The sequence below is a fragment of the Budorcas taxicolor genome, chromosome 14, assembly GCF_023091745.1.
Source record: "Budorcas taxicolor isolate Tak-1 chromosome 14, Takin1.1, whole genome shotgun sequence".
Lineage (NCBI taxonomy): Eukaryota > Metazoa > Chordata > Mammalia > Artiodactyla > Bovidae > Budorcas > Budorcas taxicolor.
Genome location: NC_068923.1, coordinates 86,565,965 through 86,638,053, shown reverse-complemented (window position 1 = coordinate 86,638,053; position 72,089 = coordinate 86,565,965). Strand labels below are relative to the sequence as shown.

General features: G+C 39.7%; 1 protein-coding gene across 1 annotated transcript; it reads right to left on the bottom strand.

The window, feature by feature from the left end:
• Positions 1-22,378: 22,378 nt before the first annotated feature.
• Positions 22,379-56,936, bottom strand: TMEM64 (transmembrane protein 64). The gene is made up of 3 exons (XM_052651818.1): positions 56,133-56,936; positions 39,769-39,924; positions 22,379-24,287 (listed from the first exon to the last, which is right to left on the bottom strand). The coding sequence occupies exons 1-3, from the start codon at positions 56,934-56,936 to the stop codon at positions 24,099-24,101; spliced, it is 1,149 nt and encodes a 382-aa protein (XP_052507778.1). The 3' UTR covers positions 22,379-24,098.
• Between the last annotated feature and the right edge of the window lie 15,153 nt (positions 56,937-72,089).

Sequence of the window (72,089 nt, the reverse complement as noted above, 5' to 3'; positions counted from 1 at the left end):
TATGATAAGCACACATCAAAGGTAAAATGTAATCATCTGAAGTTATTAACATCCACAAATTAACTCATTTATTTATATTTTAATAACTAATTAAGCATTTAGTGTTTGCCAAGTCTTGGGGTCTATACAAATGAGTAAGATAAAGTCTGGTTCTAATTAAGAAAAATTACTTCATCATAATTTTAATGCAGTTGCCTAGATTTTTGGGCATGCAGGGTGCTGGCATAGTAAACTCTTAGAAGAACTGGTCTCTGTTTCAAGACACCTTTTAGGATATATCATATCTTATTATTTCCCAGTGGGTGTAGCCTACTTTTCATGTGACCTATAGTCAGTGTGTATTCATTGTCCCTTTGAATCTGGTATGCAAATCTAGCACTTGTTTCTCGTAAGCCCTGGTATTGCTATTCACATTATCATTGATTTAAATAACCATGGTGCTTGCTTCTCAAGGATACCACTCTGGAGGGTATACAGATTTAGCTAGAATTAAAGTAAATTGGGGCACTGTATTTAGTTACAGAATATAGCAGTGTGTCCTACTAAGGACAGCTTCTTCACCAGGGGAAAGCTATAATTAACTAACTCTTTTTAAATTGCTTTGATGTAGTTCTAAGAGCATTGAAATTTAATCTCATAGGAACCCTCCCCTTTTTATAGATCACTGGCCTTTCTTGGGCTTAAAAAATGCATTTACCTCATTTTAGCAAAGAACAGATACACCATCATGCAAAATAATATTAATAGGAAACATACTTCCTGTTTAAAATTATGCATGTTTCAATAACATCTAAGACATGAAATAGACAAGTGAATAAACCTTAATAAGATTAGTGTTTTTGTGCACTTACTTTCTAGCTTATTAACTCATATGAAGATGGGACACAAAGCAAATTTGTGTAAAATTGGGGCAGTAGCTAGTATGGTATTACAAATAAAGTGGGTCATGAAGACTTCAGAATATATCTATATTTCTATATTTATATTCATGACATAGACAATATGAATATGATGGCCCACTCATTCTATTTGCACAGTTCAGGAGCATATTCAGTTGAGCTGGTGTGGCATTTTTCTGGCATATCTGAGAATCTTTAGAAATCATGAAGAATAATCTGCACAATGGAATAGTCTTATAAAGTGACATACTGGAGTTTACTTGGTAATATATAAGGTGGTTTGTCCCACTAAAGGAAATCTATCTTCTAATCTGCTTCTAATTGGACAGACATTTTGCATTTTACTACAAAGCACTCTTCCCACTCCCTCAGTTCTTTCTGTTGCTAAAATATTTATCTCTGTGCTGAATCCAAATCTGCTTCCTAAATTATTTCTTTTTAGATTTATAAACAAAAGTCCATTTTAAGATGGATTAAGGAATTTTTTAAAAAAATTCTTGAAAATTCAAATATGTTTACTTATCCAGAGGAAAACACTTCTATATTTTTAGCCATTCTCCATATGTGTTTAGGCCTTTCTATTGCTTTTTTTATCATAGGGGACTGGAATGCAAAAGTAGGCGTCAAGAGATACCTGGAGTAACAGGAAAGCTTGGCCTTAGAGTGGAAAATGAAGCAGGGCAAAGGTTAACAGAATTTTGTCAAGAGAATACACTGATCATAGCAAACACCCTCTTCCAAGAACACAAGAGAAGACTCTGCATAGACGTCACCAGATGGTCAATACTGAAATCAGATTGATTCAATTCTTTTCAGCCAAAGATGGAGAATCTCTATACAGTCAGCAAAAACAAGACTGGGAGCTGACTGTGGCTCAGATCATGAACTCTTTATTCCAAAATTCAGATCTAAACAGAAGAAAGCGGGAAAAACCACTAGGGCATTCAGGTATGACCTAAATAAAATCCCTTATGATTATACAGTACAAGTGACAAATAGATTCAAAGATATAGATCTGATAGACAGAGTGCCTGAGGAACTATGGACAGAAGATTGAAATATTGTACAGGAGGCAGGGATCAAGACCATCCCTAAGAAAAAGAAATGCAAAAAGGCAAAATGGTTGTCTGAGGAGGCCTTAAAAATAGCTGAGAAAAGAAGAGAAGCAAAAGGCAAAGGAGAAAAGGAAAGATATACCCACCTAAATGCAGAGTTCCAAGAATAGCAAGGAGAGGTAAGAAAGCCTTCATGAGTGATCAATGCAAAGAAACAGAGTAAAACATAGAATGGGAAAGACTAGAGATCTCTTCAAGAAAATTACAGATACCAAGGGAACATTTCATGCAAAGATGGGACAGAAATGGTATGGACCTAACAGAAACAGGAGATATTAAAAAGAGGTGGCAAGAATACACAGAACTATACAAAAGAAATCTTTATGACCTAGATAATCACGATGGTGTGATCACTCATCTAGAGCTAGACATCCTGGAGTGTGAAGTCAAGTGGGCCTTAGGAAGGGTCCCTACAAACAAAGTTAATGGAGGTGATGGAATTCCAGCTGAGCTATTACAAATCTTAAGAGATGATGCTGTGAGAGGGCTGCACTCAATATGCCAGCAAACTTGGAAAACTCTGCAGTGGTCACAGGACTGGAAAAGGTCAGTTTTCATTCCAATTCCAAATAGAGGTAATGCCAAAGGATGTTCAAACTACCACACAATTGCACTCATTTCACACACTAGCAAAGTAATGCTCAAAATTTTCCATGCTAGGCTTCAACCACATGTGAACTGAGAACTTTCAGATGTTCAAGCTGGATTTAGAAAAGGCAGAGGAACCAGAGATCAAATTGCCATATATCATAGAAAAAGCAAGAGAATTCCATAAAAATATCGACTTCTGTTTCATTGACTATGCTAAAAGCCTTTGACTGTGCAGATCACAACAAACTGTGAAAAATTCTTAAAGAGATGGCAACACCAGACCACCTTACTTTCCTCTTGAGAAATCTGTATGCAGGTCAAGAGGCAACAGTTAGAACTGGACATGGAATAACAGACTGGTTCCAAAATGGGAAAGGAGTACATCAAGGCTGTATATTGTCACCCTGCTTATTTAACTTATATTCAGAGTACATCATGAGAAATCCTGGGCTAGATGAAGCACAACTTGGAATCAAGATTGCCGGGAGAAGTATCAATAACCTCAGATATGCAAATGAAACCACTCTTATGGCAGGAAAGTGAAGAGGAACTAAAGGGCCTTTTCGATGATGTGAAAGAGGAGAGTGAAAAAAGCTGGCTTAAAACTTAACATTCAAACAACTAAGATCATCGCATCCGGTCCCATCACTTCATGGCAAATAGATCAGGAAACAATGGAAACAGTGACAGACCTTATTTTTTTGGGCTCCAAAATCACTGTAGATGGCGATCTCAGCCATGAAATTAAAAGATGCTTGCTCCTTGGAAGAAAAGCTAGATAGCATATTAAAAACAGAGAAATTACTTGGCCAACAAAGATCTGTCTAGTCAAAGCTTTGGTTTTTCCAGTAGTCATGTATGGATGTGAGAGTTGGACCATAAAGAAAACTGAGTGCTGAATAATTGATGCTTTTGAACTGTGGTATTGGAGAAGACTCTTGAGAGTCCCTTGGACTGCAAGGAGATCCAACCAGTGCATCTTAAAGGAAATCAGTCCTGAATATTCACTGGAAGGACTGATGCTGAAGCTGAAGCTCCAATACTTTGGCCACCTGATATGAAGAACTGATTTATTGGAAAAGACCCTGCTGCTGGGAAAGATTGAAGGCAGGAGGAGAAGGGGACAACAGAGGATGAGACGGCTGGATGGTATTATCAACCTGATGGACATGAGTTCTAAAAAGCTCCAGGAGTCAGTGATGGACAGGGAAGCCTGGCATGTTGCAGTTCATGGGGTTGCAAAGAGTCAGACAGGATGGAGTGCTAAACTGAACTGAACTGAACTGGAGACAAAAGAGCCAAATACAGAAAACTATAAGACACTGATGAAAGAAATCAAAGACAACATAAACAGATAGAGAGATATTCCATGCTCCTGGGCTGGAAGAATCAATATTGTGAAAATGACTTTAACACAAAAAGCAATTTACAGAATAAATGCAATCCCTATTAAACTACCAATGGCATTTTTCACAGAACTAGAACAAAAAAAATCACAATTTGTATGGAAACATAAAATAGCCAAGGAGTCTTGAGATAGAAGAATGGAGCTGGAGGAACCAACTTACCTGATTTCTGGTTATACTACAAAGCTACAGTCATCACGATAGTATGGTACTGGCACAAAGACATATAGACCAATGGAACAAGATAGAAAGCCCATAGATAAACCAAAGCACATATGGGCAACTTATTTTTGACAAAAGTGACAAGACTATACAGTGGGAAAAAGACAGTCTTCAATTAGTGGTGCTGGAAGAATCAGACAATGATGTACAAAAGAATGAAATTAGAACACTTCCTAATACAAAACACAAAGAAAAACTCGAAATGGATAAAGACCTGAGTGTAAGACCAGAAACTATAGAAATCTTAGAAGGAAACATAGGCAGAACACTGTATGACATAAACCATAGCAAGATCCTTTATGACCCACGTCCTAGAATAATGGAAATAAAAACAAAAATAAATCAGTGGGACCTAATTGAACCTAAAAGCTTTTGCACAGAAAAGGAAGCTATAAACAAGGTGAAAAGACAGTCCTCAGAATGTGAGAAAATAATACCAGATAAAACAACGGACAAAGGATTAATTTCCAAAATATGCAAGCAGTTTATACAACTCAATACCAGAAAAACAAGCAACCCAATCAAAAAGTGGGCAAAAGACCTAAATAGACATTTTTCCAAAGACATACAGATGGCTAATACACATACGAAGAGATGCTCAACATCACTCATTAGAGAAATGCAAATGAAAACTACAATGAGATATCACCTCACATCAGACAGAATGGCCATAATCAAAAAATTCACAAACAACAAGTGCTGGAGAGGATGCGGAGAAAAGGGAACACTCCTGCACTGCTGGTGGGAATGTAAATTGTTGCAGCCATTATGGAAGACGGTATGGAGATTCCTTAAAAAACTAGGAATAAAAGCATGATATGACTCAGCAATACCACTTCTAGGCACATACCCTGAATAAACCAAAGCTGAAAAAGCACTGTACCCCAGTGTTCACTGCAGCACTATTTATAATAGCCAAGACATGGAAGCAACCTAGATGTTGATCAACCAGTGAATGGATAAAGAAGTTATGGTACATATATACAATGGAATACTACTCTGCCAAAAAAGGAACACATTTGAGTCAATTCTAATGAGGTAGATGAACCTAGAGCCTATTATACAGAGAAAAGTAGACCAGAAAATGAAAAACAAATATCATATATTAAACACATTATGGAATCTAGAAGGATGGTACTGATGAACTTGTTCACGGAGCAGCAAAGGAGATGCAGGCATGGAGAACAGACTTATGGACAAGTGTGGAGGAGAGGAGGGAGAGGGTGAGATGAATGCACAGTAGTATGGAACAGTATACACTGACTATGTAAGTAGAGAGCCAATGGGAATTTGCTGTATGACTCGGGGAACTCAAACTGGGGCTTTGTAATAACCTAGACGGGTGGGAATGGGCAGGAGGTTGCAGGGAGATTCGAGATGGAGTGGATATACGTACACGTATGGTTAATTCATGCTAATGTATGACAGAAATCAAACCAATGTTGTAAAGCATTCATCAATCAATTAAAAATAACTAAATACAAAAAAAAATTTTTAATGAAAAAATGATAAAACAAGAGAATTGCAGGAAAACATCTGCTTCACTGACTATGCGAAAGCCTTTTGTGGATCACAACAAAATTTGTGGAAAATCCTTAAAGAGTTAGGAATACCAGACCACCTTACCTGCCTCCTGAGAAATCTGTATGCAGGCCAAGACATGTAACAATGGACTGGTTCAAAATTTGGAAAGGAATACATCAAGGCTGTATATTGTCACCCTGCTAATTTAACTTCTATGCAGAGTACATCATGCAAAATGCCAGGCTGAATGAACCTTAAGCTGGAATCAAAATTGAAGGGAGGAAATATCAATAACTTCAGATATGCAGATGACACCACCCTAATGGCACAGAGTGAAGAGGAACTGAAGAGCTTCTTGATGAAGGTGAAAGAGGAGAATGAAAAGCTGGCTTCAAACTCAACATTCAAAAAACTAAGATCATGGCATCTGGTCCCATCACTTCATGGCAAACAGATGGGGAAACAACAGAAATAGTGACAGCCTTTATTTCCTTGGGCTCCAAAGTCACTGCAGATGGTAACTGCAGCCATGAAATTAAAAGACCTTTGCTCCTTGGAAGGAAGACTATGACAAACCTAGACAGCATATTAAGAAGCAAAGGTGTCACTTTGCCGACAAAAGTCTGTATAGCCAATGCTATGGTTTTTCTAGTAGTCACACTGCAGGGAGGAAGCCAATTCTGATCCCATGTTGGAAACTGTTTCTTTGACTTGTTTTTATTATTATAATCATACTCAATGGCCTGACTAGAGGACCCTGCCCCTTCTGCTTGTGTGTAAATAAAGTGCCTTTGTCCAGCTGATGGAGAGATAGTTTGTCCTTGCCCACGTGTGAATAGAAGAGATTAACACCTGCCTTCTGAAGGCTGGCCATTCCCTTGGAGATATTTTGCAGGATGAAGACCCTTTCACTTTACTTCTCACTGCATCTCCCTCTCTATTCTGCCTTTTGTCTTAGTTCCTCATTGCTTGTTTCTCTCCGATCTATAAAACAATTTCACATCCAGACTCCGATAAGATGATTATTTCGAGGCGCTAGCCTGCCATCTTCTTGGTTGGCTGACTCCCCAACTAAATTCTCTTCCTTGCCTCAGCACCTTGTCTCTCAGATTCATTGGCCTGTTGTGTGGTGAGCAGAGCAAGCTTTGACTCGGTAACAGTCATGTATGGATATGAGAGTTGGGCCATAAGGAAGGCTGAGTGCGAAAGAATTGATGCTTTCAAACTGTGGTTTTGGAGAAGACTCTGGAGAGTACCTTGGACTGTGTGGAGATCAAACCAGTCAGCCCTAAAGATGACCAACCCTTTCATTGGGAGGACTGATTTTGAAGCTGAAGGTCCAACACTTTGGCCACTTGATGAGAAAAATGGACTCATTGGAAGAGACTCTGACGCCGGTCAAGAATGAAGGGAGGACAGAGAATGAAATGGTTGGATCACATCATCAACTCAATGGAAGTGAGTTTGAGCACACTCTGGGACATTATGACAGACAGGGAATCCTGGCGTGCTATAGTCCTTGGGGTTGCAAAGAGTCAGATACGACTGAGCGACTGAACTATAACAATACAGTATGTGAAATTTAAATCTTGTTTGAATCATATAAAATCTTTTATCTTATTTAAAATAATCAAAGATTTATTTATTCATTTGAGATAATTCTTTACATTTCTAGCTGTTGGAAACCAGAGATAGACTTCCGAGTTTTTCTGTTAACATTAATTATTCTAATACTATTAGCATCTGTAAGACCCACTGAGGGAAGCAAAAACCACAGATAGAGCTTCCCAAACTAGTTTTTCTTGTTTTAAACAACAGAAGTTCTTAATTATTAGATATATTTTTCTCATGTTTAATTTGATTTTTATTTTATGTGTATGTGTGCTCAGTCATGTCCGACTCTTTTGCAATCCATGGACTGTAGCCCATGAGGCTCCTCTGTTCATGGTATTTTCAAAGCAAGAATACTGGAGTGGGTCACCATTTTCTACTCTGGGAGATCTTCCAGACCCAGGGATCAAACCCACATCTCTGTGTCTCCTGCACTGGCAGGCAGTTTCTTTACCACTGCGCCACCTGGGAAGCCCAGTACTTTTATTTTATATGTACCAGTAAAACAGTTGTTTATAATGAGTGGTTTAGATTCACCAGTGTGTTAGTTTCTCCAATTTAAAAAGGATCCATCATTTGGCCATTAATAAAAGATATGTACTAATAACGATTCACTAGGACTCAAGAGGCCTCCCCATAAGATGGTGAGGTAGGATGTCACCTAAATCCGGAGAGTTTACCCTGGGGAATAGTATGGCAAAGGCCAAGTTTTCAAAAACATGAACAAAAACAAAACACACAAATACAGAACCACCTCAGAAGATCAGATGGAACATTTATAAATGAAAGACAGACAGAAATGTTAGTTTCTCCCTAAAGCCTTTGTTTGAAGTCTGAAAAGACATCTTTATTAAGGCAACTTTTAACCTTAAGGTAACTTAACTGCATATGCAATGAAAGAGCCCCCTCAATTTTTAGGGCAAGTTTTCCTTTAATTTCCAATGAAGCAAATACTTGTAAGTTTTGTATATACATATTCACAGCTGGGGTATTGGCAATCTGTTGTTTCTTTTTATTTTGAAACCTTTATTTCTCACTTTGAAGTCAATTTGTTGAGATAAAATTGCTAGTGATGATCATGTAGTGGGCCAATGTGTGCTACTTGAGAGCTTAACTTTTCTGATTTCTCAATTAAAAGGTCACAACTTGAAAGTAGAGAGTTAATTTGGCGAGAATGCTTAGGACTGAGAGCCTGAGAAACACCATCTCAGAAGCTCTGAGAAAACTGCTCCAAGGAGGCAGGAGGGAAAGTCAGATTATATACAAGTTTCCAGCAAAGGGAGCAGGCAGTCTGAACATCAAAGATGAGGTATCAAGTTAAGGAATTTAGCATTCTGTGTCAGGAAGATGGAAGCCTCTGTGCTCCCTTAATTCACTTCTTTCATATGCACCTCAGGTGTCTGGGGCCAATCCTGTTTCGTTGTTCACCTTGCTTCTTGCATTTCCCCAGCTCCTCTGCAATCCCCATGAGGGGTGGCAGCCTCTGCTGGATCGCAGTTTGGGGAGTGCTCATTCATATTTGGAGGCCACATATCGATGATGGCTGCGGCATTTCTTGTTTATTAATATGGCAGGAGATATTTTCATTTCACAGATTTTCCCCCAGAGTTGTTTCAGCCCACCCTTAGGTGTCTTGGGTAATGCCTGTGGAGTATAAGACTTCCATGGGTGCTCGGATGGAAGGATAGCCAGTTCTTTTGTGTGTCCCTGGTTGAGCAGTTTGTTAATTATGTACGTGCGTTTCCCTGTACTGACAAGCTTCAGGGCATGAGGACCTGCCTCCACCACTCTTGCAGGTTTCTGTCGCCTGAGAAAGCCATTGCTGGTCAGAAGGAGAGAGTTCCTTCTTTGCACCTCAGAAGCTCTCATAAGATTTTGGCTTTTTTTTTTTTTTTTTTTAAACAAATTCGATTAAGGTAGCCAATCCAAGGGAAAACAACAGGGCAGTCTTCCCTCCCGAGCATCTCAGTCCCAACTTACTCAGTGTTTAACTGAGCAAAGTCTTCCTAGTTTCTAAACTGAGGATAACCAACCGCTGAGTTATCCTTAAACTGAGTCTTCCCAGTGCCTTTTACAATGAGAAGAAGCCACTCAATGCCTAAACTGAGCAAAATCTTCCCAATCCTCCCACTGAGGATGTCCCACCCTGTGTCTAAACAGAGCAAACCAGCTCTCTCTTCTGGAAAGGTATCCTTTCAAGGATAACCTCTTCCCCCACCAAATAAAACTTAGCATTATCAACCAATAATGGGAAATCCTAGAACCAGGAGAGACTTACTCAAATTTGTCTGGACTTTCCGAGGAGGTGGACGGGCACAAGAGGCTTCTGCTAGTATGAAGTCTCTGGGTCCTCGGAGAGCTCAGGTGGAGGTGCGGAATCTGCCCTGGTCCTTTCATCAGTCACCATAGCTGTTGACTGAAGAAATATTCACAACCTAAAAGTTGGAGTAGGTCTTATTTGGTGGGATTTTGTAGGATTTCAGGACTGGGAGGCCACATCTCAAGTAGCCCCGAGAGAACTGCTCTGAGGAAGGAAAGGGAAGAAGGGAAGGGAGGAAGGGAAGGGAGGACCCAGCTAGTCTGAACACCAAAAGATTATTATTAAAGAAAATTAGATATCTCAAGCTGAGGAGTCTAGTGCTTTTCTATTATGAAAAGTTGCAAGTCAGGGCTCACTGAAATCATTTCTTTCTACACATCTCATCTATCCTGGGCCAGTGTCCTGTGTTTTCACATCCTGAGCTCCCTTGGCGGGCTCATCTTAGGGAGTGGCTGCAGCCACTTGCTGACGGCTCTTAGGACGCACGCTGGAGGACTGCAAATTGCTCATGACTGTGACATTCTTGTTTACTGATATGGCAGAAAATACTTCATTTCTCAGCCATTTCATTTATATTAAAAACTAGAAATAGCAGACTATCAAACTTGCTCTCAGGAAAGCAGAAGGTAGAGTCCTGGGGGCCCAGGGTATGGATGAGATAAAGAGAATTAAGTCAGAAAGGCAATGATTTCAGCCTGCAGTCTTAGCTTATGTTAGGACAAGCCTTGCTAGTGGAAGGACAAATCAAGTGAAAAATTTCAGTTCCTAAAAACTAGAGCAAGAAGCTGTGAGATGGTTGTAAGGAGAGAAATGAGAAACAGTCTCATGGAGAAAGAGGGCTGGAAAATAAAACATACACAACCACATGCTTCTTTCCTAAAACTAATACTTGCCTGCGTGTCTTATTACATGCCATGAACCATTCACAAGTAGTCTTTATCTGCCTATTTTACAGAAGAAATACTAAAACTCAGAGATTATAAATTACTTGCCCAAGATTATTAAATGAAAATAGAAATTACAATCAGAGGTGTCTCCTGTAGTTTGTAGTGATGATTATCCATATTAGAAAGACCAGGCTCAAAGGATCAAAGCTATGGAGAAAGAGTTTGACCCCATGTTTTATTTTTTGCCCCCAGATTTTTAAGCAGCAATTTTAGCATGTTCCATTTGACTGATAATAGCCAAATTTGCATTGAAAAATCACTGAAGTAAGGAAGGAAAAACCCAAGCGATTTCATGTAGATACAATTTGCTTGATACTTGATGGTTACAGGCTGGACAGATCTTGCTTTTTGTCCAGGAAATGCAAAATTGAAGGAGTGAAAATTTGCCAGGCAGGGAACAACACATTAAGCTCATAAAATGAAAAAATGAAACCAACTGTGAGAAAGTTTTTAAGAGTCTTTTTTTTTCTTTTCCCTGAGCAATCTTCTTTAGGCCTACATCCTGGTTTAATGATAAATGTTTATACCTTGTTGTCATCTATTTTGCTTACTGGCACCCTGAGGCTGACTACTAAAATGTTATGAAATCTTTTATCCTCAGCCATAGTTAAAGCACTCAAGCATTTGAGCTACCTTTCAGAACCATTTTCGGATTCTATAGTCACCAAAGTAACCTGCTTCTGTGATGCTCTGGAACTAGATTGGGCATCTAAAGCCCGTAACTGAAACTGTTTCTTATCTACTAAGATTGTGCCTATAATTAGTAGATACTATCAAGAAGATGGTGGAATTTAGGCCCCTTGGGGTTCCCTGGTAGCTTAGCTGGTAAGGAATCCTCCTGCAACGCAGGAGACCCTGGTCCGATCCTGGGTTGGGAAGATGGATCAGCTGGGGTAGGGATAGGCTACGCACTCCAGTTTTCTTGGGTTTCCCTGATGTCTCAGACAGTAAAGAATCCACCTGCAATGTGGAAGACCTGGGCTCAATCCCTGGATTGGGAAGATCCCCTGGAGAAGGGAATGGCTACCCACTCCAGTATTCTGGTCTGGAGAATTCCATGGACTGTACAGTCCCATGGGGTCACAAGGAGTGGGATACAACTGAGTGACTTTCACTTCCACACTGGGGCCTTTGGATTTACCTGGTGGCTCAACAGTAAAGAATGCACCTGCAATGCAGGAGACATAAGTGTGATCTCTGGGTCAGGAAAATCCCCTGGAGAAGGAAATGACAACCCACTCCACTATTCTTGACTGGGAAATCCTATGGACAGAGGATCTTGGTGGGCTACAGTTCGTGCGTTTGCAGAGTCAGACATGACTTAGCAACTGAGCAAGCACAAGCACATTGGGGCCTATGTAGTGAAGGAACTTCAAGAATCAATGACTAAAAAGACAGGATTTAGCTTTATTAAAAAAAAAAAATCTTAATTAACCCAGACATAATAGGAGAAATGTCTGATTCTACTTACATGAGGAACCCAGAATATGAAAACTCAGGGAGACAGAAAGTATGGCAGCTATCAGAGTCTGGGGGGTGTGGGGAGAGGAGAGATGGGGAATTACTGAATTCAGAAATAAACAATTCAAATGTATTCAAATAAATGAATACAGAGTTCCAGTTGGAAAAATGAAAAAAATCTGAAGATGGATATTGGTAATGGTAGTATAACAATGTGAATGTACATTTTTGCTTCTTTGTTGCATACTTACAAATGGCTAAAATGGTCAGTTTCATGTATATTTTATTTACCACAATAAAAAATTCTTAAGCCACAACAGTAATGCAATAATACCTGAGAAATGAAATATTTCCTGCCATATCAGTAATCAAGGATGTCACACTCATCAGGGTTGCAGTCCTCCAATGTGAGCTGGTGAGTCCTAAGGGCGCTCAGGAAGAAGTACCTGCTATCTAGCAGCCATCAGGACTGCAGCCACTTCCCACAGTGAGCTCTAACGGGGCTAAGATGTGAAAAAAAAACACAGGATACTGGCCCGGGATAGCTGAAGTGCATATAATAGGAATGGCTTCAGTGAGCCAGGACTCTTGCATCTTCCCGCAGATAAAAAAGCACTCAACTTCTTGAGATGTCTGATTTTAATTAACAATAATTTTTATGTTCAGACTACCTGCCTTTTGTCGCAAAACTTCTATATAACCTGGCTCCTCTCCTCACATCCTTGGAGCAGTTCTCTCAAGGTTACTTGAGATGCTGGCTCTTGGGCTTGACGTCCTAAAAATCCCCACTGAATAAAACCTCTCAACTTTTAGACTGTGACCATTTTTTTAAGTTGACATAAAAATGTATGGTGTTGACAATTGCACTGGACAATGTGCTAAATGCTTTTCACCCATTCTCGTAGATAACTCTTAAAATTAAGTACCAGAGAATGAAACATAAAAACCCAAGTCATCTATCTGGACTTCACACAGATAGTAAATGGTATAGGGGGCTTTGAACCTGGGCCTGTTTACAAAGCTCATGCTATACCTACAGCATTATATATATATAAGACTTTAGAGAACTTTTAAAAATTTTTATAAAATGTTTATATTAGATGTATATTTCCATATCAAACCAAAGGCAAGGTTTAAATAAATAAAAACACTGAAGCTCAGTGTTCTGACAAGTGGCTTTATTCTCAGGTGATGCTTTTTCAACTCTCCATTTACAGAATCTCACACTCACAATAAACTGTGGAAAATTCTGAGAGATGGGAATACCAGACCACCTGACCTGCCTCTTGAGAAATCTGTATGCAGGTCAGGAAGCAACAGTTAGAACTGTACACGGAACAGACTGGTTCCAAATAGGAAAAGGAGTCCGTCAAGGCTGTATATTGTCACCCTGCTTATTTAACTTCTATGCAGAGTACATCATGAGAAACGCTGGACTGCAAGAAACACAAGCTGGAATCAAGATTGCCGGGAAAAATATCAATAACCTCAGATATGCAGATGACACCACCCTAATGGCAGAAAGTGAAGAGGAACTAAAAAGCCTCTTGATGAAAGTGAAAGAGAGTGAAAAAGTTGGCTTATAGCTCAACATTCAGAAAACGAAGATCATGGCATCCAGTCCCATCACTTCATGGGAAATAGATGGGGGAACAGTGGCAACAGTGTCATACTTTATTATTTTGGGCTCCAAAGTCACTGCACATGGTGACTGCAGCCATGAAATTAAGACGCTTACTCCTTGGAAGAAAAGTTATGACCAACCTAGATAGCATATTCAAAAGCAGAGACATTACTAGTCAAGGCTATGGGTTTTCCTGTGGTCATGTATGGATGTGAGAGTTGGACTGTGAAGAAAGCTGAGCGCCAAAGAATTGATGCTTTTGAACTGTGGTGTTGGAGAAGACTCTTCAGAGTCCCTTGGACTGCAAGGAGATCCAACCAGTCCATTCTAAAGGAGATCAGCCCTGGGATTTCTTTGGAAGGAATGATGCTCCAATACTTTGCCTACCTCATGTGAAGAGTTGACTCATTGGAAAAGACTCTGATGCTGGGAGGGATTGGGGGCAGGAGGAGAAGGGGACGACAGAGGATGAGATGGCTGGATGGCTGGATGGCATCACTGACTTGATGGACGTGAATCTGAGTGAACTCCGGGAGATGGTGATGGGCAGGGAGGCCTGGCGTGCTGTGATTCATGGGATCGCAAAGAGTTGGACGCAACTGAGCAACTGAACTGAACTGAATACACACAACAAAAGCAAACTCAGAGGCCAGCATCCATCTTTCTGACAGTACAGCGTGGAATTTGACAGTAAGACGGAGGAGGGGCAGAATGCATTTCTTCTTTCCCTGTTTCCTACTATTGTTTCTAATTATAGTGCCAACTGATGGCCTCTGTTATGATTTCAAGAATGGACTTCTTACTTTTTGATGTTGCTCTCATATCATACTCTGCTCTCAAAACCGTTCCCATATCTACCTGGATAATCCAACAGGGGCCCAACCTCCACCTAGAGGTGGGTAAATGACTGCAGCAGAGACAGAATCATTTTGAAGGAGTGTTGACTTTGCTATTACTTAATAAAAACCTGCTTGAAGATGAGGCCAGTACTTAGAAAACCAGAACCAAGAAATGGAGACTCCGAGTTTTCTTGACACTGTCTTTAAAATGTCTGGCTTTTGTTCCAGGAATGCCTGGAACACAATGAGTACTGGGTTATATTTTCCGTGAAGTAACATTTTCTGACCAACATATGAGAACTCCAAGATCTTGATTTCTAAAATATAGCACTGAACACAATCTTTTTAACCCACTATTCCCATTCATTCAATCATTAAATATTTATTATGTAGCAGGTGAGACAACTTGATCACATGTCATAGTCTATGGTGAACATAGCATCAGAAACATTCACAGTATATTATAGGCCATAAAGCAAGCAACTCTGCCTCTGTGGGAAGAGAATTCCATGAAGGATGGAAGGTACAAGGCCTCAGGGGGTTATGCTGGGTGGGTTCAAGGATATCATGGAGACCAGTGTGGACTCTCTCTCTTTTTTGCCTGCCTTTCTCCTGTGAAGGCTGGTTATGCAGGCAATGTGTCCTTTAGTTTATCTTTTCACTTTATTCCTTGGAGAGGTCTCTTTCATGCCTAAGGCTAAAAGTAGATGGCCCTTAACACAAATCTTCCATCTGAATCTTTCCATGCAACCCCAGGCACGCATTTTCAATTGCTTTCCCTGGCATCTCATGTGAACCACATACCCAGTTGTTTGGTCACTCAGCTGTGTCCAGCTCTTTTGTGACCCCATGGACTATAGCCCGCCAGGTTCCTCTGTCCATGGGATTTTCTGGGCAAGATAACGGGAATGGGTGGCCATTTTCTTCTCCAGGGGATTTTCCAGACCCAGGGATTGAACCTGTGTACCCTACATCACAGGTGGATTCTTTTACTGCTGAGCCACTGGGGAAGCCCAACAAAGAATACAATATCCTCAGCACTGAATTCACAGTTCCTGCAGCAACAAAGTTATAAAGTTCCAAGGATGGCACCCACCAAGTTTCTAAACCAGAGTAATGTGTAATTAGGCAATCATTCTCTGGCCATTGCAACCAAGGGGAAATTTTATTTTCCTTTTTGACTCACCTGCAACATTTACCTTTACCTGAAAAGTTGTACTGAGGTAAAATCAGGAAAACCACAAAGCACACTTTCAGATGAGCTTCCATGCTTAATGCATTGTGAGCAAATCATTTTAAACATAGTGAAAACACTTGAGGGGAAGTGTTTATGCATCACTACACTTTGATATAAAAAAGCTAGGATTGCCAGTTGTGTTCCTCTGTGCTGTTTCTAAGGGACCCAGGGATTCTATTCAGTTTAGAATATTTCATCCTGGCATTGGAATGATGTGAAGTCCCCAAATTCACTTCAGTTCTGTGCAAGGGCTTCTAAACAACCCAAGTTTTTCCTTATTAAGACAGCATTCCTATTTTCTCCATATTTTTCACCTTTTTATTTTATATTGGAGCATAGTTGATGTGGTGATAGTTTCAACTGAACAGCAAAGTGGTTTAACTATACATATACATGTACCTGGGCGTCCTCGGTGGCTCAGATAGTAAAAAAATCCTCCCAAAATGTGGGAGACCCAGATTCAATCCTTGTGTTGGGAAGATCTCCTGGAGGAAGGCATGGCAACCCACTTCAGTATTTCTGCCTGAAGAATCCCCATGGACAGAGGAGCCTGGCAGGCTACAGTCCATGGGGTCACAAAGAGTTGGACATGACTGAGCAACTAATACATGTCTATTCTTTTTCATTCCAATGAAACCAGTTTTCATTCCAATCCGAAAGAGTCAATGCCAAAGAATGTTCAAAGTACCACACAATTACACTCATTTCACATTCTAGCAAGGTAATGAATGCCCCAAATCCTTCAAGCTAGGCTTCAACAGTATGTGAACTAAGAACTTCCAGATGTACAAGCTGAATTTAGAAAAGGCAGAAGAACCAGAGATCAAATTGCCAACATCCATTGGATTATAGAGAAAGCAAGGGAATTCCAGAAAAACACTGGACTTCTGCTTCATCGACTATGCTAAAGCCTTTGACTGTGTGGAGCAAACAAACTGAGGAAAATTCTTAAATAGGTGGGAATACCAAACCACTATATCTGCCTCCTGAGAAACCTGTATGCAGGACAAGAAGCAATAGTTAGAAATGGACATGAAACAATGGAAAGTTCAAAACTGGGAAAGGAGTATGTCAAGGCTGTTTACTGTCACCTTGTTTATTTCAATTACATGCAGATTCAGTTCATTCGCTCAGTCGTGTCCAACTCTTTGTGACCCCATGGACTGCAGCACACCAGGCTTCCCTGTCCTTCGCCAACTCCCAGAGCTTACTCAAACTCATGTCTATTGAGTAGGTGATGCCATCCAAACATTTCATCCTCTGTCGTCCCCTTCTCCTCCTGCCTTCAATCTTTCCCAGCATCAGGGTCTCTTCCTGATGAGTCAGTTCTTCTCATCAGGTGGTCAAAATATTGGAGTTTCAGCTTCAACATCAGTCTTACAAATGAACACCCAGGACTGATCTCCTTTTGGATGGACTGGTTGGATTTCCTTGCAGTCCAAGGGACTCTCTAGAGCCTTCTCCAACACCACAGTTCAAAAGCATCAGTTCTTTGGCGCTCAGCTTTCTTTATAGTCCAACTCTCACATCCATACATGACTACTGGAAAAACCATAGCTTTGACTAGACAGACCTTTGTTGGCAAAGTAATGTCTCTGCTTTTTAATATGCTGTCTAGGTTGGTCATAGCTTTTCTTCCAATGAGGAACCATCTTTTAATTTTATGGCTGATTATATGCAGATTATATACAGATTACACCATGCAAAATGTTGGGCTGGATGAATGACAAGCTGGAATCAAGACTACTAGGAGAAGTATCAACAACCTCAGATATGCAGATGATACCACTCTAATGGCAGAAAGTGAAGAGGAGCTAGAGAGCTTCTTGATGAGGCTAAAAGAGGAGACTGAAAAAGCTGGCTTAAAACTCAACATTCAGACAACTAAGATCATGGCATATGGTGCCATTACTTCATGCAAACAGACGGGAAGAAAGTGGAAACAGTGATGGATTTCTTTTTTCTTGGGCTCCAAAATCACCGTGGATGGTGACTGCAGCCACGAAATTAAAAGACGCTTGCTCCTTGGAAGAAAAGCTATGACAAACCTAGACAGCATATTAAAAAGAGAGACATCATTTGGCCAACAAAGGTCTCTCTAGTCCAAGCTATGGTTTTTCCAGTAGCCATGTATGGATGAGAGAGTTAGACCATGACAAATGTTGAGCACTGAAGAACTGATGCTTTCGAACTGTGGTACCTGAGAAGACTCTGAGTCCCTTGGAGAGCAAGATCAAATGAGTTAATCCTAAAGGAAATCAACCCTGAATATTCATTGGAAGGACTGATACTGAAACTGAAGCGCCAATACTTTGGCCACTTGATGTGAACAGCTGACTCACTGGCAAAGACCCTGATGCTGGCAAAGACTGTAGGGGGGAGGAGAAGAGGGAGACAGCGGATGAGATGGTTGGATGGCACCACCGAGTCAATGGACATCAGTTTGAGCAAACTCTGGGAGACAGTGAAGGACAGGGAAGCCTGGTGTGTTGCAGCTCATGCAATTGCAAAGAGCTGGACACAGCTTAGTGACTGAACAAATGAACTGAAAAAACTTAGCGGAAAACTACTCAGGTTCCCTGTCCTTCCAGCTTTGGTCAACTTGGGAACCGGATTTTAAGAAATAATGAGTATGAAACAGACCATGTCTCAAAACATTTCTACTGAAAATGGCTTTAAACTATGAAAGGCAGAATAAATGAATCCACTCAAGGTTTCTACTTTATGGTGGTTATGAGTTTTATCCCATCCTAGGATAAAAATACTTTTATTAAAATATACCAGTCTAAATGTATACCTACTTTTAGAACTATGTAATTCTCAAATTGCTTTTTTTGGTTCAATATGTATTCTACTCATTCTTCTCTATCCCACTTCATGCATATTTTGTAATTTTTAAGCCTTTCAAATAGTGGGTTAACCCACGGAATAGTAGTCACTTTTAAGGCAGTAATATCACTTAATTTGGATAATCAACTTCATTGAAACACGACAGAATTACTAAATACAAATTTACCATATATACATCCTGTTTTAACACTATCACACCTATAATGCTTTCCCTAAAAATGTTCAATATTTAACTCATAATACAGTTGGTATTAAGATATGTTTTCCCCACACTCTGAGTACGGATAGGCACCCTCAACCAAGGAAGGCGACCATGGCAGAAAGTACTGTACAGCCTTGCGTAACGAATACACACACAGCCAACATATTTATTCAATGAGTGCTCCACTGCACCACCCCAGCTGAAGGCAGCCTGCAATGTGTGGTAGCCTATTTGTGCTCTAGCAAGCAATTCTGATCTAAAATGTCTAGGAAAAGTATACAGGCAACAGTATGGGATCAGCTCTTGATCAAAGTTAAAGAGAATAGTGAAAAAGTTGGCTTAAAGCTCAACATTCAGAAAACTAAGATCATGGCATCCGGTCCCATCACTTCATGGCAAATAGTTGGGGAAACAGTGTCAGACTTTATCTTTTTGGGCTCCAAAATCACTACAGGAGGTGATTGCAGTCATGAAATTAAAGGATGCTTACTCCTTGGAAGGACAGTTATGACCAACCTAGACAGTATATTAACAAGCAGAGACATTACTTTGCCAACAAAGGTCCATCTAGTCAAGGCTATGGTTTTTCCAGTAGTCATGTACGGATGTGAGAGTTGGACTATAAAGAAAGACTATAAAGCTGAAAGCCGAAGAATTGATGCTTTTGAACTGTGGTGTTGGAAAAGACTCTTGAGAGTCCCTTGGACTGCAAGGAAATCCAACCAGTCCATCCTAAAGGAGATCAGTCCTGGGTGTTCACTGGTAGGATTGATGTTGAAGCTGTAACTCCAATACTTTGGCCACCAAAGTGAAAAGCTGACTCATTCGAAAAGACCCTGATGCTGGGAAAGATTGAGGGCAGGAGGAGAAGGGGACGACAGAGGATGAGATGGTTGGATGGCATCACTGACTCGATGGACATGGGTTTGGGTGAACTCCGGGAGTTGGTGATGGACAGGGAGGCCTGGTGTGCTGCGGTTCATGGGGTCACAAAGAGTCAGACACAACTGAGCAACTGAACTAAACACACCAACAAGGACAATGTCATTCCAAGTACTAAGAAGAAAGTTTTATGGTAGCTGGAACAGGCCCTTAGGAAATAGTCACAGAAACAGGGTAGACATCAATAGGAAATTAAGATTGGTAAAAGTTGTTTAACATTATGAAAGGCATCATAAACATTTCTATAGCCTGGGCAAATAACTGTTATTTGACTGGCAGGTAGCATTTCATGATTTGGGGATGTTAGAAGAAAAAACACACTGAAGGTTGAGTGCCAGTGTAAGATACCAAAATGATTTCTCCAACAGGGCCTCTGCCATAACCATAACCATCCTCATCTAGGGTCAATTATGAGCATAATCACTTTTAGAAACCTGTACACCATTCCTCCTGAATTGCTCCCTCCCCTTGCAAATGACCCTAAATTCATTAAATTACAGAGGGGAAGTAAGAGAAGAGAAAAGGAAAACAAAACATGACCTTTTATTTTCTCAGGCACACAAGTGATTTAGGATACCAATAATCAAGAGATTTTACTGATTTACCTTTAGAATTATCTATTTTAAACCTTCAGCTACCTTAGAAAATAGTTTACAGTGATCACTTTGCCGTTCAGAAGTACCAAGTTATAATTCAGTTGCTGAATCAGTTAACAGTTTATGTTCAACATATGTGAGGTTATTGGAATTCCTTAGTTTTAAATATCCTGTGGAACAAGTATTCCACTTCTTTTAAGTTTTTCAGGTTAAAGACATGACCATTAAAAAGTATATCCTAAGTAGTTTATTATTAACAGAATCAGCAATGTAAATTTTAAAAACCAACTAGTGTTATTCTGACCACCATTCTGGTACACTAAGTGGCTTGTGTTTGAAACAAAATTCCATCACTGAAGTCAACAACTTAGTATCATTATTCCTGAGGTCCTCATTAAACCTTTTTCTCTGCACATGGTGACTGGTTTTGAACAGCCATGGATTCACCATGCACCTCAGAATTTACCTGTATCAACCTAGCATATACTTAGCAACTGTCAGCATTCTACAAGACAGTCTTACAAATGTAGATGTATATAAGCCACAGCACCTTTCCTAAGAATAGTTCCAATCAGCATTGCACATTAACAGACGCATACTGGTATATGTTAATAGCCTCCACCACTTAGCTCAGTTACAGCAATGGTAAATAAGAGCAGATACTGAATTATATAGCTTCTCAAGGAAGGAAATGCTTTATAGTCATAAGCTTGATCCGATCATGGGAAAGTCTTCTTTGAAAGGTCTGCAACTGGTTACAAAGTACATACAAAGAGAGTATGGCTGGCTCTGAATAAATCCACAACTCACTTCTGAACATAAACTCAAAATATACATTCTAACGACAGAGATTTGGTTCTATTATTTTCACAAACCAAAGTATAGATTTCAAGTTATTTCACAAATCACATGATCAAATGAAAATGGACATGAAAACATTTAGTAAATTATTATGTACATGTTTTTAAAAGGGGATGTTGCTGTTTAAAAGTAATTCACGAGACAAAACTTGGCAAGGAGTAAACAAAATCATTAATAATAAACCAGAAAATGTGGAAAACTAAGGAAAAGCTCCAAAGAATTAAAAACAGCACTTATCTTTCAAAAGGTTTGAAATGAGTGTATTGCATGCTTTTAAAAATAAGCATAAAGCAACTTTAACTGTACTTTAAATGATTTGAGAAATAAAAAATCTAATATATATATTATTTTTATGTATGTAAACATATATATTTAAGAAATCCAATATATAATATATGTATTAATATATACTCTATGACTGGAGGCAATATTAGGGCAACATAAAAGGAACCTACAGAAATTTGTTGCTGCCAGAAATATGGCATGTGGGGTTAAAGATGGAAAGAATATAACATTGTATATGTTTTGTACAATACAGCATGTTTTGTACAATTTATAGACAGCACATATATTAATAAAAAACCAGCAACCAAATGTAGCTATCAAAAAGCATGATTATAAGGGATAACAGTTTATGTGGAGGCTGGAAATGATGAACAAAAGGAAAACTGCAGTTTTAGATTAATGTTTTAAAAATAGTACATCCATACTATTTTAAGTAAAAATGGATGATTTTATTATATAAAATCATGTTGGCAGAATATAGAAAAATTACTTTTCTTTTACCTTTACATATTTAAGTACTAAGCAAAATGCAACAGTTGGAAAAACTCATGACAAACTACCAAAAGTTTTTCATTTGGCAAAATTATTCAAGTTACAAAATGCCAAAGTAAATAAATGCACTTCAAAATACATGAAGTGTAATACAAGTGTATGAAAGTAGTGATCTTAAATTATTAATTTCTTTATAAGAAAACTAAACAAACAGAAAGCACAAGATAAATATTTTCAAGTTAGACAAGAATAAATCAAATCACTGTTTATTCGGATAATTAAACTAAAATAATTATTAAAGAAACTAAACAATTAATTAGGATTTAAAAAAGAATAACAACATTTCAATGGTATTTTTCTATCAATAAAAGGAAAGATTTCTAGGTCAGTTGACTGCTATAGACCCAGGTCCCTATAAAATCATCTGGACTATACCAAGAAGAACTTGGTACAGACATAAAAACAAACTTCAGTGTTATTCAAAGGTGAGAAAACTTACTCATTATGAAGGAAAGGGAAATAATTATACCTGCAACAGGGCAAAAATTTATATACTAAAATGATTAAATGCATCCGTAGCATAAAATTAAAATAATTGCTTCTAAATAAATCTTTTGCATTTTAGAAAATCAGGGCAAAGATTTTACCCTAATGAAAAGGCAAATGGGAGGTGTCTGATAAGGTGGCACCTTCATAGCTAAAAAACAGATACTTACCAGAAAATCTGCATTTATATCGATAATCTCCACTGTAAAATAAACTAATCATTAAGATCACAATTAAGCTACTTTAGAAATATAAGGTGATAAATGAATATCATATGAATCGTATACCAAATTATTATATTCTATACACATAAGTACTATTAATAAATATACTCAATTCATTCTACAGGAAAAAGAACTGAGACTTAATTTCACATTTCAGAATTCCTGAGTCTTATCAGAGGAAAACAAGTACCAAAAAGCAAACAAAATAAGCCTACTCTATAGTAGGGCAAATATAATAATACAAATCTGGGCATCAAGATAACATTACGTACAGTTTTAAAGCTGAAGACTATGGGGACAAATATATATGTACTTCAACAGAATTATAAACCTGATTTTAAAGCTCAATTTTTTAGATAGGCATTTTGATCAAACAAGGCCACCAGAGTGACATCTTCAGTGATTGCAAGCCCACCACTTTAAAGGAATAACATCTTTATTTCAAAGCCTAATAATGAATACAAAAAGAAAAGAAGTTTAATAAAATTTTCAGTAAGACTGTAATAGGACAGCCCTTTGATGGAAGACCTAAGGAGGCTAAAACCAATGGCGTGAAATTAGAACACAAGTTCTAATTTGAGACACTACTCATTAAATAATTTCCCTTTCGCTTTGCATATTACACAGCAAAAATTAAAAAAGGTATCTTAAGAGCACTTCAGTCCCACAATGTAGGATTTAAACTTGTGTGTATAGGTGTAACAATTTGATCCTTGCAAAAATACATTTAAACAAAAGTTCATGTCTATTTTCTAACTAGCAAGGAAAAGGAAAGCAAAGTGGTTCCAACTAAAACATTTAAAAAAACAAAACAAGACATCATTTACCCTTTCTGGAAACACTATGAAAGCAAAGAACATCCAATAATATTATACATTTAAAATTGCATACTTTTACTCATTTTTATAAGCAGGAAAGACACATACAATTACTCATAGTCTTTATAAATGAAGACACTAAGCAGAAAAATATCTGGATTGTTTTTCTGTTCATAAGTACTCATAAAGAAAATAATGAAAAAAAAAAACCCAAAACCTAAAGTGCAGACTTATAGGCCACTATGGGCATAATAAATGATGAAGAGCTGCAGCCAAAATTGCATCTACATTTACACTTACGTATCTGGAAAATGATTCCTGTTTTTAAAAAATGTGCAATTTAAAAACTAGTCATTTGTGTGTGTGAGTGTCTGTGTGTGTGTGTGCCATAATACAATTAAAACTTGCATCCCTGCCCAGCAGTAAGGGAATTGCTAGATCTCAGACAGCACACTAGGCTCTTGACAATTACACATTTCATTAGAATCATACAATATTGATTCCATCTCCAGAAAATGTTAGGGTCCTCTTGTAGAATGAAGAGCCACTGATATTTGGTTGATTGCCTTTAACCAGAGAGGTTTTCAGTTCCATTTCGCAAGCTACAATAGCTGCATTCAATTCCACTTGAGCTCGATGAACTACATAAAACATGAGGCCTATACTTATAATGATCTGTGAATAAAAATAAAAATTACAGTTAATAATATTTTACATAGTAAAAAGGGAGAACTTTCTAAGCCAATAAATATTGTCTTAGAAATGTTTCAAACAGGATATTTATAATAATCTGTGAATAAAAATAAAACATTACAGTTAACAACGTTTTACATAGTAAAAAGGCAGAACATTTCTAAGCCAATAAATATTGTCAGAAATGTTTCAAACAGGACAGTTTTCAAATACAGTAAGGTAACATTTTTAAATAGTTTACACAAAGGTGTTATTTATTTATTCTTTTGTCTGCTGGGTGTGGAGGGCCAAAATCTATGGGGTGTTCATAATATAGTGTCAGGTTAACACAAAGCAAGCATATATCCCTTTTAGTCCATATTAAATGATGTGTGTTTGATACATGTCAAGTTTCTTTCTTTGTATCAAAAAGTTTCCTTCAAGGAATAAAAAAATATATATTTCTACAATAGAGATAAAGTTGGCTAAACTTTGTTAATGTAATTAATGTAGTATTACTTCTGTGCAAAACTATAAATGTCTGTAGGTATTTTTAAGTTGACTTAGAAACACTACTATTTGCAAATGACCTATCTGGTGCAGCTGAAATTAAAAATATTAAAACATTTGAAAAATGAAATGCCAATAAGCTTTAAAAGAAATTAACAAGAGATTGTGAACATGAAATTGTCTACACTTTTCAAACTAAGAACACAGGAACATGGTAAGGGGAAAAATTCCAGTAAAAGGAATAGAAAAAGCACCCCAGGCTGTAGTCTCAGTTCAGCCGCTCACTTAGTGATCTGATTTCAAGCGCCTTTAAACCACGTGGGCTTCTCCCGCTGTCCAGAGGCTGAGCTTAAACATTCTACACACAATTCAGCACAATGACTGTCTAAGCAGTCTACATCTTCTAAATGATATTTATTCCAAAGTTCATTTGTAAAGCAGTTCTTCAGGGTTTGGAGCAAAATATTCTCAGTAGATGCTGTTTAATGTTTCAGCACGCTTTCAAAAGCTGCTCTAAGCATAGTGATCCTGAAATACAATACTGTTTCAATTAAGCCTACCTATACTTTTATGGGAGAAATACTCCAGGTACAAATGTTGAGGGTGGAGGGGGAAGGTGATGAGGGAACCTGGAACTTGTACAAGAGATGTACATTAAGTGAGTACTCATTTCTCAATACAATTCTAAGCAAAGTAGTTATTTAATCTTATTTTTTATGCTATAGGAGACAAAGATAATTAATTTTTCACCCATATTTAAATTTTTTTTTTAAATTTTATTATAGTTGATTTACAGTATTGTGTTCGTTTCAGGTGTCTATTCATTCTTTTTTAGATTCTTTTCTCACATAGGTTACCAAAGAATGCTGAGTAGTTTCCTGTGCTGTACAGTAGGTTATCTACCTTATATACAGCAGTGTGTGTGTGTTCATCCCAAGCTCCTGATTTATCCTCTACTCATCTCCTCTTTTGTAACTCTAAGTTTGTTTTCAATGTCTGTAAGTCTGTTTCCGTTTTGTAAATAAGTTTATTGCATCTTTTTTTTAAATTAAATTCCACATATGAGGAATATTAGAGAAGGCAATGGCACTCCACTCCAGTACTCTTGCCTGGAAAATACCATGGACGGAGGAGCCTGGTGGGCTACAGTCCATGTGGTCGCTGAGGGTTGGACACGACTAAGTGACTTCACTTTCACTTTTCACTTTCATGTATTGGAGAAGGAAATGGCAACCCACTCCAGTGTTCTTGCCTGAAGAATCCCACGGACGGCGGAGCCTGGTGGGCTGCTGTCTATGGGGTCGCACAGAGTCGGACATGACTGAAGCGACTTAGCAGCAGTGGCAGCAGCATGAGGAATACATATTTGTCTTTCTCTGTCTGACTTACTTCACTTAGTATGATCATCTCTAGGTCCATTTATGTTGCTGCAAACAGCATTGTTTCATTCTTTGTATGGCTGAATAGTATTTCAGGATATATATGTACCACATTTTCTTTATCCATCCCTCTGTCAATGGACATCTGGGTTGCTTCCATGTCTTGGCTATTGTAAAGAGTGCTGCAATGAACGGGGTGCATGTATACTTTTGGATTATGGTTTTCTCTGTATATATGCCCAGGAATGGGATTGCTAGAGCATACGGTAGTTTTAAGAAACCTCTATACTGTTTTCTGGGCTTCCCAGATGGCGCTAGTGGCAAAGAACTTGCCTGCCAATGCAGGAGATGTTAAGAGATTTGAGTTCAACCTCTGGGTCAGGAAGATCCCCTGGAGGAGGGCATGGCAACCCACTCCAGTATTCTTGCCTGGAGAATCCCATGGACAGAGGAGCCTGGTGGGGCACGGTCCATGGGGTCGCAAAGAGTCAGACGTGATGGAAGCAACTTGGCATGCCTGTTGTTCTCCATAGTGGCTGTACCAATTTACATTCCCAGCAACACTGCAGAAGGGTTCCCTTCAAATCAGTTATTTTAAACGTAGGCCTTTAAATCTTGTCATTGTTCTCTAATATGTTATCTCTCTGAAAAATGTAGTTATACTTATTGAACACCCTAAGTCTGATACTATGTGGATGGTAATACCATAAAAAGAGATGGAAAAATGTTAGTTAGTTACCTAGTTGGGAGAGGGTGTGAATGAGATGCTAAGTTCTGCTCTGGATATGCTGAATTTGAGGTGCCAATTAGATATCCGAAGCAATTCGGTGAATGGGTCTAAAGGTATGGAAAGAAGACTAAGCTGAAGATGCATATTAAGGAGCCCTCACAATGTCCTTAATAATAGTAGCCACCATAGCAACTGCATTTGCCAAGAAGAAAAGTTTTCAGAGTGAGACTAAAAAGCTTTGGCTAGAGTCTTGAGGAGGACCAAGTTAGGAGTAAAAGGAGGAGGTGCTGATAAATGAGCCAGGAAAACAGTGAAAAAGCTCAAGATAGTGGTGTCAAAGAAGCTAAGAGAAGAAAATGTTTTTAAAAAGCACAGTTATGAGTCTTAGCTTGCTAAGATGAGAACTGGAAAGTGTATCTGATTTAGAGAAGCTTAGAGATGAAAGCTTGAGGGAAGGATTTGGCAAAGCCATAGAAATTAAGTTTAGAACTAGTGAAAAAGTTTTTCAGGTTCCCCTCAAGGGTGAATTGCCTACATCTTTACATGGGATTTTCTCCAGATGCCTTTCTGGAGCCCAGGGCTTAGAAATTTATACTGACTCTTCCTAACAGCCCAGTGAAGTGTTAAAATAATACACAACAAAACCTTTTTACAAAGTTTCCCTACTAAAACAAAAGAATCAAACAAGTAGAAAGACAGCCTTATACAAGAAGGCACACAGAAAGTGATTTCTTCCACTGTTAACTGAAAAGCAGGCCGAGAGTATAAGCAGAACATAAGAAGGTTAGGAGATTTCATAGCTGTAAATTGAGGGGTTTCTCATTTGAAGGCTTTTGATTTTTCTGTTAAGCAAGAAAGGCAATCTGTTGCGAATGAAGAAGGAAGTTGGGGCAGGAGGAAAAATTTGTGAGGGGAATGAGGATAAGTTTGAAAGTCATCAAGAAAAATGCGGAAATGGGAAGATGAAGGAACAGAATAAACAGCGTGTTGAGAAACCAGCTGAAGGCTTGCAACCGTGAATTAAATATCACCAGTCTGCCTGGATGCATTATTTCCCCAAAAGAGCAGGTGTAAAAGCAGATCAAAACTTGGATTTATCCAGGACTGGGTTTTGGTTGATGAATACATACAAAAATATACGGAAAAGACTAAGTTGACAAACCATGGAATTTATGTTGGATTTCAGTACAATGAAGAGTTGTGCCTTCCTCTGAATATCTATGTGGTACTGCTCTAATGTTATGGACATTCTGGATTCTCTCTGGGTGGCTTAGGTGGCTATATTGGGAGGCAAATTTGTGGCTTACTTCTACCAAGTATGAGGAACCTTATGATACTAACTCCTTCATGGATCATAGCTCTGTCATGGCAAAGGGGCTTGTGTAACTCAATAAAGATATGAGCCATGCCACGCAGGGCCTCTCAAGATGACGGATGACAGTGAAGAGTACTACCTGATGGTCCACTGGAGCAGGAAATAGCAAACCACTCCAGTATTCTTGCCAGGAGAACCCCATAAACAGTATGAAAAGACAAAAAGATATGAAATGAAAGATGAGCTCCCTGGGTTTGAAGGTGTCCAGTATGCTTCTGGGGAAGAGTAAAGGGCAATGAAATAACTCCAGAAAGACTTAAGAGGCTGGCCAAAGCAGAAACGGTGCTTAGCTGTGGATGTGTCTGGTGGTGAAAGTAAAGTCCAACACAATAAAGAATATTGCACAGGAACTTTGAAGGTTTTTTGACCCTATGAACTGTAGCCCATCAAGCTCCTCTGTGCATGGAAGTTTTCAGGCAAGAATCCTGGAGTGGGCAGCCATTCCCTTCTCCAGGGGACCTACTTTACCCAAGGATTAAGCCTGGGTTGCATGCACTGCAGGCAGGTTTTTTTTTTTTTTACCATCTGAGCCATCAGGGAAGCCCATTAGGTCAACGAATCAAGGTAAATTGGACATGGTCAAGTAGGAGATGGCAAGAGTGAACATTACAGCGTCGGAATCAGTGACTAAAATGGAGGGGGATGGGCAAATTTAATTCAGGTGACCATTAGAGCTACTACTGTGGGCAAGAATCCCCTGGAAGACATGAAGTAGCCCTCATAGTCAACAAAATAGTCCAAAATGCAGTACTGTGATGCAGTTTCAAAAACAACAGAATGATCTTGGTTTGTTTCCAAGGCAAACCATTCAACACCACAGCAATCAAAGTCTATGCCCCAATCACTGAGGCTGAAGAAGCTGAAGTTGACCAGTTCTATGAACACCTACAATACCTTCTAGAATTAACACTAAAAAAAATGTCCTTTTCATCACAAGGGATTAGAATGCAAAAGCAGGAAGTCAAGACATATTTGGAGAAACAGGCAAGGTTGGCCTTGGAGTACAAAATGAAGTAGGACGAAGGCGAACAGAGTTTTGTGAAGAGAACTCGCTGGTCACAGCACACACACGCTTTCCACAACCCGAGAGACAATTCTACATTTGGACATCATGAGACAGTCAATACCAGAATCAGGCTAAATATGTTTTTTGTACCCAAAGATGCAGAAGCTCTATACAGTCAGCAAAAACAGGACGTGGAGCTGACTGTGGCTCAGATCATGAGTTCCTTATTGCAACACTCAGGGTTGAATTGAAAAGTAGAGAAAACCACTAGGCCATTCAAGTATAACCTAAATCAAATCAAATTATACAGTAGTGGTAGTGAGTAGATTCAAGGCATCAGATCTGGCAGAGTGCTTGAAGAACTATGGACGGAGGTTGGTGACACTGTATAGGAGGCAGTATCCAAAACCATCCCAAAGAAAAAGAAATACAAGAAGGCAAAGTGGTTGTCTGGGGAGGCTTTACAAATTGCTGAGGAAAGAAGAAAAGCAAAAGGAGAAAGGGAAAGATATATCCATCTGAATGCAGAGTTCCAGATAATAGCAGGGAGAGAGAGTGAAATCGCTCAGTCGTGTCTGATTCTTTGTCAATCCCATACACCAGGCTCCTCTGTCCGTTGGATTCTCCAGGCAAGAGTACTGGAGTGGGGTGCCATTTCCTTCTCCAGAGGATCTTCCCAACCCAGGGATCAAACCCAAGTCTCCCACCTTGCAGGCAGACATTCTACCCTCTGAGCCACCAGGGAGAGAGAAGATCCCCTTAAATGAAGAGTGCAAAGAAACAGAGGAAAATAATAGCATCAGAAAGACTAGAGATCTCTTCAAGAAAACTGGAGATATCCAGGGAACATTTCATGCAAAGATGGACACAATAAAGGACAGAAATGGAAAGGACCTAACAAAAGCAGAAGAAATTAAGAAGAGGTGGCAAGAATACACAGAATTAGACAAAAAAGGTCTTAATGACTTGGATAACCATGATGGTGTGATCACTTACCTAGAGCCAGACATCCTGGAATATGAAGTCAAGTAAGCCTTAGGAGGGACTTCCCTGATAGCTCAGTTGGTAAAGAATCTGCCTGCAATGCAGGAGATACCGGTTTGATTCCTGAGTCGGGAAGATCCCCTGGAGAAGGAAAAGGCTACCCACTCCAGTAATCTGGCCTGGAGAATCCCATGGACTGTACAGTCTGTGGGGTTGCCAAGAGTCGGACACGACTGAGAGACTTTCACTAAGCCTTAGGAAGCACTACTATGAACAATCTACTGGAGGTGACGGAATTCTAGCTGAGTGATTTAAAATCCTGAAAGGTTTTAGACTGAGTTCTGTTCAAGTGTTGCACTCAATATGTCAGCATATTTTGAAAACTCAGCAGTGGCTACTCTCAGGACTGGAAAAGGTCGGTTTTCATTCCAATCCCGAGGAAGGGCAATGCCAGAAAGTGTTCTAACTACTGTACAATTGTGTTTATGTCACAGGACAGCAAGGTTATGCTGAAAATCCTTCACCTTAGGCTAAAGCAGTACATGAACTGAAAACTTCCAGATGTATATAAGCTGGGTTTTGAAGAGGCAGAGGAACCAGAGATCAAATTGCCAACATTCATTTGAATAATGGAGAAAGCAAGGGAGGAGCTCCAGAGATAGGTTTATTTCTGCTTCACTGACTATGCTAAAGCCTTTGATTGTGTGGCTCAGAACAAACCATGGAAAATTCTTAAAGAGATGGGAGTACCAGACTACCTTACTCATCTCCTGTGAAACCTGCATGTGGGTCAAGAAGCAACAGTGAGATCTCCTGGGTAAGGATAAAAAATCATAACTATGTTTTGAACAATCATTGACAAAAGGATGCTGGAATCCCCCAAAGAAAGGTACTCCATGTCCAACAGAGAAGCTGTAATGAGATGACAGGAGGGGCACAATCACAATGAAATCAAACTCCCACAACCACCAGGCAGATGACCCTCAAACTGGAGAACAATAATACCAAAGAAGTTCCCACACAGCCGTGAAAGTTCTAGGCCCAGATCAGGATTCCCAGCCTGGGGATCTAGGAAATGGACTAGGAGATCCCAGGGAATCTGACATTGAAGGCCTGAGGGATCTGACTGCAGGACTTCCACAGGACTGGGGAAACAGAGACTCGGCTCTTGGAGGGCACAAACAAAACCTTGTGTTCACCAGGACCGAGGACAAAGGAGCAGTGACCCCACAAGACACTGAGCCAGACCTCCCCGGGAGTATCTGAGGGTCTCCTGAGGTGTGGGTTGGCAGGGGCTCACTGCGGGGATGAGGGCACTGGCGGCGGCAGACATAAGAGGTGTTCCTTGGTAGTCTAAGTCCTCTTGGAAGTCACCATCAGCCCTACCACAGACCCTGCAGACTCCAGGGCTGGGTCACATTGGGCCAAACAACTAACAGGGAGGGAGTACAGCCTCACCCACGAGCAGACAACTGTATTAAGGGTTTACTGAGCAGGCTCTGCCCACCAGAGCAAGACCCAGATATTTCCTACAGCCAGTCCCTCCCATCAGAAGTTTGCAGAATCCTCTTAGCCTCATCCACCAAAGGGCAGACTGAGGAAGCAAGAATTACAGTCCTGCAGGTACAGAATGAGAAACACAATCATAGAAAGCTAATAAAAATGAAAAGAATTAGGATTAGATCCCAGATGAAGGAACAAGATAAATTCCCAGAAAACAGCTGAATGAAGTGGAGATAGGCAACCTTACAGAAAAAGAATTCAGGATAGTGATAATGAGGATGATCCAGGATCTTGGAAAAGAATAGAGAAAATGCAAGAAATGTTTACCAAAGACCTAGAAGAACTGAAGAACAAACACAGAGATGAATAATACACTAGAAGGATTCAACAGCAGAATAACTGATGCAGAAGAACAGATAAGTGATGTCGAGGATAGAATGGTGGAAATCTTGCTGCAAAAAAGAATTTAGAAAAAATAATTAAAAATGATGACAGGCTAGCCTAAGAGACCTCTGGGACAGCATTAAACATACCAACATTTACATTATAGGTGTGCCACAAGCAGAAGAGAAAGCTAAAGGACCAGAGAAAATATCTGAAGAGATAACAGTGGAAAACTTCCCTAACATGGGAAAGGAAATAGTCAACAAAATCCAGGAAGCACAGAGAGTCCCAGGCAGGATAAAGCCAAGGAAGAACACACAAAGACACATAGTAAACAAAGATTAAAGATAAAGATACAATATTAAAAGCTATAAGGGAAAAATAATAAATAATACACAAGGGAACTCCTGTAAGGTTATCAGTTGATTTCTCAAAAGAAATTCTACAAGCCAGAAGGGAATGATACAATATATTCAAAGTGATGAAAGGGAAGAACCTACAACCCCGAATATTCTACCCAGAAAGACTCTCATCCAGATTTAATACAGAAATCAAAAGCTTTACAGACAAATGTTAAGAGAATTCAGCAACACTAAACCAGCTTTACAACAAATGCTAAACAACTTCTTTAGTCAGGAAACACAGGAGAATGAAAAGACTTACAAAAAATAAACCCAAAATCAATTAAGAAAACGGTAATAGGGTCACACATATCAATAATTACCTTAATGTAAACAGACTAAATGCACCAACCAAAAGACATAGACTGCTGGGTAGATAAAAAAACAAGACCCAATATATACAGCTGTCTACAAGAGACCCACCTCAGATCTAGGAATGCTTACAGACTGAAAGTAAGGAGATGAGAAGAAAGTATTCCACACTAATGGAAATCTGGACGTGAGTCTGAGTGAACTCCAGGAGATGGTGATGGACAGGGAGGCCTGGCGTGCTGTGATTCATGGGGTCACAAAGAGTCGGACACGACTGAGCAACTGAACTGAACTGAACTGACTGAACTGAATGGATATCATAAGAAAGCTGGTGTAGCAATACTCATATCAGACAAAACAGACTTTATAAAAAAGATGGTTATAAGAGACAAAGGACATTACATAATGATCAAAGGTTCAATCCAAGAGGATTTAACACTTATAAATACCTATATATGTACCCAACGTAGGATCACCTCAATATGTAAGGTAAATATTAACCACCATAAGGGGAGACACTAACGGTAACACAATCATAGCGCAGGACTTTAATAACCCACTTTCATCAATGGACTGATCATCTGGACAGAAAACTAACAAGGAATCAAAGGGCTTAAATGACACTTCAGCTGAGCTGGGCTTTTTTGATCTTTATAGAGCATTCCATCCCAAAGCAGCAGACTACACATTTTTCTCAAGTGCACAAGGCATATTCTCCAGGACTGATCACAAGCTGGGCCACAGGGCAAGCGTTAGTAAATTTTAAAAAATCAAAATCAAGCATCTTGTCTGATCAAAATGCTGAGACTAGAAATAAACTATATAAAAAAAAATCTAAAAAAACAAAACACATGGCAGCTAAACAATATGCTACAAAACAATCAAAGGATCACTAAAGAAATCAAAGTGGAAATAAAAATACTTAGAGACAAATGAAAACAAAAGCACAACAGTTCAATACTTATGGGAAGCAGCAAAAGCCATTCTAAGGGAGAAGTTTATAGCAATACAATCTTACCTCAAGAAACAAGAAAAACCTCAAGTAAACAATGTAACATTGCACCTAAAACAATCAGAGAAAAGAATAAACAAGATATAAAGTTACTAGAAGTAAAAAAATCATAAAGATTAGAACAGAAATAAATGAAATAGAGAAAAAGAAAACAACTGCAAAGATCAATGAAACTAAAAGCTGGTTCTTTGAAAAAATAAACAAAATTGATAAATTTTTAGTCAGATTCATCAAGAAAAATAAGAGAGTGGACTCAAATCAATAAGATAAGAAATGAAAAAGAAGAAGTTACAACTGATTCCATAGAAAAGCAAGTGTCACAAGAAACTACTATGGGCCAATAAATTGGACAATCTGGAAGAAACAGACAAATTCTCAGAAAGGCACAATCTCCCTAGACTGAACCTGGGAGAAACAGAAAATATGAAGAGACTACTCACAAGCACTAAAATTGAAACTGTGATTAAAAACCTCCCAAAAAAACAAAAGTCCAGGACCTGACAGCTTCACAGGTGAATTTTACCAAACATTTAGAGAAGAGTTGACACCTACCCTTCTGAAACTGTTCCAAAAAACTGCAGAGAAAGGAAAACTTCCAAACTCATTTTGTGAGGCCACCATCACCCTGATACCAAAAGCAGACAAAGATACCTTCAAAAAAAGAAATTTACAAGCTTATATCACTGCTGAATATAGATGCAAAAATCCTCAACAAGATAACAGCAATCCATATTAAACAATACATTAAAATACATGATCAAATGGGATTCATCCCAGGGATGCAAGGATTTTTCAACATCTGCAAATCAATCAATGTGATTCACCATATCAACAAACTGAAAAGTGAAAAACATACGATCATCTCAATAGATGCAGAAAAAGCTTTTGACAAAATTCAGCACTCATTTATGTAAAAAATCTCCAGAAAGTGGGCACAGAGGGTACATACCTCAATATAATAAAGGTCATATATGAGAAACTGATAGCTAGCATCATATTCAATGGTGGAAAGCTGGAAGCATTCCCTCCAGATCAGGAACAGAAGGATGTCCACTACTGCCACATTCATTCAACACAGTTTTGGAAGTCTAACCTACAGCAATCAAAGAGGAAAAAGAAGTAAAGGGAATCCAAACTGGAAAAGAAGTTTGACCCCAAATAGTCAAAGCAATCTTAAGAAAGAAAAAGAGCTAGAGGAATCAAGCTCCCTGACTACAGACTATATTACAAAGCTACAATCATCAAAACAGTATGGTACTGGCACAAAACTAGAAATATAGATCAGTGGAACAAGACAGAAAATCCAGAAATGAGACAAGACTCTGGCACGCTGCAGTCCATGGGGTTGCAAAGAGCTGGACATGACTTAGCTACTGAACAACAAGAACAACATGATACTTTACTCTTTCAACCTTAACATGTGCTTCATCCCCGCCCCCCCATGCTAATTTTCCCTTCATGATGACATCTTTCTCCTCTCCATTTTCTTTTAAACTTTTTATTTTATATTGAAGTACAGCTGATTTACAATGCTGTGGTAGTTTCAGGAGGACAGCAAAGGGACTCTGCCATAAATATCCATGTATCCATTCTCCCCCAAACTCCCCTCTGATCCAGGCTGCCACAAAATCTTGAGCAGAGCTCCTTGTTCAAAGTTCCTATACAGTAGGGCTCTTCTTTAAGCTAAATTTAATACTCTCTGAAATAAATTAAACTATAAATAACATCAATGTATCAAATCAAGACATAAATATGCCACCACATTTTCTTTGTGTTGGTTGCTTTTTGTAAATGTCTGGGCTAAGAAACATTTATTTTTTTCCCTTTTGTTTTGTATCCTAAGCTTAAGCTTGCCAACTCAAGCTAAAGGGTAAGAAATCCCTTAGATAAAAGAAGATCCTATATTTTAAGAAGTACCACTGACAAATGCATGAACTATTTTGTTCTATTATAATTTTACTGATTATATAAGTAATCTACTAAGATGCATAGAAATATAAAGTATCAAATAGTGAAAATCTTCTGAAAGCTACTAATAAGAGGAATTCTAATTGCAATGTCATAAAAAATGTTTTAAACTGTCTTCAGGAAACTAGAAAAACATAAAATTACTTAAATATACTAAAAAAATCTATCTGAGAATGTAGCATACATCAGAATCTTAGAGTACCTTGGGATGATTATAAACATAAATTATTAACATAGATACTACATAACACTTGGCAATAAGGAATTCATGATCTGAGCCATAGTCAGCTCCCAGTTGAAGAAACTAGGGAAAACCACTAGACCATTCATGTATGGCCTAAATCAAATTGCTTACAATTACACAGTGGAAGTGACAAACAGATTCAAGGGATTAGATCTGATAAATACAGTGCCTGAAGAACTATGGATGGAGGTTTGTGACACTGTACAGAATGTAGTGATCAAGACCATCCTCATGAAAAAGAAATGCAAAAATGCAAAATGGTTGTCTGAGGAGGCCTTATAGTTGAAAAAAGAACAGAAACTAAATGCAAAGGAGAAAGGAAAGATATACGCATTTGAATGAAGAGTTCCAAAGAATAGCAAGGAGAGATAAGAAAGCCTTCCTCAGTAATCAGTGCAAGGAAACAGAAGAAAACAACAGAATGGGAAAGATTAGAAATCTCTTCAAGAAAACCAGAGATATCAAGGGAACATTTCATGCCAAGATGGGCACAATAAAGGACAGAAATGGTATGGACCTAACAGAAGCACAAGATATTAAGAAGAAGTTGCAAGAAAACACAGAACTGTACAAAAAAGACCTTCGTGACCCAGATAACCACAATGGTGTGATCACTCACCTAGAGCCAGACATCCTAGAATGTGAAGTCAAGTGGGTCTTAGGATGCATCACTACGAACAAAGCTAGTGGAGGTGATGGAATTCCAGTTGAGCTATTTCAAATCCTAAAAGATGATGCTGTGAAAGTGCTGCACTCAATGTGCCAGCAAACCTGGAAAACTTAGCAGTGGCCACAGGACTGGAAAAGTCAGTTTTCATTCCAATCCCAAAGAAGGGCAATGTCAAAGAATGTTCAAACTACTGCACAACTGCACTCACCTCACATGCTAGCAAAGTAATGCTCAAAATTCTCCAAGCAAGGCTTCAACAGTACATGAGCTGTGAGCTTTCAGATGTTCAAGCAGAGGAACCAGAGATCAAATTGCCAACATCTGCTGGATCATCAAAAAAGCAAGAAAATTCCAGAAAAACATCTACTTCTGCTTTATTGATTACACCAAAGTCTTTCACTGTGTAGATCACAATAAACTGTGAGAAATTCTTTAAGAGATAGGAATATCGGACCACTTTACCTGCCGCCTGAGAAATCTCTATGCAGGTCAAGAAACAACAGTTTGAACTGGACATGGAACAATGGACTGGTTCCAAATTGGGAAAGGAGTACATCAAGGCTGTATATTGTCACCCTGCTTATTTAATTTACATGCAGAGTACATCATGTGAAATGCTGGGCTGAATGAACCACAAGCTAGAATCAAGATTGCCAAGAGAAACATTAATAATCTCAGTTATGCAGATGACACCCCCCTTATGGCAGAAAGTGAAGAAGTAAAGAGCCTCTTGATGAAAAAGAAAGAGGAGAGTGAAAAGTCTGGCTTAAAACTCAACAATCAAAAAACTAAGATCATAGCATCCAGTCCCATCACTTTATGGCAAATAAATGGGGAAACAGTGGAAACAGTGGCAGACTTTATTTTGTGGGGCTCCAAAAGCATTGCAGATGGTGACGGTAGCCATGAAATTAAATGATTCTTGCTCCTTGGAAGAAAAGCTCTGACCAACCTAGATAGCATATTAAAAAGCAGAGACATTACTTTGCTGACAAATGTCCATCTAGTCAAAGCTACAGTTTTTCCAGTAGTCATGTATGGATGTGAGTGCCAAAGAATTGATGCTTTTGAACCATGGTGTTGGAGAAGATATCTTCAGAGTCCCTTGGACTGCAAGGAGATCCAATCAGTCAATCCTAAAGGAAATCAGTTCTGAATATTCACTGGAAGGACTGCTGCTGAAGCTGAAACTCCAGTACTTGGGCCACCTGATGCGAAGAGCTGATTCACTGGAAAAGACCCTGACGCTGGGAAAGATTGAAGGCAGGAGGAGAAGGAGACGACAGAGAATGAGACGGTTGGATGGCATCACCGACTCAATGGATATGAGTTTGAGCAAGCTCTGGGAGTTGGTGATGGACAGGGAGACCTGGTGTGCTGCAGTCCATGGGCTGGCAGAAGAGTCAGACATGACTGAGCAACTGAACTGACTGACTGACTGACATAACACATAGAAAGTTTAATATGTGATTAGCATGTTACATTAATAAAAACAAACTGACTATAACAAAAACTCTAAACCTAGAGCAGGTTATCTTTTAGAAAATATAGCTGTGAAGAAAAAAACAGTAAAGGAAAATAAAAATTGATTTTCCTGAATATCATAAATATTACAAAATTTATGTTAAAGCAAGTCTTCCCTGACAAGCTTATTTATAGTTTAATGTAAATATTCCTGGGCTCATTTTGTTTACCAAATTTGTACTGCATAAGCACAAAGAAAATTAACTCTGTCATAGTATTTTTGAAACAATATAGTGCCTCAAAAACTTGAGAATAATAGCATTAAGAGTAAATTTGTAACATGATACCATATATTCAAAAACAGTATAAATTAAAACTTACAGTTCAGGAGATCACTAAGTCAGCTATCTAACTGGTATTATCTGCTCAGTAGACTTATGAGCATGGTCCCTAGAACCAACTGCCTTTGTTCAAATCCTGATTCTACCCCTTGCACAAATTACTATCTAATGGTGTTCTGATAAACACACACCTCTGATCTTAGGGATCAGAGATGGCAGGCTTGATTTAGAACACTTGCCAATTTCCATAATTAAATGCTCCCTGTCATGACCAATTTCAAGCTACTGATGTAACATTACTGAATACACAATTGGCTTGTGATAATAGATAATAAAAGTTTATACCTACTAAGGTTTTGGTAGGCATTAAATGAGCTTAAATATGTGGCATATAAAGCATTCAATAAATATTAGCTATCATCATCATCTTACTAAACTATCAAAAATAATAATTTTATATTTTGGTAAATCCTGGGAATGAAATGTGTTACAAGCAAATGAAGTTTTAACTCTTCCAGCATGTAATTTAAGGCACTGAATAAATCTGCCTACCTAGCAAGATTTTCCTTTTATCAATCTCTTATATGAAATTATATGTACCTCAAACTATATTATAATTTGCATAGTAATACTAATCTATTATATCTAATATTATTTGAATTTGCAATAGAATACTTTTATACTTTATATAAAGCAATAGTTTCTAAAAAAATTTGTTCACATCAAATTGTACTAGAAAGAAATTTACATTGCCAGTATATTACTCTAAAAAATATCAATAGAAAAGTTCAGTATCTTCAAAATTTAAAGATATAAAGTAACTAAGATTAAAAACACAACTTAAAAACCCAACTTCATCAAATCTCATTAAAATTACCTTTAGAAACACAGTATTAACAATAGTTCATATAAATTCAGAATATTTGACTTAAGTCATGATTTTAAAAATAATCACTGCAAAAAGAACCCTATTTCTGTCATTCCCTTTTTTGTGCTTAGAAAATTTTCACTAAGTGTCAATTCAGTTCTATGTATTTCCACATATTCACAAGATTAAAAATGTAAATGTCAAAATATGAAATAGTATTGAAAGAATAAGAAAAGATGTGAAAAGGAAAAAAAATCAAATTATTTTCAGTGAAATTTCTTAGATTTAAATCAAGAAACAACGAAAAAAGGCAAGCCTTGGCCTTAAACTCACCTGTAAACAAAAAACAAAATATCCACTAGCGCTCTGCTCTGCAATGACATCCTCCATGGTCCTCAGGGTGGTGCCCAGGTACGAATTCAGGAGCTGGGTAGGAAGCAGGCCAGCTGAAGACGCCACCAGATAGTTGGGTAAGGAGAGGTCAGTGATCTAGGAGTATTAAACAGGATGATTCATTACCAAGTAAAACTTCAGTGTCACATAAAACTGCATATGCAAGTCTTGCTAGCAGTTTTCCCTTGGAAGTAGAGAGAGCTGAACTACTTTTCAAAGCATTCTGATTTTTAAACATGATTATACATGGAATATATACAGAATGTAAAAGATCTACAATGCAATAAAAGTTTAAAGGAAAATTTTAACATTCTATTGCTCTGTCATTGAAAGCTGGCATTTGTGACTATTGTTTTTTTTCTTACACATAAATAAAAGGTGCAGACACACACATCACTTTGTAAAAACAGTTTTTAAAGTCTTCCTCATGTCATTAAATATTCTTCAGGCTTGGTTTTGTGCTTAGTCGCTCAGTCGCTTCAGACTCTTTGAGACCCCATGGACTGTAGCCAGCCAGGCTCCTCTGTCCACGAGGATTTCTCCAGGCCAGAATACTGGAGTGGATTGCCATGCCCTCCTCCAGGGGATCTCCCCAACCCAGGGATCGAACCCAGGTCTCCCACATTGCAGGCAGATTCTTTACCATCTGAGCCACCAGGGAAGCCCAAGAACACTGAAGTGGGTACCCTAACCCTTCTCCAGGGGATGTTACTGACACAGGAATCAAACCGGGATCTCCTGCACTGCAGGCAGATTCTTTACGAGCTGAGTTACCAGGGAAGCCTCTAATAATTCTTCATAAGCATACCTAAATAGCAATGTGGTCACTGGGTTTGGAAGCCAGGTAACTCTAACTCTAAAATGACATTTAAGTACAAAGTCTTCAAATATCAGATTTTTCATCTGTAAAATGAGGATAATAACCACTACCTTACCTGAAATATTTTACAGATATATGTGTAAATATCTTAACAAATGCCTAACACATGATCAGCACTCAAAAAGGTACATAGCACAATTTAACCATTCTTTTGCTGTGGAACATTTAAACTACTTCCTTAATTGTTTCTTTGTGTACATGTGACTATGTATTTTTTGGCTATTATGAAGTTTTTAAAACCTGTATGAAAACCTTTGTGTATAACCTGTATGGGAGTCAGTAAACTATTTCCAGTAAATCTATCTCATGGTATTCATGCCCTTGTGTGATCCTTTCCCAAAGAGTGTGGGTTAGACCTAGCGCTTTCTTCTGGCAAATAGACTATCGCATAAGTGATGAGATGTTAGTTCCAAGATTAGGTTACAAAAATAACAAGACTTCCATCTCTCCCTCAGGAAGGTAAGTTACCATGCTATAAGCAGCTCTACAGAGAGGTCCCTGCTAAAGCAAGGAATTGATGTCTTCAGCCAAAAGCTAGTAAATACCTAAGAGCTGCCAACGGCCACCTGAGCGCGCCTGGAAGCAGAGTCTTCCTCAGTTGTGTCATAAGGTGGCTGCAGCTCTGGTCAGCATCTTGAGTACTGTGAGACAACCTGAATTAGAGGCACCTACCTATTCTGTGGGCTTCCCTGGTAGCTCAGTTAGTAAAGAATCTACCTGCAATGCAGGAGATCCAAGTTCGATTCCTGGATTGGGAAGATCCCCTAGACAACGGATAGGCTACCCACTCCAGTACTCCTGGGCTTCCCTTGTGGCTCAGCTGGTAAAGAATCTGACTGCAATGTGGGAGACCTGGGTTCAGTCCCTGGGTTGGGAAGATCTTCTGGAGGAGGCATGGCAAAATCTGACTGCAATGTGGGAGACCTGGGTTCAATCCCTGGGTTGGGAAGATCCTCTGGAGGAGGCATGGCAACCCACTACAGTATTCCTGCCTGGACAGAGGAGCTTGGTGGGCTATAGCCCACGGGGTTGCAAAGAGCTGGACATGACTGAGCGACTAAGCACAGCACAGCTATTCTGTACAGGAATTCTCGACTGACAGAAGCTGTGAGATAAAAATGTTTATTAAGCTATTCAATTTTGGAGTCATCTGTTACACAGCAAGAAATAATAAAATATGCAACTCCATATTTTAGGATAGATCACTAGGAATGGAATAACTAGATCAAACACTAAAAACTGCTTTCCCCAAAAGTTCACACTGATTTACATTCTTATCAGTGAGTAATGTATGTGTGACCGTTTCATCATACTCTTGCCAATTTTAACTTTTAAATTTCAATCCTCCTTAGTTCCATGGGGTTGCAAAGAGTCAGACATGGCTGAGCACACACACATGCATTCAGTTTGAGAGGGGTAAAAATGATTTCAATTATTGTTTAACCTGGCTTTCCTTGTAGCTCAGTCGGTAAAGTATCTGCCTGCAGTGCAGGAGACCCGGGTTTGATCCCTGAGTTGGGAAGATCCCCTGGAGAAGGAAATGGCAACCCACCCCAGTATTCTTGCCTGGAAAATCTCATGGACAGAGGAGCCTGGTGGGCTGCAGTCCACGGGGTCACAAAGTTGGGCGCGACTGAGCGACTAACACTTACTTACTGTAATTTTAATTTACATTAGTTTTAAATATACACTTTTCTATTTACATTTCTTTCATGGCTTTGTTTACGTTTATTCATTTTTATTGAAATGTTAAAGTGTTTCCTTATTTATTCATGACATTTATTCTTTGTATAGTAAGGGCAACCTTTGTCCATGCTGTGTGCTAAGTCGCTTCTGTGGTGTTAGACTCTTTGCAACCCTATGGACCACAACCTGCCAGGCCCCTCTGTCCACAGGATTCTGCAGGTAAGAACACTGGAGTGGGCTGCCATTTTTTTCTCCAGGAGATCTCCCTGACCCACAGATCAAACCCGCATCTCTTATGTCTCCTGCATGGGCAGGCAGGTTCTTTACCACTATTGTCACCAACTTTTGTCCATAATGTGTAGCAGATATTTCCCTCTGAATTGTCTCTTATTTTTTGTTTAGACATACTAATGTTTCTAAATTTATATATAACTAAATATTATTGTTTCCTCTGATCTTCCATTGCTTTTAGCTTCAGAAAGTCTTTTCAGATCTCATTATTAAATTTCTCCCTATATTTCTTTTCTCAATATATTTTCCTCTTTAATATTTACCACCAATTCCTTCTGCAATTTATTAGAATTAAAGGTTGATGATATATCCTTACTCTTCCCGTTCCCCAGTAGCCAATTTTCCTAGTATCATTTATTGAATAATCAGTAACTTCTTTAGCAACTTGTGATGTTTATTATAAATGAAGTTACTGTATATAAAGGAGCCTATTTGGGGTTCTAATACTGTCCACTGATAATCTTTTATATATATGTTTTTTTAAAATTAGAGGATAATTACAATATTGTGATGGTTCTGCCATATATCAACATGTCTACTGATATCTTAAATCTTGTGTTGAAACCAAATTATTGTAGACTATCAGTTTAATATCTCACAAGGAATTTCTAACCTTCAAATTCCTTTTCTTACTCTTCTTTTTAAAACTTCCATAACCATTCTTATCTATTCATTTTTGTGAATACTTTTTAGGATCACTCTGTCATTCAAAAAACTAGTAAAGATTATACTAGGATTAAGATAAAATTATAAATTAATCTGGATAGAGATGTAACCTCCAGAATATTCAGTATTTTTATCAAGAAATGTTTTTATAACTACTTTAAATCTTCCATACTTATTACTAAAATTTGGTTGTTATATTTATATAATCAAGCATTTCTTATTAGTTTATTTCTAAATATTTTATGTTACAGATATTGTGTGTGTGTACTCAGTCACTTCAGTCATGTCTGACTCTTTGCGACCCTATGGACGGCAGCCCGCCAGGCTCCTCTGACCATGGGATTCTCCAGGCAAGAAAGAACACTGGAGTGGGTTGCCATGCCCTCCTCCAGGGGATCTTCCTGACCCAGGGATCGAAGCCGCATCTCTTATGCCTCCTGCATTGGCAGGTGGGTTCTTTACCACTAGCACCAACTGAGAAGCCCATAGTTGTTACTACAGCCATTAATTTTGAGAATAACTTCCATATCCTTATTTGGGTATTGCTGTTATATAAGAAAGCTAGTGGCTACTTTATTAAATTTTATTTTTATTAATATTAAAATCTGGTGTTTTAGTGAGTTATAGGTTATTCTACAACTACAGTCTAACCTAAAATTATGTAAAGCTACATTCATCTCTACTCCTAGGTGATTAGCAGGAGACGCACCACTGCTGATTTAGAAAGAATACTGCAGTATGACTGGCTATTAAGATTCCGCTAAACGATACTGACTCAGTGACTGCAAGATGGTCTGGAAGGTATCTGCCAGAGATAGACATAATGACTCAACTTTTACCTTGAAGAATTCGCACACTGACAAGTATACACAAGCAGAAGGGAGCCTTGAGAACTGCATGGAAAGTACTAAAGAGTAAACAGGGACTAAAATCTCTGTAGGAGTGGGGGCCAAAGGGCAACACTGTGGGATAAGAGGAATTTGAAATGAACTCCACAAGCTGAACATGGGCTTCACAGAGAAAGATGGTGGGATGGAGAAGGGAAGGGCTTCCAGGAAGGGAATGAATGGGGTCCACGTGGCACACAGGGCAAGGGCAATGCAGGGTTATCAGTAAAGTCAGCAGTGCAGTCTGGAGTGTTTAAAGTGCAAGGCACTCCTGCAGAACAAAGACAGGGCAAGTGTTTGAGAGGACACTTGTGAGGGGTCTGGGTGAAAGGGGAATGAGTTTGTACTCAGCAGAAAAGCTCTGAGGAACCTAATCCAAGAATGACATGAACAGGGCTAAGTTTTAGGAAGGTTCCTCTACCAGTTTGGGGCACTTAACAGTAATGGAAAAACTTTCTTTAGAATTAAACATGTCAAATGTATAAAGTAAATATGACAAAAATGAATGTCATAAAATTATACTAGTTATAGTAATATTATGTGTTATGCAAGTTATTTTCTAAGTAAGTATTTAAAATGTCAGAATGCAAAGCTTCAGTTCATAATCTTCAAATGTAATTAAACTTTCCCTAAAGAGAATATATATTTGACATTTATGGATGACAGCAATAATATCTAAATGGCTATTTTAAGAACAGATATCATAAATCTGAAACAACTCTGCCACATAACTCTTTTAACAAGACCTTTTTCCAAAGCATACATGAAAGTTTACCAAACCTTTCATTACCAAATCTCACCCTACAGAAAAAGGAATTGTTATGATTTACATATAGTTCTCTTTTGAAAAGCTGCGTGGCTAAATAAAGCAAAGAAACTAATTTCAGCTAATCACAGTAAAACTGTTTTGCTAGCATGTCAAATAATTTAGCCAGTATATCAAAATAATAATGTACACAGGCACACACAGTTTTTCAACTAAGTGTATTAAAGATAAACAGATTCTAAATTATCCTAATATGGCATTTCCTATAAGCCAAGATCCTACTCAGAATCTGCATCCAATCTTGGACAAATATAGTTAATATACAGCACTTGATCTCACAAAGAGATCCATCCAACCTTCTTTCCCTAGAAAGCCTTTATCCGTGGATGTTCTGTAAAGTCATTTGTTTGTTGTGTTTCGTTGGCACTGGCTCTCTCCAGCTGTGGTGAGTGGGGTGGTCCTTGCCATGCGGTGGGGGCGTCTCTTGTTGGGAAGCATGGGCTCTAGAGTGTGGTGGCTGCGGCAGCCGCTGCCTGTGGGCTCTGAGCACAGGCTCAGCAGTGGTGGCACATGGGCTTAGCTCCCCACAGCACGTGGGATCTTCCAGGACCACGGATCGAACCTGTGTGTCCTGCACTGGCAGGCAGACTCTTAACCACTGGTCCAGCAGGGAAGTTCTACCCACTGACTTTAAAAAAATATGTCTCCTTATCCTACTTTCCCAAAAGACATTAAATGTGAACCCAGAATAATCTTACTGGGAAGGCCTGCCTATTATACCCTGGGGACTTGTCTCAGGAGTGTTTTCCTACTCCAAAGACTCAGAAATCACAATCTAGGATGTCAGTGTTACCCTGCTGGTTAGCGTCTATGATCAGAAATACTTCAGTGTGGGTTTCAGGGAGGGTGAATGCCACCCTCCCGTGCTTTCAGAACTCCAGAAGCACCGTGAAAGTACACATATTCTTATTCCCAGAAGTACTGTGATTTACTTGCAGATGTAATTCACTTGCCGCAGTGGGTAAGGGTTATTGTAGAATATTACCATATACCAGATAGATCTTGAAAACAAAGTGCCCATCTGAAGGGAAGAAAAAAGAGGGAAAAAAAAAAACACCTTAATCTTAAAGAGTAAGAACTGATTCTTCACTGAACGCACATTTTTGAAGCTGATAATAAGAGAACTCTGGGTACAGACTGTCACTTGAATGCGCGCTGAACCTCAGACACAGTACAAAGCACAGCTCCTCTGGCAACACTGCCTATAGCTCCTCTACCTTCTCCATTTACAACTGTTTACACAATGGCTTTACAGGCCTTAACAAACTAAAAAACTTCATCATTTTTACACAGAATATCTTGACACAGATTGAATGAAGAATATAAAGGTGATTTGTGTATGGAAGACCTCAAATTTTATCCATTGTTTTGTGAAATGATATTAGTTTTGGCAAATCACACCTTCCTGTAGAGGTGTGTTTCCTAATTTATGTAAAAGCAATGTTGTTTATTGACAAAGTTATATTAGTATAAATTTCAATTAAAACATATATTTAGTATTATACAGAAAAAATCATGAATCCCCATAATAATTTTAAGGAATGGTCAAAAGAAGTTAAAGTGACTGCAGTTTGATCTTTTCATCTACTTATTACTGATAAACTATATTTTATAATGTATATACTCAAAATACTATCAGTAGTTCAGAAACAGAAAGGAGGGAGAAAGAGTTAACAAATGGCAACCAGCTTTCACTTCCAGAAACATGAAATTTTAAAAATTGCTTTAAGGAAAAACACTATCATTCTCTTCCCTCCTCAAAATACTTCTTTTCATGTTTCCAATCTCAGTTGCCCTAACTAGACAGACAGCACTCTTCCCTCACCGCCACAACCAATCATCTGCTCTTTCTTATAGATTCTACCTTCTGAGTCCGTAAGAAATCTACCCGTCACCTGTTCCTGTTCCTGTTCAGTCTCCTCCTCTCTGGTCTTGATCCGTTAGATCTACCCAACACTCACAACCTAACTTAAATTTTGCAGAAATCTTTAAAAAATGGCAAATCCAATCCTGCTTAAAGGTTTTCCTAGTGCCATCAGAATGAGGTTCAGATTCATCAACACGCAAAGTACAAAATGACTGTGTGGTCATGACAGTCATTCTGTCCTGTACTTAATGACCAAAACGTTCATTACAGTCAGCAAAGTCTCAGAAATCATTTACAACATTCATTCACAATGTTATATAAAGAAAACACATGCACTAATAAGTGAAAAGACTAGGAAAAAAAACACTAAAACGCTGAATGTTTTCCTCCGTATACTTACTATACTTTTCAAAGTTTTTACAATGAATACTTATTCATAGGCAGAAAAAACACTTTTAAAGTAAGTTTTAATAAGACTCTCTGCCTCTAAAGACATTTTAATCTAGGAAGGGGTAAAAAGACATAATCTATTTGTTACTATGATACAACAAGCTAGATATACAGGTTTGTGAATTCTAACCCCATATATGACCATGAAAACCACAGAAGCTGGTGAGATGACTGAAGAGGCATAAAGAGAACACAGTTTTAAGGAAGTAACAGTCAGCCATTCTCTGTGGTTCTGTGAGGTCTACGGATGAGGTGGCAAGGCATTTTTCAACTTGGTCATTACATCTCAACCTTCAGACTTAATGACTCCAAGCTCCTTCAAAACAGGCTGTGTCTCTGTCATCTATTCCATCTGAACTGTACCAATGGCAATGAATCAGGATACTTTAATAGTAAGAAGAATCGGTATGCTTTAATAGCAAGAAGAACTAATCATTAGTTAAGCGGGCACAGTGTGTATTATGACTCATACTTGGTATATGAATGAGTTATCTATAACACAGAATAAGAATTTAAGAAGATGAAAAAACATTTTTATAAAACATACCATCACCAAACTGTTACATACAAAGTAATGTTAAATAGTTACTCAGAACATTTGTCTTTTTAAGAGTAAACTCTGAGGCCCTGTCTAACCTCTTTAATTTTACAAATAATGACAACTGGAGGCCAGATCATTAAATGACTTCACCAAAGTTACACAGGAGCTGAGACAGAACTGAATGTCCCCAAACAGTCCATGAGACTAAGACTTTACCATTTTTCTGGTCTCATAGTCACTAGCCAATAAAATATTTTTACTTAACTGCAGTAAATTTCAGTTCAATTGTGAACTAAATTATTAGAAGCAATTTATCTTTTTCTTGATTACTCAAGGCAAATTCTAAGAAAATACAATACAGTTTAGTTATATTTGCCTCAACTTTGTTTTTTATCTTATTTTGCCATCAGTATTTTAGTCAGTACACCAGTTTAACAGCTACCTGCCCTTCCCCCAAAACAAGCAAAACACTCTCTGTTGCTGCTTCTAACCTACTCAGGGTTAATAAAAATAACCAAAGTAAGTAACAGTTTGGTAACATAAAGTTCTTTAAAATGGTTCTACTGAGAAGTGAGCCAGGCTGATGGGTCAGGCCTTCCACTTTTAAATTTATTCATTTCTTCTTTTTTTTCCCTTTACCCACAATACCTCTCTCTCTCTCTCTCTCTCTCTCTCTCTCTCTCTCTCTCCCCCTCTCTCTCTCTCTCTCTATATATATATATATATTTGAAGGCTTTTGTTAAATACAAAGGTAAAAAGATATATACGGGAGCTTATGGGCCTCTTGTTACAGTTTCAGGGGCTTGGACTTGGTGGTTATTTTACTACAGTGACTGTTACAGCTCTAATGCAAACTTCTGTAAAGTCCAAGGTAGGAAATATTTTCAGCTTTGCAGGCCATAGGGTTTTTGTCACAACTACTCAACCTTGATGTTTTAGCTTAAAAAGAGCTACAAACTATACATCCACGAATAAGCATGGCTGTATTCCAATAACATTATTTACAGATGCTGAAATCTGAATATCATGCAATTCTCACACACACACAAAACATTATTCTTTGGGTATTTTTTCCAGTTACCTCCCTAGGATGATGCCTGATTCAACTGTGGAGAACGTGGCCCAGCGCCTGACACACGGGAGGTCCCAGGGCTGGTGCTCTGCAATTAGAACCAGGAGATCTCTGAGAAGCCAGGAAGTTCTCTGCTGATCTCAGATCAACAATAGAGCCTCAGGTAAGTTCATGGCTCTACCATTTACCAACTGCATGTTCCTAGGCTAGTTATTTCACCACTCTGCCTCAACTGCCTTAGCTTAATATGAGAATTAGGGTTCATATGAATATTAAGTAATGTGTACATGTTAGAACAACAGTGCCTGGCAACTACTAAGTACAACATAAAAAAATGGTTAAAAAGAAAAATAAATTCTCTGAGTTTCAATGTCCTTATCTTGAAATGCAGAGGATGGAGAGAAGGAAATAGTAAATAATGAGCAAGCTATACATTTTATCACAGCTATGCAGTAGGTAATGGCAAACACATTTCACAACAGAAAGCATGGCTCGAAGAGTAGCTCAAGACGTCAGAGTAAAGGTTAGAATTAAGTCTGACTTCAAGTATGTGATCTTTTGTCCTCTATGTAACTGCCTATAAGTCACTGGTAACTCCTCAAAGGACTGTTGTAATGATTAAGGCATAGTATATATGTAAATTTTCTCTGAATACTGTAAAATGGTATACAACACATGATCAAGAGGATCTTCCATGCTATGTTTTATGCTTTTATTTGAGGTTTCAAAGATTCAACCATGAAAACATTTCCCATGTGGAATTAAGTTTTTCTATGACCAAAGTGAAAAGAGATAATAATTGTTAGACTTTCCTGTGGAACAACAGTAACATCAAACCCTTTTAGAAGTTGCAAGCACCAATATGCATACTGTTACCTACTACAACCACTTATTATGTAATATATTTGGATTAACAGGGGCTTCCCTCCAAACTCAGCCAGTGAAGAATCTGCCTGCAATACAGGAGACTCAGGTTCGATTCCTGGGTCAGGAAGATCCCCTGGAGAAGGAAATGGCTACTCACTCCAGTATTCTTACCTCAAGAATCCCATGGACAGAGGAGGCTGGCAGGCTACAGTCAATGGGGTCGCAAGAGTCAGACACAACTTAGCGACTAAACTGCCACCAAACCACCATATTTGGATTAAAGTTGATATTTCACAGGTGGTAGCTTTAAACTATTGAAGTCCAGATATCTCCACGGGAGTATCTTACAAGAGACCTTACAATAATGCATTAATGCTTTCAAAATAGTTATTTTTATGAACAGTTTTCAACTTTATCAACAAAAAGGAAATCCTCAAGTTTTGAGGCTACAGAAAAGATCTGTAAAATAATCATGTTTACCTGTTAGAATGTTGAGGATGAAATACGTTAACATATTAAGGGGTATTTAGTAATTGTGGAATGATAAGAGAGAGGCTAGGAGTAAGCTGAGGGTTGGGAAAATGTCCTGAGGGGAAAAGAAAACACACTTGAGGGTTTCCCTACAGGCAGTACCAAGATTAGACTTGCATTCTACAAAGATCATTCTGGAGGGAGAAAACACTGGAAATCCTTGCCTAAGAGGCAAGGAGACTAGATAGGAGGCTGAAATGCTGCCAGGGTAGTGGCGGTGGACTGGACTGAAGGGCCTGGGAGGCAGGATCCAGAAGTCAAGGGCCAGAGTCAAAGACTACTGCCAAGCACTCAAGTTCTTGCTCCTTCCTGGCACACATATTGCCCCTGTGAAGTCAGCTGTGGCCATGTCACTTGTTCAGGCTAGTAAAGAGTGAGATTACTTCCAGGTGAAAGCATTAAAAATCAGTACAGAATTCACTATATCATATAAACCAAGTGAAAGATGGTGGCTCCATCAACCTGGATCCCAAAGTAAAAATAACATTAAGCAGAGACTCCCGAAGCTGAACCTGGATCAGCACCAAGTAAGGAAACAAACTTTTGCTTTTTAATACTTAAGGAACATGTATTTATGAGAAATCGTGAGGAAAAATATGGCATCATATGCAATATACAGTCTACTTATTTAATTAAAACATTTTTAAGAGGATATATCATAAATGCTAGGAGCATATATTATAGTCCCCCAAATCATAAAAGTGGAACTCAAAATAAAAATTAAATTTATCTCCCTTCACTATAAATAATAATATAAGCTGCACTTTTTACAAATCTTTGCTTTTCAACCCAGTGAGGTTTGGGGTTGTTGTTGTAGTGTCATTTAGCCTATCCTGAGTGAAGCAGTAAGAAACAGTCATTCTAGATACATGCCCAGATAAGAACAGTACTTAGAAACACACACAGACAACACATCTAGAAATCTGTCTTAATGTACAATACCTACAGATGCAAGACTACATCAAAAATGTTGGTAGGTGGGGGCCTTTATTTCCCAGAGGAAAAATGAGTACATTTTAAAAAGTAGAAATGATTCTACAATGTACTTCAGAAATTATATTTCTTACGATCTAAGAATTCATACTATAAAGTGTTATGTACTTAATTTCCATTTCAAAAGTGAAGTGTCAATTTGTTCATCCCTTTTTAGCACACATGGGAGAAGGAAAGAAAGTTAAGAACAGATAGCAAGCAAGGCAGAGCCTTTTTCCTTCTTCTATATATTCATCTTTTACAATCAGCTCCTGCCTCTTAAATATAAAAACTACCTCCACCGAAATAATTGCTATTAATTTTTGAGAAATGAGTACGTGCCAGGCAAATACGCAATGCCTTCACTGCATTAGCTTATTTGAGCCTCATAACTCAGCACAGACCGTCAAGGACTGTCTATTTCCAAACACTGTGCCTCTCATAACCACTACCTTTCCTCATGAGCATTGATTAAAGGCCAATCGTGGACACTGAAGATGAATTTTAACTGGAGTGGAGAGGAGGGAGGATAATTTTAAAAGATAGGTAGGGAAGAAGAAAAAGAAATATGCCTGGAAAGGGGGCACCTTTGGGTAGCCAGAGGGGTATGAGGACAGAAAGGATAGAATCAGAAAGAGGTTCTAGAAGGCAGAAGTGAAAACCAAGCTAAAACAAAAATCAGCATTAACTAAGCTTTCTTTTCACTCACATACCCTGGGTGAATTCAGTAAACAGTTCCAGTTGCAGGAGCTATTTATTATGTTGATAGCTAAAAAGAGAAATGAATAAGATGTAATAGACTATATCCAATGGGTCCACAAGCCACCTTGCTTAAGGCCAAGAGTGAGAGTTTGACACAGTATCGTGAACTTTTTTAGATAATCTGGGGTTTATAGCTCAGCTCCACCACTTGGTCCTTCGACACCCTTCATGGATCACACTCTTGTCAAGGCAAAGGGGCCTATGTAACTCCGTGAAGCTGTGAGCCTGCTGTGCAGGGCCACCCAAGATGGACGGGTCACAGTGAAGACTTCTGACAAAATGTGGCTCACTGAAGGAGGAAACAGCAAACCACTCCCGTATTTTTACTGCGAGAACCCCATAAGCAGGATGAAAAGGCAGAAAGACAGGATAACGGAAGATGAGCGCCCCAGGTTAGAGAGAGAAGAAAGAAAGTGAAGTCGCTCAGTTGTATCCAACTCTTTGCGACCCCACCGACTGTAGCCTACCAGCTCCCTCTGTCCATGGGATTTTCCAGGCAAGAGTACTGGAGTGGGTTGCCATTTAAGGAGTCCAGTAAGCTACTGGGAAGAGAGGAGGGCAATAACTCATAATTTCAGAAAGAATAAGGATTTGAAGTGGAAACAACACTCAGTTGTGGATGTGTCTGGTGGTAAAAGTAAAGTCCAATGCTGTAAAGAACAGCATTACATAGGAACCTGGATTGTGGTACTGGAGAAGACTCTTGAGAATCCTCTGGACTACAAGGAGATCAACCAGTCAGTCCTAAAGGAAATCAATCTTGAACATCCATTGGAAGAACTGATGCTGAAGATGAAACTTCTATACTTTGGCCACCTGATATGAAAAGCCAACTCATTGGAAAAGACCTTGATGCTGGGAAAGATTGAAGGCAAAAGGAGAAGGGGATGGGAGAAAATGATATGGTTAGACAGCATCACTGACTCAATGGACAAGAATTTGAGCAAACTCCAGGAGACAGTGAAGGACAGAGGAGCCTGGCATGCTGCAGTACGTGGGGTCACAAAGAGTCAGATATGACTTAGCTACTGAACCACCACCACCACCACCACTTGGTAGCTGGGTGATCCTGAACAAGCTCCTGGATGCCTCCATGTCTTCCTCAGTTAAACTATGCCAATAATACCTATTTCAAGAGGCCAGTTTTCTTTTTTCCTTCTTTTCTCTTGACCCCCACAAGGCCAAACTGAAAACTGCCTCTTGTCAAGTTCGTTTTCAATTAATTACCTTAAATTATTTCCAAGTACAAAGTATAAATTATATGTTTAACATATTTGATTATTTTAAAAAACTTATTTAATTTTAATTAACAAATTATAATGAACCCACATTATATATCCAGGACAAAATATAAAATGAAGAAATGGAGTCATGGGTTAAACTCTATCTGCAAACCATTATTTAGTACCTAGGTGATACTGGATAATAACAACAGTAATGACGCCATGAAATTAAAAGACGCTTACTCCTTGGGAAGGAAAGTTATGACCAACCTAGATAGCATATTAAAAAGCAGAGACATTACTTTGTCAACAAAGGTGCGTCTAGTCAAGGCTATGGTTTTTCCAGTAGTATGGATGTGAGAGTTGGACTATAAAGAAAGCTGAGCGCCAAAGAATTGATGCTTTTGAACTGTGGTGTTGGAGAAGACTCTTCAGAGTCCCTTGGACTGCAAGGAGATCCACCCAGTCCATCCTAAAGGAGATCAGTCCTGGGTGTTTGTTCATGGGGAGGACTAATGTTAAAGCTGAAATTCCAATCCTTTGGCCATCTGATGCGAAGAGCTGATTCATTTGAAAAGACCCTGATGCTGGGAAAGATTGAAGGCAGGGGGAGGAGGAGATGACAGAGGATGAGATGGTTGGATGGCATCACTGACTCAATAGACATGAGTCTGGGTAAACTCTGGGAGTTGGTGATGGACAGGGAGGCCTGGAGTGCTGCGGTTCATGGGGTTACAAAGAGTTGGACGCGACTGAACTGAACTGAATGATGACAAAAGCCAGACTGTTATTCCAGGCTTAGTAGCACTTTTTTATGCAATCGTCTCAATAATCCTATGAAGTAGGTAACATTACTTCCCCATTTTACATATAAGACAACGAACCATAAAGAGGATAAGTAACTTGACCGAGAGTCAACAGATTCAGATTCTATGGTGAATTCTATGGGGACAGCAGAATTTCAGATCAGCCCTGTGTTCTGGACTATTAGATAATAATCTATAATATACATATAATCACTATCTGTAGAGCTAAAGATTAGAAATAATATGTGGAAGCAGTCCAGGACAGTTGGCACACAGTTGGTAGACACGAAAATGCACAAGGAAATATACTGGAGAAGATGCAAACTAACAGAATGAAACTATTCAGGTTCCTTAGTCCCAACCCTCTTTCAAAGTTTAAGGATATTTGATCAATTATTAGCCAAGGCTGGGTCAAAATTCAAGCTTATAGGAAGCTGTGAAAAGGTAAAAATTTAAGGAAGAGAACATACTAAACCACCTGTAAATATCAAACTTTCCATGTACAGAAAACTTATCTATTTCCATGTTGCCACAAGCCTCATTCTAGTCATTGCTGCAGTTGGCTAGAATCAACATGACATTTGCAAAAGGCATTTAAAAAGAAAAGGGTAGGTTGGTTAGAAATATTCTTAACATAAAACAAAATGAGAAAGTTTCTAGAGATAACAATTTATTTTTGAAACAAAGTTATCAGGTTCACTAATATATATTGATTCCTGTGGATTTGAATGCTAAAATTCTTCAGTTTTTTTTAGGTCTAGTTGAAGGGTTGAGTTTCTGGGCATCTATATGAAAATTCTTTGAACTTCAGAATCGCTGAATTTGAAGAACACAGTAACTAGTTTAACCCCTTCACCTTAAAAAAGAGGAAAGCAAGGGCACATAGCCAGTGGTAAAGAACCTGCCTGTCAACGCAGAACACATGAGAGACACAGGTTCGATCCCTGGGTCAGGAAGATACCCTGGAGAAGGGAATGGCAACCTACTCTAGCATTTTTGCCTGGAGAATCCCATGGACAGAGGAACCTGGTAGGCTACAGTCCATGGACACGACTGAGGTGACTTAGCATACAGCATGCGCTGAAGACACTAAGTTTGTAAATACTGGATCTTTTTTTCCCCTTTTTTTTCTCCGTAGCAGAGTTCCATTCTTCAATCATTTACTAGCAGTGTTTCCATTACTCAGTCATTTACAACGCGATGTACATTAGTTAGAAACACCTTAACTGAATAAGCAAAGGATATGAATACAAGACCCCCCAAAAAAGTGTACAAGGTGTATAAAAAGATAAATATATTCACAATTTGGAAAAAGGTTATCTGTCCAATTTTGTTTTATCCACTACCAAGTGATTTTAAAATGAAGTTCCTCCAAAGAAAGGTAAAAAGGAGGCTTCCCTCCTTATTACACTGTATTAAAAAAGCAAATTACTTGATGGAAAAAAAATCGTATTAAAAATTTTAGGAAACTCCAAAATAGAGTCTACTTTCTCCTCTATTTACCCAAACTCTTCCTTTAGTCACACATTGTTAAAAACTTAAGCTAAAATACCGGATGCATTTTGGCAAGTTAGAGGGAAAGCCAGCCTTTATTTATTCCCTGACGGGTGCGACAGCTGCTACAGAATAAGATAACAAATGTTTAAAATAGATATTTCTAAAAAAAAAAAAAAAAAGATATTTCTACTCCTCTCCTTTCATACTTAAGAGGGGTCATTTTTAACCAAACTCATATGTCAAAAAAGGAGTAGTTCTTTCTCTACCAAATCTCCTACTGAGGGAGCCCGACACAGATTGGCTTTATCTGTTTGAAATTTCTCAGGGTACGTCAGAAAGTAATTTCCACTTCTGTTAATCTCACTCCTCTGCCAGCATTCCACACGACGGAGCGCCCTCCCAGGGCCGCCCCAAGAGAAGATCGCTCAAAGCAAACAAACAAAAATACTTGGGAGAACAGCCCAGCGGCATGCCACTTACCGAGAACACTGCGTTCTGCAGCCCGAAAGGTATGGGGGTGAGCCGGGCCAGCGCCACCACTTTGAGGCCGCTGCCCCCCTCCACGACGCGGATGACGGCGCTGAGCTTCTCGCTGCTCTGGATCCTGGCGGCTACCCAGGCGGTGAGCAGCCGCTTGCAGACCACGTGGGCGATGAAGGTGCCAATGAGGACGCCCACCACCATCAACCCCATGCCCAGCACGAAGCCGTACAGGTAGCCGGCCGCCACGTTGAGCACGATGTAGCCCCAGCCGCAAGGGAACGAGACCACGATGAAGCCCACGACGAAGAGCAGGACCCCCAGCAGCGAGTCGAGGCTCTCGGCCCAGAGCAAGAGGTGCTGCAGGTAGCGGCGGACCAGGGCCAGGGAAGCGAAGCACACGGCGGCCAGCACACAGACCAGCACCAGGCTCCGGCACCAACAGGTGCTGCCGAGGCAGCAGCAGCGCCAGCTTCTCACCTCGGCCACGTCGACCACCACGCCGCCGCCCCCGGGGCCGCCCGCTAACGCCCCGCCCGGCCCCGGCAGCTCTGAGGCGTCGGGCGGAGCGTGGCGCTCCAGACAGGCGCCGAGTAGCGTCCCCGGGGCGGCCGCCGCCGCCGCCGCCGCCGCGCTCGCCCCGCCCCCGCGCGGGGGCAGGCGCTCCGCCGGGCCGTCCCCGCCGGCCGCCCGCGGTAGGGCCCAGCCGGCCGGCGGCGGCGGCTCGGCGTGGCCCGGAAGGGCGGCGGCGTACTGCAGAAGCCGGGGCAGCGACTGGAGCAGGCTGCCGCCGGCGCTCCACATGCCTCGGCCCAGCGCCGGGCCCTCCTCAACCGGCTTGCGCCTCCGCCGCCGCGGCGGCCGCGCTCGTCAGGCGGCGGGCCTTCATGGCGCCCCGCGCGCGTGGCCTGACTCGCCGCGTTCTCTCGAGGGGCAGGAGAGGGCCTCGGAGAAAAGGCTGAGGGCTCGCTGACGGAAGGATGACGCCGTGAAGAGGGAGAAAACTCCCGACGCCACACAGGCGGAGGCCGCCTCTCCGGGGGCCGAGGGGGCGGGGCGTCGGGAGCGCGGGGGCGGGGCATCAGCGCGCGGGGGCGGGGCCTGGCGCGAGCATATTTGGCCCCGCCCCCGCCAGGGTAATGAGGAGGCTGGGTAGCGGCGGCGGCGTCTGGAGGGCTGAGACGCTGAGAGAGCCGCTGAGAGGAGAAACAGCAGAGACTATGGGGGCGCCAGGGAAGGAGAGGGGCTGCAGTGAGGTGGAGAGTTGGGTGACGCGCGAGGAACCCTGCGGGCCTTCCCAGCCTTCCTAGGAGGCGCATGCGTGCCTGCCTGTCAGGGCAGTGAGAGGCCCCGTCCCAGTCAGCCAGCCGCTTGGATTCTCGCCCAATACCTGTTGACTGTTTCTGCAGTAACCTCTGATCGTTTATATCCACAGTTACTGTGGTGGTATTAGAGGAAAAGGAGTTCTTCATCTGCTTTAAGGAGGTTTTACTCATTTTTACCTCCCCAGGTAGTGAAATCTCCGTGCAGGTTTCAGGTCATCATTTGGTACTTAAGGAACTTAAGGAATTAGGTATTAAAACCCAACCTCGACAGAATACCACTTCTGACCCCAGAAGTCTTTAATTGAGCGCCAGACACCTAGGCTATAGACTTCTCAAAAAGATACACCGAAGAACATTCTCAAGGATTAGCCGTAACAGATGACTCCTCATGCTGCTTTCCTTTCTTCTTTTTGCCTAGACTCTAAGGTTAGTGTTTCTCAGGCGCTCTTTCCTTCTCTCTGTTTAGAACTCGCCGAGCCCTTTCATCTGAGCTCATAGACTTGATCCCACTTGGTGTAACCCCCAAGTCTATCTCTTCCTGTCCTTCTCTTGCACTCCAGCCTGTGGACACATCCAGATGGAATTTCTGTAGGTACCTCAAACTCAGCATACTCTGGTGCAAAAAGGACTTAGTAACTGGTCAAGTCATTAACCCCTGAATCTCAGTATTTGTTTTTAAACTGCAAAATGAAGATGATAGTACAATTTTACCTCATAAAACTGTTGTGAGGATTAAATAAAATAATAAAGATACTTGGCACTATGCCTGGAATTCAGTATTCAGCCGTGAGAAGATATCTCATAGTCTAAAGTGTTGTTCCCCATAGATTTGCTCTTTGAGTTTCTTGTCTCAGTGGACGATCTTCCACCCATTTACCCGCCAAATAGCCACCAGGACACTTTGAGACCTACTGATTAGGTACCTACTTTCTCTTTCATGTCATTCCTCTCAAGCCATTGGGTTTGGCCAGAGTCAGTTAAAGTTTTTCAAAGGTATTAGGCACAAGCTGCCTCACCTTTTTTAATTCCTGTAGTTCACGTGGAGGAGCAGCTCCCTTGTTTAGCTAAAGTTTTACTTCCTTTCTAGAAACTTCCAACACTACCTTTCCATCACCCAGTCACACCCAGTTTGTTGTTTCGTTCCCATTCTCACTCTTCCTTCTACTTAGTTATATTTGTCCATTATGTTGAGATTTTTTTGTTTGCATCACCGTTTCCCTCTTTAGACTGAATTTCCTTAACGTGGGCCCATTACTTCTTTAATCTTAATAAGTAAAGAAACAGCACTCTATATGTTTTTCTGAATGAATAAGTTACAGTTTACAGGGGAGGATAAGAAAGCCAGACAGGAGGCTAACAATTGTTTGGGGAAGAATCCAGGAGGGACTAAAGTAAGGTAATGGTTATGGAGTTAGTAGGATGGGGATAAATTAGAAGCTATAGGCTTGGCCACCGATTGGGTGTTAGGAGAGAGAAAGAGTCAAAGCTAATACCTGGGTTTTCTATTTGAGGTAGTGGATAGATAATGGAGCCAATGACCAAGAGAAAAAGTACAGAAAGTTTCTGAGAAAGGTGAAACTGGAAACGTCTAGGATATCATCCAGTTGTGGCATGTTGGTAGATGGTTGACAATGTGGATAAAGAGAGAAAATGGGGGCACATCTCCTAGAAATTTTGACATTGGTATGTAGAAAGCAGTTAAGCCATGGTTTGGATGAGTGAATGGTGGTGGATGTGCCAAATATCTTCTGTTGTCTTTCAGGTTCATGGTAAAATTGCATTTCCCAGTCTCCTTGCAGTTGGGATGAGATACATGTCTCATTGTGCCCTTGAATTATGAACACAGCATTTAATTGTTGATGCAAGACCTTCCAGAACTCTTTTTCTCTTTGCCATGGCAATCAACAATGTTCCAGAGTATTTGCTGTATTAATCTTGGTCTTGGAAGGATAATGCAGAATAGTGTTGCATCCACCTTGTGATGGGCTATTTAGAGTGAGTGAGAAGGCAACTTTGGTTGTTTTAAGTAACTGAGATTTGAGGGGTTTTGTTGTTTGTCTCAGAGTAAATCTTTGTCACTTCTTAGTGAATGAGAACAGTGAAACCTTGGGGACACTACTGTACTCATTAAATTATTTTGCATGCAAGAAAGTGAGACCAAAAACCACTTTAATTAAAAGGGTTGGAAGCAGGAGTATTTATATACATATATGAGCAGCTATTCGGAGAAGGCAATGACATCCCACTCCAGTACTCTTGCCTGGAAAATCCCATGGACAGAGGAGCCTGGTGGGCTGCAGTCCATGGGGTCGCTGAGAGTCGGACATGACTGAGCAACTTCACTTTCACTTTTCACTTTCATGCATTGGAGAAGGAAATGGCAACCCACTCCAGTGTTCTTGCCTGGAGAAACCCAGGGACGGGGGAGCCTGGTGGGCTGCCATCTATGGGGTCGCACAGAGTCGGACACGACTGAAGTGACTTAGCAGTAGCAGTAGCAGTCTTCCCATTGTATCTCTGTTTTTCTGTGCCTCTTCGATCACTTCTCACACTACTGAGTGCTAGTTAACCCTTTTCTTATCCTATAATCTGCATTTCAGAGGAACACAATTCAGTTGCAAGAGCTCATAGCTGTAAGCCATGCCATGGGCTGCCAACAAGCCTGTGGTAGAGCCACTCTTGTATCAGGTGCCCATCGTAATCCAGACAGTGCCACCACTTTGGAAATACCACTTCTGAAGATGGGAACTCTGGTCAGGGCAGTGTAAACTATAATGGGACATTTCCATTCTTGTCTTACTACAATTTATTTTTCAATAAATTATGAAATTATGAAACTTATATTTTACAAATGGAAACTAGATATGTCTGCACCTGCAAACACCCTAACTTCCCACCCTCTGCCTAAAACCTTTCTGCTGCTTTCGCAAAAACACCCAACTCCTTGCCTGGCCTACAAAGACCATTATGATCTAGCCTTTGCCTACATTCCTACTTATTCTCCTACGACCCTTCCTTCAGTCACAATGGCCTCCTATCTCTCTCTTGAATAAAACAAACTGGTTTCAACCTCAGAAGCTTACAGTCTTTCTTGGCTGATCTCTCGTTTCAGTATTCTTCCCTTTCCTCTTGAAAAGCTTTCTTGTTATTCCTTTCTTCTTCTTACTCGCTTTAAGTTCTTCTGCCATCACCTCATATATGTTAGAGTCATAATACTTTTTTCCTTCATTGCATCTACCATTTGAAATAATCTTGTGTGGATATTGTGTTACCACCTGTCTTCCCAAGGAGAATGAAAACACCATGAAAATGAGCATCTTTTCCTGTCTTATGATCCCCTATATCCTGAGAATAGTCCCTGGCATGCAAAATACTGTTTAAGTGAATGAAGGAGATGGTAGGCACTGTGCTTGTCTGCTGGTTATTTGTCTCTGGTCCTCCATCTGGATTCATTCTCTACTCTTTCCTGCCTTGATGTGCATTTCAGGGGTTGACTTCTGGAGTTTGCCATCATTCAATCTTCACTGTGCTCTGGGTTTCCAGTTAGGTTTGACCAATGAGAGGCACCAGAAGACTGGAAGATAGTAGAATGAGAGGTGGTCAAGGTATTTATCTCTGCCCAACCCAGCTTCACTGTGTTTTCTTAGTAACTGAATTCTTCCATGTCCAAAGGTCTTGTTGAGTGGCCTTTAAGATTATAGCTCTTTCCCAACTCTGGTAATGGTTTCCTGATGCTTCATCATCCCTTGTAATACTCCTTTGATTAGACACTTCATTATGGCTGCTAGATCAGTGGAGAACTAACTCCAGAAAGAATGAAGAGACAGAGCCAAAGCAAAAACAACACCCAGTTGTGGATGTGACTGGTGATGGAAGTAATGTCCAATGCTGTAAAGAGCAATATTGCATAGGAACTTCCAATATTGATTCATAGGTCCAGGAATGAAGGCAAATTGCAAGTGGTCAAACAAGACAGGAAAGTGAACACTGACATTTTAGGAATCAGCGAACTAAAATGGACTGAAATCGGTGAATTTAACTCAGGTGACCATAATATCTACTACTGCAGGCAAGAATTCCTTAGAAGAAATGGAGTAGCGATCATAGTCAACAAAAGAATCTGAAATGCAGTATGTGGATGCAATCTCAAAAGCGACAGAATGATCTCCTTCATTTCCAAGGCAAACCATTTACTATCACAGTAATTCAACTCTATGCCCTGACCAGTAATGCTGAAGAAGCTGAAGATAAACGGTTCTATGAAGACTTACAAGACCTCCTAGAACTAACACCCCAAAGAGATGTCCTTTTCATTATAGAGGACTGGAATGCAAAAGTAGGAAGTCAAGAAACACCTGGAGTAACAACAAATTTGGCCTTGGAGTATAGAATGAAACAGGGAAAAGGCTAATAGAGTTCTGCCAAGAGAACACACTGGTCATAGCAAACATCTTCTTCCAACAACACAAGAGAAGACTCCACACACAGACAACACCAGATGGTCAGCACCAAAATCAGATTGATTATATTCTTTGCAGCCAAAGATGAAGAAGCTCTATACAATCAGACAAACAAGACTTGGAGCTGACTGTGGCTCAGATCATGAACTCCTTATTGCCAAATTCAGACTTAAATTGAAGAAAGTGGGGAAAACCACTAGACCATTCAGGTATGACCTAGATCAAACCCCTTACAATTATACAGTGGAAGTAAGGAATAGATTTAAAGGACTAGATCTGATAGAGTGCCTCATGAACTATGGACAGAAGTTTGTGACATTGTACAGGAGACAGGAATCAAGACCATCCCCATGGAAAAGAAATGCAAAAAAGCAAAATGGCTGTCTGAGGAGGTCTTACAAATAGCTGCGAAAAGAAGAGAAGTGAAAAGCAAAGGAGAAAAGGAAAGATATAGGCATCTGAATGCAGAGTTCCAAAGAATAGCAAGGAGAGATAAGAAAGCCTTCCTCAGCGATCAATACAAAGAAATAGAGGAAAACAACAGAATGGGAAAGACTAGAGATCTCTTCAAGAAAATTAGAGATACCAAGGGAACATTTCATGCAAAGATGGGCTCAATAAAGAATAGAAATGGTATGGCCCTAACAGAAGCAGAAGATATTAAGAAGAGGTGGCAAGAATACACAGAAGAACTGTACAAAAAAGATCTTCACGACCAAGATAATCACGATGGTATGATCACTCACCTAGAGCCAGACATCCTGGAATGTGAAGTCAAGGGGGCCTTAGGAAGCATCACTACGAACAAAGCTAGTGGAGGTGATGGAATTCCACTTGAGTTATTTCAAATCCTAAAAGATAATGCTGTGAACGTGCTTTACTATATGTCAGCAAATTTAGAAAACTCAGCAGTGGCCACAGGACTGGAAAAGGTCAGTTTTCATTCCAATCCCCAAAAAGGGCAGTGTTGAAGAAAGTTCAAACTCCCCTACAGTTGCACTCATCTCACACACTAGTAAAGTAATGCTCAAAATTCTCCAAGCCAGGCTTCAGCAATGTGTGAAATGTGAAATTCCTGATGTTCAACCTGGCTTTAGAAAAGGCAGAGGAACCAGAGATCAAACTGCCAACATTTGCTGGATCATCAAAAAAGCAAGAGAGTTCCAGAAAATATCTATTTCTGCTGTATTGACTATGCCAAAGCCTTTGACTGTGTGGATCACAATAAACTGTGGAAAATTCTGAAGGAGATGGGAATGTCAGACCACCTGATCTGCCTCTTGAGAAACCTATATGCAGGTCAGGAAGCAACAGTTAGAACTGGACATGGAAAAATGGACTGGTTCCAAATAGGAAAAGGAGTTCATCAAGGCTGTATATTGTTATCCTGCTTATTTAACTTATATGCAGAGTACCTTATGAGAAATGCTGGGCTGGAAGAAGCACAAGCTGGAATCAAAATTGCTGGGAGAAATATCAATAACCTCAGCTATGCAGATGACACCACCCTTATGGCAGAAAGTGAAGAGAAACTAAAGAGCCTCTTGATGAAAGTGAAAGAGGAGAGTTAAAAAGTTGACTTAAAGCTCAACATTTGGAAAACAAAGATCATGGCATCTTGTCCTATCACTTCATGGGAAACAGATGGGGAAACAGTGTCAGACTATTTTTTGGGGCTCCAAAATCACTGGAGATGGTGACTGCAGCCATGAAATTAAAAGACCCTTACTCCTTGGAATGAAAGTTATGACCAACTTAGATATCATATTAAAAAGCAGAGACATTACTTTGTCAACAAAGGTCTGTCTAGTCAAGGCTGTGGTTTTTCCAGTAGTCATGTATGGATGTGAGAGTTGGACTATAAAGAAAGCTGAGTGCTGAAGAATTCCTGCTTTTGAACTGTGGTGTTGGAGAAGACTCTTGAGAGTCCCTTGGACTGCAAGGAGATCCACCCAGTCCATCCTAAAGGAGATCAGTCCTGGGTGTTCATAGAAGGGCTGATGTTGAAACTGAAACTCCAATATTTTGGCCACCTGATGTGAAGAGTTGACTCATTAAAAAAGACTCTGATGCTGGGAGGGATTGGGGGCAGGAGCAAAAGGGGATGACAGAGAATGAGATGGCTGGATGGCATCACCGACTCGATGGGCGTGAGTTCGAGTGAACTTTGGGAGATGGTGATGGACAGGGAGGCCTGGCGTGCTGTGATTCTTGGGGTCGCAAAGAGTCGGACACGACTGAGCGACTGAACTGAACTGAACTGAACTGATTGGAAGAGCTGACTCATTTGAAAAGACCCCGATGCTGGGGAAGATTGAGGGCAGGAGGAAAAGGCGACAACAGAGGATGAGATGGTTGGATGGCATCACCAACTCAATGGACATGGGTTTGGGTCGACTCCAGCAGTTCGTGATGGACAGGGAGGCCTGGCGTGCCACGGTTCATGGGGTCACAGAGAGTCGGATACGATGGAGTGACTGAACTGAACACATCAATGGACAGATCTTCCAGACAGAGAATTAATATGGTAACAGAGATATTAAATGATACAATAGAATAGTTAGATTTAATTGATATATTCAGGATATTACATTAAAAAAAACCCCAGAATACAAATACTTTTCAAGGATATATGGAACATTCTCTGGGATTGACCACATACTTGGATACAGAACTAACCTTAACAGATTTAAGAAATGTCAAGCCTCTGCTCTGACCATGCACACATGCTAAGTCGCTTCAGTCATGTCTGACTCTGTGTGACCCCATGGACAGCAGCCCACCAGGCTCCTCTGTCCACAGGATTGTCCAGCCAAGAATATTGGAGTGGGTTGCCATTTGTTTCTCCAATGCATGCATGCATGCTAAGTCACTTCAGTCGTGTCTGACTGTGCGACCCCATGGACAGCAGCCCACCAGGCTCCTCTGTCCACAGGATTCTCCAGGCAAGAATACTGGAGTGGGTTGCTATTTCCTTCTCCCCTCTGAACATAATGGTATGAAATTAGAAATTAACCACAGAAAATGAGAAAAAAAATGCCTATTTTGGAGACTAAACAACATGTTACTAAAATTCCAATGAGTCAACAAAGAAATCAAAAAGGAAATTAAAAAATACCTTCAGAGAAATTACAATGTAAACACAACCAAAAAAATCTATGGCATGCAGCAAAAGAAATTCTTAGAGGGATTTTCATAACACTACAGGCCTTCATGAAAAAAAAAAAAAAAAAAAAGAAACGTCTCAAGTTAACAACCAAACCTACCATCTAAAAGATTCAGAAAAAGAACAAACAAAACTTAAAGACAGTAGAAGGAAGGAAGTAATAAAGATCAGGGAGGAAATAAATGAAATAGAGATTTAAAAATATAGAAAAAATCAATAAAACCAAGACCTGGTTCTTTGAAATGGTAAATAAATTTGGCAAACCTCAGACCAGGCTCACCAACAAGAAAAGAGGGAACCCAAATCAAATAAGAAATTAAAAAGGAGAACTCTCAATTGATACCACAGAAAAACAAAAAACCCTAAGAGATTACCATGATCAATTATATGCCAACAAAATTGACAATCTAGAAAAATGGACAACTTTCTAGAAAGATAAAGCCCATCGAAACTGAATCAAGAATAAACAGATGCTTTGAGCAGACTGATCACTATAAGTGAAATAGAATCTGTAACAATAATAATGATACAAAAAAACCCTGCAAACAAAAGTCCAGTTCCAGATGGCTTCAAAGGCAAATTCTACCAAACACGGAAGTCATACCAATACTTTTCAAACTCTTCCAAAAAATTGAAGAGGAGGGAACACTCCCAATGACATTCTATGAAGCCATCATCACTCTGACACCAAAACTAGAAAAAGACACCACCAAAAAGGAAAATTACAGGTCAATATCTTTGATGAATATACACAAGGGAATTACTACTCAGCCATCATGAAGAATGAAATAATGCCATTTGCAGCAGCATAGAGATGACTAGAGATTATCATACTAGTGAAGTAAGTCAAAGAGAAGGACAAATACTGTATGATGTTACTTATATATGGAATCTAAAATTTGGCGCAAATGAACCCATCTACAAAACAAACAGACTCATAGGGAATAAACTTTTGGTTGCCAAAGGAGAGAGGGGTAGGGGAAGAAAGGACTTGGGAGTGTGGGATTAGCAGATTAAATGATTATATATAGGATGGATAAACAGCAAGGTCCTACTGTATAGCACAGGAACCTGTATTCAATATCCTGTGATAGATCATAATGGAAAATATATACATAAAAAGAATCCATATATGTGTTTAACATTAACTTTGTTGTACAACAGAAATTGGCACAACATTGTAAATCCACTACACTTCAATTTAAAAAATTATAACACGAGGAAAAGAACTTGAAGGGCAAACATTTTATATGTTTTAGCAATAACTATTATATAAAGTACCAAGAAATCATATGAACACTTTAAATATGTTTGTTAATTCCTCTGTTCTTTGGAAAACATTTCTTCAATAATTGGTCAAAGGTGAATAGGTCTTGAATTTAGTTAATCACTATCAATAAGTACAGGAACTAATACTGTCATGTATAAGAAAACCGATGTTTAAAATAAAATACTATGGTTAAATTTTTGTTGGTTTGCACAAAATAATCTGACCTATCTCCTTTAAAATGGAATACAAATGATTAGAAGTTAGGATTATTGTGGATCTGGACTCTTGTTTTTGTATATTTGTTCTTACAAGTTGGTGAAATAACATTCCCTTCTAACCAGTGAAAATCTCCAATTTTAGGTTTAAAACTGTTTAACAAAGAGAATTTTTCTTAAGTGAAGGAATTATTGCTCATAATTCCTCCTCACATCCCAGTTTATAAAATCCACCTTTTAATATTTGGGCCTTTCCTCATGCCTCAGATGGTAAAGAATCTGCCTGCAATGAAGGAGAGCTGGGTTTGATCCCTGGGTTGGAAAGATCCCCTGGAGAAGGAAGTGGCAACCCACTCCAGTATTCTTGCCTGGAAAATCCCATGTACAGAGGAGCCTGGTGGACTACAGTCCATGGGGTGGCAGAGTTGGACACTACTAAGCGACTAACACTAACATATACTCGAGCCATTCTTCATGTTAAAACAATGCAACAATTTGTCCTGTGGTCTCAACTGGAAGAATGCTTTGAGCATTATACCTACAGCTTTGAAATATGTGGACCTTTGTTGGCAAAGTAACGTCTCTGCTTTTGAATATGCTGTCTAAGTTGGTCATAACTTTCCTTCCAAGGAGTAAGCGTCTTTTAATTTCATGGCTACAATCACCATCTGCAGTGATTTTGGAACCCCCCAAAATAAAGTCTGACACTGTTTCCACTGTTTCCCCATCTATTTCCCATGAAGTGATGGGACCAGATGCCATGATCTTCGTTTTGTGAATGTTGAGCTTTAAGCCAACATTTTCACTCTCCTTTTTCACTTTCATCAAGAGGCTTTTTAGTTCTTCTTCACTTTCTGCCATAAGGGTGGTGTCATCTGCATATCTGAGGTTATTGAGATTTCTCCCGGCAATCTTGATTCCAGCTTGTTTTTCTTCCAGTCCAGCGTTTCTCATAATGTACTCTGCATAGAAGTTAAATAAGCAGGGTGACAATAAACAGCCTTGACGTACTCCTTTTCCTATTTGGACATCAGGCACCCAGAAAAGCAGCCCATTGTCTTTGAAAGAGGGTAGCAAAAAAATATAAAAGACAAAAAGAGAGACAAAAGAGGTAGGGATGGAGCTCTGTCCCGGGAAGGGAGTCTTTTTTTTTTTCAAATAAATTTATTTATTTTAACTGGAGGCTAATTACTTTACAATATTGTATTGGTTTTGCCATACATCAACATGTATCCGCCACAGGTATATACGTGTTCCCCATCCTGAACCCCCCCTCCCTCCCCCCTCCCCGTACCATCCCTCTGGGTCGTCTCAGTGCACAAGCCCCAAGCATTCAGTATCGTGCATTGAACCTGGACTGGTAACTCGTTTCATATATGATATTATACATGTTTAAGTGCCATTCTTCTAAATCATCCCACCCTCTCCCTCTCCCACAGAGTCCCAAAAGACTGTTCTATACATCTGTGTCTCTTTTGCTGTCTCACATACAGGGTTATCGTTACCATCTTTCTAAATTCCATATATATGCATTAGTATACTGTATTGGTGTTTTTCTTTCTGGCTTACTTCACTCTGTATAACAGGTTGCAGTTTCACCCACCTCATTAGAACTGATTCAAATGTATTCTTTATAATGGCTGAGTAATACTCCATTGTGTATATGTACCACAGCTTTCTTATCCATTCATCTGCTGATGGACATCTAGGTTGTTTCCATGTCCTGGCTATTATAAACAGTGCTGCAATGAACATTGGGATACACGTGTCTCTTTCAATTCTGTTTTCCTCTGTGTGTACGCCCAGCAGTGGGATTGCTGGGTCATAACGCAGTTCTATTTCCAGTTTTTTAAGGAATCTCCACACTGTTCTCCACAGTGGCTGTACTAGTTTTCATTCCCACCAACAGTATAAGAGGGTACCCTTTTCTCACACCCTCTCCAAGCATTTATTGCTTCTAGACTTTTAGATTGTAGCCATTCTGAGTGGCGTGAAATGGTACCTCATTGTGGTTTTGATTTGCATTTCTCTGATAATGAGTGATGTTGAGCATCTTCTCATGTGTTTGTTAGCCATCTGTATGTCTTTTTTGGAGAAATGTCTATTTAGTTCTTTGCCCCATTTTTGATTGGGTCATTTATTTTTCTGGAATTGAGCTTCAGGAGTTACTTGTATATTTTTGAGATTAATTCTTTGTCAGTTGCTTCATTTGCTATTATTTTCTCCCATTCTGAAGGCTGTCTTTTCACCTTGCTTATAGTTTCCTTTGTTGTGCAGAAGCTTTTAAGTTTAATTAGGTCCCATTTGTTTATTTTTGCTTTTATTTCCAGTATTCTGGGAGGTGGGTCATAGAGGATCCTGCTGTGATGTATGTCGGAGAGTGTTTTGCCTATGTTCTCCTCTAGGAGCTCTATAGTTTCTGGCCTTATGTTTAGATCTTTAACCCATTTTGAGTTTATTTTTGTGTATGGTGTTAGAAAGTGTTCTAGTTTCATTCTTTTACAAGTGGTTGACCAGTTTTCCCAGCACCACTTGTTAAAGAGATTGTCTTTAATCCATTGTGTATTCTTGCCTCCTTTGTCAAAGATAAGGTGTCCATAGGTGTGTGGATTTATCTCTGGGCTTTCTATTTTGTTCCATTGATCTATATTTCTGTCTTTGTGCCAGTACCATACTGTCTTGATGACTGCGGCTTTAGCCTGAAGTCAGGCAGGTTGATTCCTCCAGTTCCATTCTTCTTTCTCAAGATTGCTTTGGCTATTCGAGGTTTTTTGTATTTCCATACAAATTGTGAAATTTTTTGTTCTACTTCTGTGAAAAATACCATTGGTAGCTTGATAAGGATTGCATTGAATCTATAAATTGCTTTGGGTAGTATACTCATTTTCACTATATTGATTCTTCCAATCCATGAACATGGTGTATTTCTCCATCTATTAGTGTCCTCTCTGATTTCTTTCACCAGTGTTTTATAGTTTTCTATATATAGGTCTTTAGTTTCTTTAGGTAGATATGTTCCTAAGTATTTTATTCTTTTTGTTGCAATGGTGAATGGAATTGTTTCCTTAATTTCTCTTTCTATTTTCTCACTATTATTGTATAGGAATGCAAGGGATTTCTGTGTGTTGAATTATATCCTGCAACTTTACTATATTCATTGATTAGCTCTAGTAATTTTCTGGTGGCATCTTTAGGGTTTTCTATGTAGAGGATCATGTCATCTGCAAACAGTGAGAGTTTTGCTTCTTCTTTTCCAATTTGGATTCCTTTTATTTCTTTTTCTGCTCTGATTGCTGTGGCCAAAACTTCCAAAACTATCTTGAATAGTAATGGTGAAAGTGGGCACCCTTGTCTTGTTCCTGACTTTAGGGGAAATGCTTTCAGTTTTTCACCATTGAGGATAATGTTTGCTGTGGGTTTGTCATATATAGCTTTTATTATGTTGAGGTATGTTCCTTCTATTCCTGCTTTCTGGAGAGTTTTTTATCATAAATGGATGTTGAATTTTGTCAAAGGCCTTCTCTGCATCTATTGAGATAATCATATGGCTTTTATTTTCCCATTTGTTAATGTGGTGTATTACATTGACTGATTTGCAGATATTAAAGGATCCTTGTATCCCTGGGATAAAGCCCACTTGGTCATGGTGTATGATCTTTTTAATGTTGTTGGATTCTGATTGCTAGAATTTTGTTGAGGATTTTTGCATCTATGTTCATCAGTGATACTGGCCTGTAGTTTTCTTTTTTTTGTGGCATCTTTGTCTGCAGAAGGGAGTCTTAAAGAGAGAGAAGTTTCCAAACACCAGGAAACACTCTGACTGTCGAGTCTGTGGTGAGCCTTGGAACCACAGAGGGCAACATAACCAGGAAGAAAAATAAATAAATAATTAAAACCCACAGATTATGTGCCCAACAGTAACTCCACCAGCAGAGAAGCAGCGCAGACGCCTGCACCACTAGCAAGTGGGGGCTGGGCAGGGAGACGTGGGCTGCATTGCTTAGAGTAAGGACTGGGCCTGAATGCCCCGAGGGCAATCTGAGGGAAATAACTTGGGCTAGTGAACCAGACTGTGGGATAGCTACCCTGCAAAAAGCCCTAACCTAAGAATTCGCCAAACCTGCTCACAGACAAAGGACTGACAAGAACTACATGAAAAGCCCTAACCTAAGACACTGTCAGGCCCGCGTACAGAATGAAGGGCTGAACAGAGCCAGCTGGCTGCAGACCAACCCTGTCCGGTGAAAGGCAGCCAGAGCCGGGAGTGGGCAATCACAGCCCCAGAGAGGCATTATCTACCAAACTGCAAGCAGGCTTCTTTGCTAACTAAGACTTCTTGGAGTTCTGGACAGTCAACATCCGCCAGAGAAGGTGCGTCAGTTGTACACTTATAAAACCAAGCGGCAGGGACGGGGGAGGCAATAAGTCGCAGTGACCGCACTCGCCAAACACCTCATCATCTGAGCTGCTTGGACCTGGGAAGGGCACAAAACGCAGGCCCAACTGAGTCTGCGCCTCTGAGGACTACCCAAGTGCCTGAACCTGAGCGTCTTAGACCTGGGAGGTGCATGCAGCCCAGGGCTGGCTTCGGACGGTTCCTGGAAGAGCAAACTAGAGCCTGAGCAGTGTGTGCAGAGAGGGCACATGTGCTGTGAGTGGGGGCAGGCCCAGTGTGGCTGAGACACTGCGAGCACACGCCAGTGGTATTTGTTTGCAGCGTCCCTCTCTCCCCACAGCACAACTGAACAAGTGAGCCTTAAAAAGTGTCCACCACCGCCCCCTTTTGTCAGGGCGGAAATCAGGCACTGAAGAGACCAGCAAACAGAAGAAGCTAAAACAGAGGGAACCGCCTTGGAAGTGACAGGTGTAATACATTAAAACCCTGTAGTTCATATCGACTACATAGTAAGGGGCTTATGCTGCTGCTGCTAAGTTGCTTCAGTCGTGTCTGACTCTGTGTGACCCCATAGACGGCAGCCCACCCACCAGGCTCCCGCATCCCTGGGATTCTCTAGGCAAGAACACTGGAGTGGGTTGCCATTTCCTTCTCCAATGCATGAAAGTGAAAAGTGAAAGTGAAGTCACTCAGTCATGTCCGACTCCCAGCGACCCCATGGTCTGCAGCCCACCAGGGTCCTCCGTCCATGGGATTTTCCAGGCAAGATTACTGGAGTTGGATGCCATTGCCTTCTTCAAGGGGCCTATAGATCTTGAGAAATATAAGCCAGACCAAGGAACTATCCGAAAATAAACTGACCCCACACTGCCCACAACACCACCAGAGAAAGTCCTAGATATATTTTTACTATTTTTACTGTCATTTTTTAAGTTCTCTATTACTCCTTTAATTTTCATTTTTATAACCTACTATTACTTTGCAAAAAAAGAGACCCTATTTTTTAAAGCAAACTTCATATATATATATATTTTATAATTTTTGTGACTTTTTTTCTTTTCTTTAATATTGTATTGTTGAAAATCCAACCTCTACTCTAGATTTCTAATCTTTGCTTTTTGGCAT

Coding starts and splice junctions, on each gene's coding strand:
- TMEM64 (XM_052651818.1), bottom strand. CDS start 56,936: ATGTGGAGCGCCGGCGGCAGCCTGCTCCAGTCGCTGCCCCGGCTTCTG. Junction 39,925..56,132: donor TGCAGAACGCAGTGTTCTCG/GTAAGTGGCATG, acceptor TAATACTCCTAG/ATCACTGACCTCTCCTTACC. Junction 24,288..39,768: donor ATTTTGTTTTTTGTTTACAG/GTGAGTTTAAGG, acceptor TTTTATTCACAG/ATCATTATAAGTATAGGCCT.